Genomic DNA, 72089 nt, shown 5'->3' on the forward strand with positions numbered 1-72089 from the left:
ATAGTTGATAACAAGGGTTTTGCACATAAAAACTACAAATGAATCAGATCCAAATATAAAATCTAGATACACAAAGTTATTGATCTGAATTTTTACCCAAAATTGAAAAAAAAACTCATATAAGTCAAAATTTAATTTGAAATTGCATTTAAATGTTATTTTAGGATTTATATCATACTATAACATACTCGATTTAAATTAAAGGTCCAACCAAGTCTAATCCATTTACACCACTTCATGTCAATGTGTCGGGTTTGGGTTAGATTCTCAAACTGCCCAAATCCATTTAGTCAGTAAGGTCTTTCCAAATCCTGTTAGATATGCAACGAGTTTTCTTGGAGTTCTTCCCTAGCAAATTATTGGAAAATGATTGTATTGTCCTTGTAAAATGGTGTGTTTATAGAAATACCTAGCAATTTGGCAAAATCCCTCACATATCCAAAATTGTCGATTCTTGACATTTTTAGGATATTTTTTTTGTTCCACACGCCAACCTGTTGAAGTTTGCACGATTAATAGGTATATTATAAGAAGTTCACAACCCTTCAATAAAAAAGTGATTTTGCGAACATATGCAAATAAAGTACAACTTTTGCAAATACATTGCAAACTTCATGAATATAATTCACGAACCTCCTTTAAGTAAATACTCCTCAAGGAAATTCATAAATATTTGCTAATATTTGTAACAGACTTTCACACTTTAATGCGACCTTCACAAATATAGTATAACCATCTCAAATATAATACAAACTTCGCAAATATAACATGTGAAGCTCATTTAAGTAAATACTTCTCAAGAAAATTTGTAAATGTCTGCTGACAATCGCAAATACATAATGTAAATGTCTCCAACTTTCGTACTATTTTGAGACCTTAGTAAGGAGAGAATGTCATGGCTGATGTGGAGAAGATTTTGGAGAAGATAGGATGAGACAATCACAAATACTAAGCATTTTTTAGAACCTAAAAAATTTAATTAATGATATTTTTTTCTTAAATTAATAAGATTTTGATGTGAATGCTTATATTACAAAAGATTCATATGTGTAGGCTCATTATAATTAATTATTTATTAAAAACACCATGATATTTAGGGTGAGTTTGGGGGAAATTACATGTAAATGTTGAAGTAGTGAATGATGTTGATGGTCCTCAGTCGAAGGAGAAGGAGAGTGAGGGTAACTCTGCAGAGGAGGTACCTCACAAAAGGAGAATGCCCTAGTTAAGAAGAGTACACAAGAGGATGCTAAGGAGTCTGAGGAGGTGAAAGATGAGCCTCTTATAGATGCAAGTGCATGCTCTGAGGAAGAAGTCACAACGGTAAAGAAGGTCAATCGCTTGTAAACAGATACTTTCTTAAGAATTTATTATGTACAATATATTTATAATATGCTTGCGATCAATTTCAATGTTACATTCAATTATTCATTAAATTGTCATATATATGTGTTTGTATTGATTCTTGTAATTTAATTTTTAAAATATTATATATGTGTGTGAAGCATTATTGTACGGTCACTATTTTGAATAAACAATTTATTGAATAATTTGTGATATTTATGTGAAGCATGCTTTTAGGATAACTAGTCTTAGTATAGACATATATTCATTAAGATAACTAGTTTGATTCTTGCAATTCATTGATTAATTTAAGCATGAATTTCAAATGAATTTTACATTGTGAATTGAATGTATAAGATATCTAATTTGTAAGATTATAATTTGAAGTTCGAGTTGGAATTAAATTATATAAATTGAAACTGAATTGTATAAAAAAGATATATAGATTAATTTAAAATTTTAAATATTAATTATATTATGAATTTTAAACTTCAAACAAAATTTGAATAGTAAGTTTACTATAAGTGTTTCATGCAATATCCAACATGACATTTAAGAAATGTATGAGGGACAACATACTACAACCCTTGGTACCTATATGAGATAATAGTCAATTTTGTTTTTTTTCTAAACTTGTTAAAGTGTATGAATTCATGCTTCAAATATTTCAAAAATCACACCCATGAATCTTTTGACTCCTTATCTACAATTGCAAATGCTACCGAAAACATCTCACTATAAAGATCAATACAATGAGCCGACACTAATATACTTATATATTTTTCTTTTAAGAATGTATCATCTATTATAAAAACTGGATGACACCCATTTAGAAAGCCATCGATGCATAAACGAAAGGATAAAAATATGTACTTAAATCGATCTTTCTTATTGGTCTTAATGAACACTACTATTCTTAAGCTTTTCTTAATAAAATGATTTAAATATGCATGAAGCTTGTTGAAGGAGTCTTCATATGAATCATATAACGCTTTTTTCTTGCGTTCACGTCCACACCATGCTTATTTATAACTAATTTCCACACCTTCCTCATGACTAATGTCATATATGATTTTTCTTAGTCATTTTTGGGTTATCGTGCAGACATTTACGAATAACACATGCAATCCATACAACATACATTTTTTCACTTGAAGGTTACTCAATGATCCACTACGTATATGCTCTATTTCATAAAATTTTACTTAAAAGAACGTTGTTCCACGCACCTTTATACAATGGATCTTCTTAAGGGAATCACCTATAGTCTGCGGGTTCTTTCTTGTACATATGACAATCACTTTATTATTATCGTTTTTCATAAATTTTGATGTATAGTTATTCTTAATCGCATGAACGTTCAAAGACTCACGATAATGCTTTAGATCATTAAACATGTGCTTGATGGCAATGTCTTCATCATTTGAGCTTGTTGTTAGTTATTGAAAATAGTCCTAATCATTAAGTTTTTCATTACGCAACTCGTCAATCCCTCTACTTTAATGATTTTTATTTGTTCTTTATTGTATGAAAATCCATTAAACAAGAACTTATTCAACCGTGTCTAATTAGTATAAAAATAAAAAATAATTCTATTGTCCAATAAATGTTCATATAACTTATACAAAATACCAATGATTTAACTTTTTAATTGTCATTTGTGTATCATTTGCATGCGCCATTAATTGTCTCATGTCATCAGTGTCATCGTCCTCTCCTATTCTTTTTAAGTCATCCTCATTTGACATGATACAGTCATTATCACTATTTGATTCTTCACTGTAAATGTGATCACTATTATGAATAATTGAATGTTCGGATGCACAAACTAAATCAAAAGTTATGGTATTTATCACTTCATTTGCTTTCATGCATGCAACATTCTTGCATTTTCAAATTTCATAATTAACTATAAAAATAATACCTTCATCATCACACTTACATCTCAAACATAGATTACAAAGTCCAACAACTTGTACCTAGTTATGTCATTTGCATCCTCTACAGTGAACCTCTAATTATGTATAACATCAATTGTTCGTGGTGGTTTTTCATTGCCTGCACGTCAAACATCTATATCTCTAACTGGTTTGAGCAACTGCATGTCCTCTGCATGCATGTTAAGAACATCAATATTTGTTAGACCCTCTAGAATTTTTGAAACGGGTGGTTCGGAGGAAGGCCCGAAAGGTAGGTCTGAATTTTTTATGAACGAGAATTTTAATTTGAGGCCAACGAATTCAAGAGAATTGAACTTGAGATTCTTGATTTGTGGGACCTGTGGTACAAGTTTTGGGGGTGCAGAATCCTGCTTGACACAGTGGAAAAAAGGTATGAGGTTTCTCGTGCTTGCAGATTGGGCAAAACAGTGAAAACATGGTTAATAAGCTAAATCAGATATGTGCGGTTTGACCCTGGTAAGCGTTTGAGGTGGTTTTGGTCAATAACTAAAAAGAAATATGAGAGGTTCTAGGGTCACCTAGAAACGTGTGTAAAGGTCTAAGATGTGTTCTAAACACTGAGAGAGGTTGTTGACAGCCAAGGGTTATTGGTTTAAAAAATTAAGGTATTTCGGGTACTTGACATGATGTAGTTTTGAGTTTCAGGATGTAAAAAACCATCGAAAGTTATTTTAAGGCTAAGAAAGGGTTATAAAGGTACCTTGAAGATCTATAGAAGACTAAGATGTAGTTTCTTACGTTCTGAAACTCAGACACACGGTCTGAAATGCGAAGACGCTGCTCGGCTCGTTGGGATTACAAAAATGCACAGTTTGAGACATTGGAGAGAGCTCGGGCTCCTAAAAGGGGTGGGACGTTCAACCCTTGAAGGCCTTGTATGCTATTTACCAAGGAGGACCAGAGAGGTCGTGAGAGAGGAGAGAGAGAGTAGAGAGAGAAACGAGAAAGAAAAAAGAGAGAGACTGATGTTAGGGAGAGAGAGAGACGACTAGAGAGAGGGAGTTACTGAAAACTTCAATTCAATTCATTAATAAATAATAAAATTCCTCCAGACCTCCTTAAATAGAAAGAGTTGGGGTTTAGTCCTATTATATAAATTTTATCTAATTTAAAAAGCTAAAAAACCAACTAATTAGGGCTCCTATTTTTAACTAAGGATTTCACACTAATTAACCAAATCAATTAAGGACTCTTAAAAACAATTAACTAATTAACTTCTAGAAGGGAGATATCCCGTAAGACTCTCCTGGATTCATGCCCTCCTCATGTGAGCCTCTCTGCTAATTGGTCTGCATTCTGGTGATGTCATGCTCAATTCTGTTTAGTGAGAAGCCCGCTTCATCCTTATTTCCCAAGTCGATTTTCTTTCGCTTCGTTAACATTTCTCTATCACTTCTTGTCACTCACCGCTCACTTTCTTCGTACTTTTGATATTTTTTATATTAAAAATAATAAAATTTTTTATAACAAACTTGCATGTTGGTTTATATCGTTTTATACTTGTATTTATATTAGTTTTCATTTGTTTTCGCCTACTCTTCATAATGCTTTTTATATGTTTTCTTTTCATTTTTCATTTGCTTTTTATGTGCTCCTTTTTTAATAGGAGACAGCCACTACATGGTGCTACTTGGTTGGGACTGAACACTTTAGAAGTGTTTGTCCCCCATAATTGGATCTGCTATGTCTTTCTCTTGCATAATATATATATATATATATATATATATATATATATATATATATATATATATATATATATATATATATATATATATATATATATATATATATATAAGAACTAGAAATATGGGCATTTTCAACACTATTTTTGCAAATCCAATCAAGTGGATGTGCTTGGCAAGGTGAATTATAAGTCAACCATTGGATCATGTATTTTGATGAAAAAATAATATTTTTGAATGCTTAAATATTCATGAAGATTATGAGCCATTGATTTTAAAGCTTTAAAATAATCCCGTCTATGCAGATGATTCAAGAGCGAGTTAGTACAATTAAATTCAAGAGAAAAGAACAAAAAATCTATGAAAATCGTGGTTAACACATTATCATATTGTAACGTGTCATGCATTCCGTGACATTGGGGCTGATTGTTGGCCAATTGAGGTAGTGTGGCCGCGTGGCCCATCCCCAAGATCACGCTTTTTGGCTGGGTGGTACTTTCCAACGGAAAGTCCTGACTCATGAAAACTTGGCACGCCCCGATTTTTGTAAACTGCCCTGCTATTCTTGGTAAACTCGGTGCCATTATCTCATCGACCTGAGTTTCTTATACTAATTAATAAAATATTTCACTTTTTTCTAAACAAAAGTCATCTTGTGAATTGGGATAGCTTTTGGCTGTTGATGTTCTATATAAATTATTGCTAAGTAGAAACATAGCTTCAGGTGAGTTATATTACTTTAGTTAACAAATTTGAACTAGAAGGGAGATACTATATAAACATTTTAATTGTAGAACTGTAACTGTTCCTTTTTTTATAAAAACAAAGAGCAAGAGAGATGATTTGGATAAATACTAGCTACTCTTTTTTTTAGAAAATAAAAAGGGTAACAAATAAGTTCAATGGCTAATAAAAATGTATATGATTAGAGTAAGTAAACACAGGCATACAAGTTATAGAAGATATCATCAAATTCACTAAAACGGTTAAGAAATTAACTATAGGATGCTCATATAACATATTGGAAGGCACAGTAACAACAGAAAAGGAAAAAGGGAAAAACAGAAAAAAAGGAATTGTTAATTTGTTTTTTTTTCCTTCATTAAGTTAAAGGAAAACCCCATCACTAATTGCATATTGACAGGCCTTTGGTTTAGGGATGGCAGTGGACCGGGGAAAAACGGGGCTCCACCCCTACTCGCCCTGTTTGGACTGAGGATGGAGGACATGAAACCAGGATGAAGGTGGAGATGGAGGTTAAAATCAAAACCCGTGCAAGGATGGATTTACGCTTTTTCCCGTCCTGCCTTACCCCGTCCTGCTTTGTCCCCGATCCTTCTTTAGGGATGGCAGTGGACCGAGGAGGAAACAGGGTTCCGCCTAGGGGTGGCAATCGGGTCGGGTTGGCGGGTCATGTCGGTGGGTTGGCGGGTCAGCATACCTCAACATGAACCCGACTTGTTTATTAAACGGGTCGACTGTGGCAAACACGAACCCGACCCATTTATTAAACGGGTAACCTGACACGACACGATTAACCTGTTTAATAAATGGGTCGGGTCGGGTAAACGGGTTGGCAGGTCGGGTTCGGGTAAACAGGTAAATGGGTTGGCGAGCTGGGCGGGGTCAAGTAAACGGGTTGGCGAGCGGGTTGGAGGATCGGGTTCAGGTAAATGGGTTGACAGGCAGGTCGGGGTCGGGTAAACGGGTTGGCGGACGGGTTGATGGGTCGGGTTTGGGTAAACGGGTTGACCCGCCTGCCTAACCCGTTTATTAAACGGGTCAGACGGGTTGCCATACCCCTAACACGAACCCGACCCGTTTAATAAACGGGTTAGGCGGGTCAACCCGTTTACGACACGAACCCGGCTAAGACACGGGTTGGCGGGTCGTGTCAGCTTTTTCCACCCCTAGTTCCGCCCCGCCTTGCCCCGTTTGGACTGGGGATGGAGGACATGAAACGGGAATGGAGGTTAAAATCAAAACCCATGCGGGGATGGAGGGCAGGATTTTGAGAAGGGGCTGGGGTGGTGAGACCTTGTCCCCTGCGCCCACCCCCGCCCCAGTCCACTGCCATCCTTACTCTGGTTGGTAAAACCTTTGACTCTTTCTGTTCACTTGCAAATACACCCAGCTTCGATCTTTTGCTAAATGATTCCCCATTGGTTTTGACCTCGTGAGGTTCCGTCATCAACTTCTTAAGGTTCACAGTTGACCCTACCAGATGATCGGAGGTCTTGTGGGCAATGTAATGAGCAACTTAACAATTGTAATTTATAAAGACTTCATAAGAGCATTTGAACCAGAGTAGGGGATGGAGGTTAGGATGTGAGATAAGGGGTATGATTGGTAACTATTTTGGTGGTTATTGATGACAAGCATTCTTAATTAGAACAATATTCTTAAGGGCCTGTTTGGAATCTGGGCGCTGGGATGGGCGTTTATGAAGTTTATGCATTTGAAGAAGTGGCAGCTGTCAAATCTTGGATTTGGCCAAATTAATACAAAGGAGAAAGAACCTCACTTCTCATCTCAAATGCATAAATGCCAATCCCAGTGCCGAGATTCCAAACAGGACCACCAAAGTAGTTTGACCAAGATTTTACCTCCGACCACCAAATGCGTAAACGCCCATCCCAGCGCCCAGATTCCAAACAGGCCCTAAAATACCATGGGGATATGGTTTGATACCATTATGAAAATTACAATTTCTTTTGTTAAGTATTGAGAGGTCAACAGTTTTTCCCAATTAGCTAAACTCTCTCTCTCTCTCTCTCGATGGTTTCTTGTGACGGGGAAACCACCTCAGAAGGGTGTAAACCCGGGAGCAACAGATTGAGGCTCCGCTTGTCTGGTAGGAGCAGTTAGTGCACATCACCTTGTGTTGGGACGTTGCAAGTTCGAATCCCAATGGTATGTGGTTGTATAACTGGTAGGGTTCTACCTAACCCCAGCTTTCTCTATCGAAAAAAAAACTATACCTGTTTTTTTCTTTTTCTTTTGGAAAATGAAAACGCTAGGTACCAAGTTGGCTTTATCAAGATGTGAATTGGGATAGGATGGCACTATTGAACCTAATATGCTTATTATTTTTTCCCTTGATAGCAAGGTCTCGTGGCTTGATATTCAATTTACAAAGGTGCAGCATGTTGTTTATTTTTTGGGTTCCTTATTCAGTGATGATCAGCATGGTGATTAGGAAAGTTTTCCTTTTGTTTTGAATCTGTTGACCAACCTCTCAGTTGCACTATTGAATTGTAATTTGAGAATTGGGGTTCATGTGCTTGGCATTGTTTCACGAGATCACTAACCAAGTCTAACGAATTTCTGTACTATATATTTCAATTCCAATACATTCCCAAAAGACCGTGATGCCAATACCATGAACTAACACCCTTGGATGAGAACCGAAACAAAGGTTAAATCATCATCCAAATAATGAAAAATATAATAGTACGAAGGGGAGGGAAGTGTACTTGTGGAACACTTATGTAAGTGTTATGGCCTTTGCTTATGTGAACATGAAATAATAATTAATAGAGAACCCTATATTTTCATTCTCTTTTGACCCGCAAGATGTGATTTAGAAGCATGGTTTGTCTAGTAAAATGTGGATCTCATATCATGTCATTGTCATATATGTGATTTAGATGCATGGTTTGTCTAGTAAAATATGTATCTCATATCATGTCATTGTCATACATGTAAGCAAATTTTTAGGGGCTCTAAAATTCAATGACTCGGCTTCTAATTTCTACAACTTGCAATATACCAATTCACCACTAAAAAGAACAAAAAAAAAAAAAAACATAATATGAAATGTGACCTCTAGTGGAAGTGTAGCTGGGTTGCGTCAGATCAGGTTTGAATGAGACTTTATTAGACAAAATTCTGAATCAGATCTAGAAATTTGACCCCAACCAGACCCAATATGATTTGGTTCCAGCTCTAGCTGAATTTGGGGACTCATATGGATTAATGGGTTTGGGTATAAATAGAGTCGAGTATATCCCTGCTTTTTAGTCGCCTCTAAAATCTCTGTTTCAGGTTAGGGTCTGGGCATCACTAAGAATTGCAGACCCGTATGGTTTAATGGCTATTCAAAAGTGATCTTGTTGGAAAGTTTTAACTTCTAGAAACTGATCTGGATATGGTATCAGTTCTAGTGATGAGTCAGGTCACAAATGGGTTGAAGTTTGGGTTGGATATTAAACTGGTTTGGGTACAAACAGATTCTGGTTTATATTGATTTTGATAAAAAATAACAATATAAACATACACTTTATATCTTTCTATGAGGTGTGAAATTGTTGTCCATTTGTTTTCTACTAGTTCATTTGGTTATATTGACTTCTGAACATGAAATGTCAGAATTGATAATAGGCCAGATCGAATCCATGGTAATAGCTAAAAACACAACCCGATTACCACTTAAGTCTCTTTTTTCGTTTTATTACATTTTTTTTTTTGAAAGGCAAGCTGGGGTTAGGCAGACCCCCACCAGTTAATATTCAACGTACCACTGGGGTTTGAACCTGCAACATCCCACCACAAGGTGACACGTACTGACAGCTCCTACCAATCACGCGGAGCCCCCGTTGGTTACATTATATGCTATTAGCTAAAAACACAACCTTCAAAACAAAAAGCAATGCTGGTTTGCCCGCAAGGACTGCACTCATCTGGTAACTTGTGAACTTCATGTAGCTAATAGTGTCATGAGTTCTAATCCTACAGGTGTAACTGTGACTGGGTGTGCTCTCTCATGTGTAAGGGGGACCTGGGGTTTTTACACCAATGAACCAAGTAAACAAGATGGTTTTTTATGTAGTTATAAAAAAAAAAAAGAATGCTGATTTAATCCGAATACAAAACACTAGCATGGACTTTTCCTGATATGCAAGTAAACTTAGGCTTCTGACCCTAACTTCACGCTTTTAGATTCCTCTGTTTGCACTAGAAAGGGGAAGCGTATTACATCACAAGTCGCTGTAATGTAGTACTTACAAAAGTTGTTCTGGCAATTCTCATCCCAGATTGTCAATATTGTTTTAAAAGGGAAACTGTTCATCACATTGTTATAAGCACAACCAAACGAAACCCTCTCCTTATGTTTTACCATGAAGTACCCAAAAAATAATATGCTTGGAACCACATATCATTTCAAGTCATTTGATTTTAAATCACATATTTCACATGTGATTTGGAATCACATTATATGTTCACTAACAAATCACATTCATATTCTCATTTGCGTGAGATTCCAACCCACGTTTGGTTGGCTGTGCAAATGAGATTCATTCTCTTATTTGCATGAGATTCTAAATCACATTTGAATGCAACGTAGTACCTGACTAACATACTTTTTGAACTTGGCAAACAAATCATTATCATATTTACAGGGGAAAATTGTAGATGATGACAAAGAGGGGCATGTTAGCTTTGACCTATAACTGAACAATGAAAAGATGGAAATTCCTAGCAGAGAGAGAGAGAGTGCAGAAGAAAACGCATCCACTATACTATATTAGGGAATGCTTTTGCAAGTACAAGTACCACCCTTGGTCGGATAAAACTTGTGAGAAACAAGTACATTGCTTTCTCAATTGTTTATTTCATTATTTTCAGTCAATTTTATTCTTTTTTTAAAAAGAACCAGTCAATTCTTTTTCCAATGATCTCCTAATGATGCTTACACAATATTCTTTATCAAATGCTTGAGCTGCCATAATGATGAACTTTAGGTTAAGTATTCCTAACAAAATAAGTTGCGTCTACACCTAGTTGCAAGAGAAGGATGCACATTATGTGGATGAGAAAACAAACTAGAAGTGTGTGTCTTCCGTTCTCTGCCCCCACCATTTTATTAAATTTAAAGCAGTGTCGCATGCCTACACCCAATTGAGTTCAGGCCCTTACCCTTATCTACATACAAGACCAAGCATAAAGCACTTCTACAAGCCCAAGTCACATTGCCTCAGGTGATTTACACACACACCAATATAGGGTAATCAACCCCGACACATAATTCAAATTACAGACCAGCAGTTCAACAATTTGTATCATACGCGACCAAACCCTGCAACTCCGGGCCCTCCAGGCGTGGATTGTTCTCAAAGCTGCATTACCCAAACAAGAAAGGAAAAAGAAAAAGAAAAAGAGGGAAGGTTACAAATAAGTACAATAACAAACTTTCTGAATAAGAAAATCTAACTAAAGATATTCAAACAACTGACACACATTGAGGTTAAGCAAAACTTAATCAATTTCTAATTCTAAGGCTGATATAGATCCAGTAGAATATGCATAATACATACATTACAGACTCATATAATAGAGTGATATCCATATGCAGCCTTCCAATGACTAAATATAAAGATTTAGACAAACAGAAAGCAAAAATATAAAAGAAAATAACTACATAAAAAATTACTTGATAATGAAAATTATCACCATTGCATACTCACTTGCTCAAGGGGATGTGCTCAAAAGGACCATTTGTGAGAATTGTTCCACATAGATTGTTGCTAGAAACATCCCTATCAACAGGAAAAAATTCAAAAAAACACTATCAATTTTCTGTTGCATTGCTAGTGGCAGTAAAACCTGAATCAGACCAAGATAAACCAAGAACTTACACAACTTTAAGGATATGAATATTGGCAAGCTCCCTAGGGATTCTCCCAGTTAATTGGTTGTTGTTCAGACGTCTACACAAAAATGTTACAAATAAATATCTGGAGAAAACAAGTTAAGACTGCAAAGAAAAGCTTAAAGTACTAACTGGAATAAAACTGTGCATGCGACCAGTTCGTGAACAAAGCACTATTCCTGAGAAACAATCAAGAAATACAACACATTGGGACTCACAGGAACATGAGAGATTTTAATTTTCCCAGTGAAGGGGGAATTGGCCCTGAAATGTTGTTGTTATATAGGTCCAAGCTCACTAGGCTCTTCAAGTTACCCAATTCAGATGGAATTGTCCCCTGAATGTTATTTTTGTAAAGTTCTCTGCATCGAAAAAACACATAGAAAGGTCAAAGAAACACAATTCGTCCCATAGAAAAATTTATGTGTAAAGACACTGCGCTAGCATAAGCACAAGATCTCATATCAAGAAACGATAACCAACATCAATGAAACAATACTCATATTCCGTTGGATGCTAGAAGCAAGATTACTCATTATGCACATTCCAAACCTGGAAAGACCACAACTTTGGCAGAAAACAAAATCTATAATTTGTAGTTACCCATTTCAATATAATTCAACATAAGAAACTCCCTTATTCCCATGCAGAAAACCACCTGAAAAAACTTTTAAGTAATGGAAATAACTCTTCCTAATGGATAGAGCTGCATCCCAGACAAGTGAACTGCTAATAATATAAAATTAGAACACCAAATCCAGGACTATCCTCAACAAAGATATATGGCAGGCACTAGTCATAACTGGATAAAATTTAGAAGTCTAGATGACCAAGTCACTAAATGAAGGCATGACAAAAATTGCAGGGGCAATGAGAAAAAAGGACTCACAAATATTGCAGATGCTCAAGCTTCCCTAGCTCAGGTACCAGATGACCAGATAAGTTTGAATTCCCCAAGTCCCTGCAAAAGAAGTAAATGAAACATAGGCCAAATAACCACCAATGCAAGGTTGTCTGAGCAACAATAAACTTCAATTTACTGCAATGACATATAAGCGCATGAGCCATTATACAAAGGTCATCTATGCACACAGTGAATTGCAGACAAGATAAGACCAAAATAACTATATTTATTTTTTCACTTATTCATGATGAAATGGAACATTTGTATGTGCTGGAGGATGACTACAGAAAAAAATATCTCACATCAGGTTTGAAGCAAATAATAGTCAATCCAGGCAATGGATTGGAATATTAACCCTGGTCACCACACATACATATAGACTCAAAAGGATGGCCCTAGTAGTTTTCAGGACTGGTCTGTGTGACTGTGTTTTGTTACTTTCTCTCCCCCTGTGTGGATTGATAAAACCAACCGGTGATAAAAAAAAGGAGTATATCCCAACATTATTTTTGACATATAGGATTAACCGGTAATAACAGCAGACATTACTATAACTTTAAAGTTTAAACAAAGCCAAAAAACAGTCAAATTGTTAGCAGCAAATACACAATGGCATTAATGCAGAAAGTATAGACTTTTATAAACAAGCTCCCTCCCTTCCTCCCTCTCACATACAATATGTGCCATAAGTGGGATTCTATCCACCAAAATAAGAATTCTCAAATAAAATCTAAACCACCTAACCAAACACAGAGTCTGCAGACCTATCAAAACTTTGAAACTCCTACTCCAGGCTGGACATGAAGTTTGCCATTGACACCAATTTTTTAAATCAAAGACTTACAATAAGGCATCATCTAAGAACTCATTTGAAGGCCTATCTCCACTCTTAAACTCACAACTAGGTGGGCCAGCTTAGATTCCTATGCATCTTATGGCAGACATGGATATCAAGCCCACCAAGCTCAGGTATTTGGCAGAGGAAAGACTAAATGAATATCATAGGCACCCAGATAAGAAGAGCAAAACAATCAACAAGACAACTACACTGCTCCAACGCAAGTAAACTCAAGTCCAATCTACAACCAGATTGTTAGGCATGTTGGTTCATGATGAGTTCAAGTTATGATTCCCGTCTACTCAAAAATTAACTGTACTCCTTGTCAAACTTCCATTTCCTTTAGTCTAGATGGTGAAGTTGTTGGAAATTTGAAAATATGCAGCTACTTATGATGATTGATAATTTGATATACATAAGTTAATACAGATGTGATTTTGTTATGGGACTTCGTTAACAAGTACATCCAATATAGTGTTTGTTGCTCGTTTTTGCATATATGTGCACAAATACACATGGATCTATATGCATAATTTTGTTGTTTGTCATATACCAGAGTGTTGTAAAAAGCTTGCTTCAAGGTGTAAAAAGTGCACCTCGAAGCGAGGCAGCACAAGCATGTATGCCTCGAGGCGCACATAGAAAGCACAATAGGGGATGAGGCGTGTACCTCATGTGATTTGAGGCACACTTTTTCCTCGAGGCGCGCCCCATACTCACGTGGTCAAATGGGGTCAAAGGCTCCATTTGACCTTTTTAAATCATTACTCATTAGAAAAAAAAGAAAAACAAAAAAGACGTGAAATGGAATAGGGTTCTGAATGAGTAGGGCAAACCCATCTTCCCCTTTTTCCTCCTCCACCTCCCTTCAGCCAGCGACAACCTTCCGGCACTTCACACGGTACTCTCTCTCTCTCTCTCTCCACCTTTTTCTTCTCTTTCAGTTTTTTCTTTTCTTCTTCTTCTTCTCTGTTCCTTATTCTTTCAAGTTTTTCCTTCTTCTTTTCTTTATTTCATTCTTCATCTTCCTCAGTTTTTTTCCATCTTCTCCTTCTTTCTTTCTTTATTTTTATTATTTTCTTTTTTCCCCTTTCTTTTTCTTCTTTATCTTTTCTTTTCATTTTTAATCTTTCTTTCTTCTTTTTCTTCTTCTCTTTTTTCTGTCATCTTTCTTCTTTCTTTTTTTTTGTTTTCTTCTTTTTCTTCTTCTTTGTTCCTTCTTCTTTTGTGCCATCTGTTCTTCTTTTCTTTTTTTGAGAGAAAACTTCTTTTTCTTTATTTCATTCTTCTTCTTCCTCGGTTTTTTTTCATCTTCTCCTTCTTTCTTCTCCTTTTCTTTTTTTCCCTTTTCTTCTTCTTTTTCTTTTCTTTTCGTTTTTAATTTTTCTTTTCTTCTTCTCCGTTCCTTCTTCTTTCAGTTTTTCCCTTCTACTTTTCTTTATTTCATTCTTCTTCTTCCTCAGTTTTTTCCCCATCTTCTTCTTATTTCTTTCTTCTTCTTCTTTTTTCCCCTTCTTTTTTCTTTTCTTTTCTTTTCATTTTTTGATCTTTCCTTCTTTTTCTTCTTCGTTGTTCTTGTCATCTGTCTTTCTTCAACAACAACAACAACAACTACGCCTTCATCCCAAAACAATTGGGGTCAGCGATATGAACCAAAAAAGAAAATCATTCTGGGTCTTCCACATGAATCCTTCTCCTCCAATCATTTCTATCCAATGTCATGTCCTCGGTGAGGTTCAAAGCATTCATATCCTTTCCCATCACCTCCATCCATGTCTTCCTAGGCCTACCCTGACCTCTTTTAACTAATATATTTTCCCATTTCTCCATCCTTCTAACTGGAGCATCATTAGGCCTTCGCCGAATATGTCCAAACCACCGTAAATGAGTCTCTCTCATCTTATTTTCAATGGGTGCAACGCCTACCTTCTTACGTATCTCCTCGTTTCGAATCTTATCTTTTATTGTATTTCCACACATCCATCTCAGCATACGCATCTCAGCTACACTCATTTTTTGAATATGATGTCTCTTGGCAGCCCAACATTCCGAACCATATAGTAAAGCGGGCCTAATAGTCGTCCTATAAAACTTTCCCTTCAACCGCAATGGCATTCTACGATCGCACAACACTCCAGTTGCACTTTTCCATTTCATCCACCCAACCTTTATCCTATGATTTACATCTCCATCAATTTCTCCATACTTTTGAATGATAGATCCCAAATATTTAAAACAATCATCCACCGGTATTTCTTGCTCACCAAGCTTCACTACACACCCATCACTACTTCGTTGCTTAGTAAACCGACATTCCATGTATTCTGTCTTACTCTTACTCAACTTAAAACCTCTTGCTTCCAATGTTTGTCTCCATAATTCTAACTTAGCATTAACCCCAGCTCTAGAATCATCAATCAAAACAATATCATCAACAAACAACATACACCACGACACATTTTCTTGAATTGATCTCGTAAGCTCATCCATCATTATAGCAAATAGGAAAGGGCTTAGAGCAGATCCTTGATGTAACCCAACCGTTATAGGAAAATTGGTTGTCACCCCTCCACAAGTGCGGACATTGGTTTCCTTCATACATATCCTTAATTATACTAATGTACTTGAGAGAAACACCTTTCTTCATCATTGTCCACCAGAGAACATCCCTAGGTACTCTATCGTACACCTTCTCCAAATCAATAAAAACCATATGCAAATCTTTGTTCCTCTCTCTATTTCTCTTAATAAGTTGTCTAAGAAGATGTATAGCTTCCATAGTTGATCTTCCAAGCATAAAACCAAATTGATTCTCCGATATCATGACAACCTTCCTCAATCTAGACTCAATCACCCTCTCCCAAAGTTTCATAGTATGACTCATGAGTTTTATACCACGATAGTTTGTGCAATCTTGTATATCACCCTTATTCTTATATAGATGCACCAAAGTACTCTTCCTCCACTCATTAGGCATCTTATTTGTCCGCCAAATCTTGTTAAAAAGATTTGTCAACCATTGTAAACCTTTCTCTCCCAAGCATTTCCAAGCCTCGATAGGTATACCATTTGGGCTAACTGCCCTTCTTGATTTCATTTTCTTCAAAGCCTCTGCAATTTCTTTCTTTTGAATTTTGCGCATGAAGTCACAATTCATCTCATGAAAAGGAATAAAGAAGTCTCCAAGATCTTGAGCATGACTTTCATTAAATAGCTTATCAAAATAATCTTTCCATCTCTCATTAATCTCCTCATCTTTGACTAAAACCCTTTGTGTTTCATCTTTGATACATCTAACCATACCCAGATCCCTCGATTTCCCATCTCTCATCTTCGCAAACCTATAAATATCCTTCTCGCCATCTTTGGTATCCAGCTTGTCATAAACCTCCTTATATACCTTATCCCTCGCGTTCCGAACTACTTTTTTAGCTTCCTTCTTTGCTATCATATACTTCTCCAAATTCTCATTATCACGACTCTTACTTAGATTTCTATAAGACTCCCTTTTAACCTTAATAGCTAATTTGACATCCTCGTTCCACCACGATGTATCCTTACCTAGCGGTGCACCACCTTTAGACTCACCCAATACCTCCTTAGCCACCTTTCTCATGCCACCCGCTATCTTATTCCACATTGATTCTGAATCCTCCTCGAGACACCAATCAGCTTCCTTAACTACCTGCTCTACAAACATTCCTTGTTTAGCTCCTTTCAGTGCCCACCACTTAATTCTAGGATCTATCCTATGTCTATCCCTTTTGTCTGTCTTTCTTCTTTCTTTTTTTTCTTTTCTGTCGTGTGTAATAAATGCCATGCATATACGTGTGCTTCATGATGAATGCATATGATGTGTGTAGGTAAACATGCAGTGTGTGTGTGCTCTGTTTGTATGCATTGTCTATACATTTGTACGTGGATGAGTGTGGATGAGTGACTGTGTTTCTTTTCATTTTTAATCTCTTTTTTTCTTTTTCTTCTTCTCTCTTTTTGTCATCTGTCTTTCTTCTTCCTTTCTTTTCTTTTCTTCTTTCAATTTTTTCCTTTCTCCTCTTTATTTCATTCTTCTTCCCCAGTTTTTTTCCCATCTTCTCCTTATTTCTTTCTTTTTTTTCTTTTCATTTTTAATCTTTCCTTCTTTTTCTTCTTCTCTGTTCTTGTCATCTGTCTTTCTTCTTCCTTTTTTTTCTTTTTTGTTGTGTGTGAAGAATGCCAAGCATATATGTGTATGTGCGCTTTATGATAAATAAATATGATGCGTGTAGGTAAACATACGGTGTGTGTATGCGTGCTCAGTTTGTATGCATTGTCTATGCAATTGTATGTGGCTGAGTGACTCTGTGTGTATTACTATAGTATATATGTAAATATAGTTGAGTTCAATTTGTAAAAGTGCATTAATTGTTATATTTAATAACTCTAGTTGTTGATATTTTATTAGTTTTTACTTCATAATTCACACATTTATTTCTTTATGTTGTATTTATATTAATTGTCTCTTGTTCCTTGGTTAAATAATCACATCTTCTATGTTGGATCAGTTAAATTATTATGTTGCAGTCGTTGCTTGAATTTTATTTATTTATTTTTTATTTCATTTTTTTTGTTTTTATTTTATTTTTGTCTAGTTCGATTTGAACTAAACTTTTAAACTAGTCAAGATCCAACTAGATCTTGACTAATTGTATAGCCGAACGACTCTTTATGAAGAGCTCTTCTCTCCAACTTTCTAATTGCATATAGATAGGGGTGATCCCCTCTCCTTTATAATCAATGTTTCTTAAGCATTTTCATATGAAATAAAAGATTATTATTTTATCTTTGTGTTATTCCATTTATACCCTTTTGTGGGTTATGATTGTAGTGTCTTTAATAGACACCGATTACAAGCATTTGTGCTTTCGTGAAAGATTCTCATTGCCTTATATGTATCAGAGCTTGGAAACATCTAGATCTTGGAGAGTTTTTGCCTCATTTTTTGTGCCGCTTTAGCAAAAGTTGATTCATCTCCTTATTCGTGATTCAAGTGCCTTTTTTGAAGAAAGGAGACGCTTTGGAGGATTGTTGACTACTCAAGATTGTGATTGTGCTCTTGTCCTTCCCTTTCTCTTTTTCTCTCATATCTTTCTCTTTTCTTTTTCACCCTTGTAAAAATGGATGACAATGATAAAGTCACCATCATGCCCGTCAAATTAAATTATATTAATTATGTGATGTGGGCTTCAATCATAAAGCATCACATTTGGGGGAAAGGGTTGTAGAGAATAGTAGATGGTTTCGATTCGGAACTTGAACTAATTCTCACAAAAATTGAAAACGAGAAAGAGGCGACTCTCACGAAATGAGAGAAAAATAAAGCATTAGCCACTTATGAGAAAAAGTGAAAAGAATGGAGGATAGAGCATACCAAAATCATGTCATGGCTAATTAATAGCGTTGACATCAAGAAATGCTCTAGTTTAGCCAAATTCGAGCATGCCAATAAGGCTTGAGAATATCTTAGAAATATGTATTCTCTTTAACATTGCACATGTGTGCAGTTTGCAAGATAAAGTTTGGACTTTGACTCAAAAAGCTAAAAATATTAAGGAATATTACAATGAGTTACCCGAACTCTGAGAAGAGTTGATACATTCGAATGTTTGGGGTCCTGCACCGGTCATATCAAAAGGCAAATATGCATATTATGTAATTTTTTTTTATGACTTTTTTAGGCATACTTGGATTTACTTCCTTAAGCATAAATCTGAGGTTTTTTCACATTTTCAAACATTTCACAAAATGGCTAAAAATAAATTTTAAAATAATATTTTCATTTTTCGCACTGATTCAATGAAAGAATTTATGTCAAAGGAATTTAAAAACTCTCAATTTATATGACATCACACATTAAAGATCTTGTCCATGTTAAATTATGTAATCAAATCATGTAATGTTATATATATATATATATATATATATTATATATATATAAAGTAATACATATACATATATTAATATATATGTATATGTATCTACTTATTATATATATAAAATATATATTCCTTCTAATAGTAGTCGTAGGGGTAGTTTAGTCTTTTTATGCATATTCAATTTCTTGAATATGATGGTAATTTATTTTTGCAATTTCTTTTTCTTTTTTTCCTTAAATCTTTTTTTTTATTTTGTATAATGTACCTTACCTTGCGGGGGCCAACACACTATGTGTGGAGCCCCTCCCAAGGCTCTCTCTTGCCTTATAAATAAGGGTTTTTTCCCTTGTATTGGTAAGGCTTTGGGATTATAGCCCAAACTTGTGTTAGTGGAACTTATGACTTTTGGGTTCGTATTTGTGCATTTGTGAGTTTGTGTTGTGCATTGTGTGCACAAGTGTTTCAAGTGTTCTTGTCGAGCGTTTGTATACGCATTTATTTTCAAGAATATTGTAATATTGTTCGTAGTATCTTATTGGAGATACTTTCACATGGTATCAAAGCCTCGTTTGAAGAACGAGGATCGTGTGTTTCTTCTCTTTTGAAGTGCCTCGGAAAACGTGCCTTCAAGCTATTGGAGTTTGGAGTGGATCATTTCCTTCAAGCAATATTTTAGAAGCCTTTTTTGCAAAAAAGAGTTGAAAAGCCTTTGAAGTACGTGTTGTTTCTCATAATCTCTCATCTCTAATGAGTGAAAAAGACTCTCATTTCTCTCTTGGGTTCAAACTCAATGGGTCCAACTATCATGTTTGGGCCGGTAACATGGAAGCTCACATCAAAGGAAAAAGGCTTTGGGGATATGTCCAAGGCTCGATTCCCAAACCGGAACCCAAAATAACTTCAATAGAAGGAGAGAGAAAGATTCTTGAAGGAGATGAAAGAACCAAGGCCCTTGAAGAATATACGAAAAAGCATGAAGAATGGGAAATGAGGAATTTTAAAATCCTCTCTTGGATATTCTCATCCGTAGAAACGAGAATCAATGCAAATATCATAAAGTTCAAGAAGGCGTCTCAAACATGGGAATATCTTGAGAAGATGTATACCTCGGGGGATTTATCCCATAAATACTATCTCCAAAAGAGGGCGCTAACGCTTCAATAAGGAGAAATGTCTATTAGAGAGTACTTTGTCGAGCTCTCTTGTATTTGGGATGAGCTTGCTATGCTCGAACCCAAATGGAGTGGAGAAGCCATAGGGCTTCGTCACAAACAATTGAAAGAAGATAGATTTTTAAATTTTTTGAATGGGCTTAGGCCCAAATTCGAATAAATCCGATCTTCTCTTTTATCCGCTTTTTCTTCTCCTCCTCTTGAAGATGTATTAACTAAGTTAAGTGGGGAAGAAACTCAGATGAGTATAAGCAAGAATACCCCAAGTGTATTAGCCACACCTTCAAATAATGAAGATAATGAAGGTGTAAATGTCGTTTCAAGACCAGAAAACAACTTAAAGACATACAAGCCTCCTCATTTCAAAAACCAAAATCCAAGTGGACAAGGAGAAAGGAGGGACTATAGCAAACTTACTTGCTACTTTTGTAAGGAACCGGGGCACATCAAACCCATGTGTCCAAAGTTAAAAAAGCTTCTTGCCATGGCCACTACATCTCAAGAAGGCCCATCATCTTCAAATGAAGCCCTCTCTCTTCAACAAATCATAGATGCTCTTCAACCCTTTCAAAAAGGGGTCACTTCTGGTGCGACCATGTCAACCTCCTCTCCCCCCGGTAAGACTTCTTGGCTTTTGGATTTGGGTGCTTCCTTTCATATGACTCCAAGTTTTAATTCTTTTTTCGAGTATACAAAAAATCTCCTTCCATCCTTTGTTTCAACCGCGGATGGAACATCTCTTGAAGTAAAAGGAATGGGTAACTTTGAAAAACAATGATTCTTTATTCCAAAAATTAGATTTATACCTAAATTAAACTTAAATTTACTTTTCGTTTCTCAACTCTTGGATCATGGGTGTGATATAAAATTCTCATCTAACAAATGTTGGATACAGGATCGCCAGTCTGGGAGATTGATTGGGGAAGGCTCTAGGAATGGTGATCTTTACTATGTCGATTCTCTTCAAGTTCCAAAGAATCCTTTTTGTAATGTTGTCCAAAAAGATATTAATGTATGGCACAAAAGACTTGGACATCCAAATATTGTAAAAATTTCCCATTTACCTTTTGTCAAAAGCTTATGCAAAAGTGATTTCACTTGTAATGATTGTATACTTGGGAAAATGAAAAAATTACCTTTCTTTCAAAGATCTATGTTTACAACTAGACCATTTGAAATTGTCCATTCTGATGTATGGGGTCCGGCACCAGTTTTATCAAAAGGTGGATTTGCTTATTATGTTATTTTTGTTGACGATTATACGAGATATTGTTGGATTTATTTCCTTAAACACAAATATGAAGTTTTTTCAACTTTTAAAACCTATCATATGATGATTAAGAATCAGTTTAATGAGAATCTCAAAAATTTTAGAACTGACTCACATGGAGAATACCTTTCAAATGATATCAAAAACTACCTTGAAAATTATGGTATTCTCCACAAAAGATCTTGTCCAAAAACCCCTCAACAAAACGGGTTAGCCGAAAGAAAGCATAGACATATAATAGAGGCAACCCGAACTTTGTTGGTCTCTCAAAACATCCCAAAAGGTTTTTGGGTTGAAGTTGCTCCTGCATCTGTTTAACTGATAAATCAGCTACCCTCTAAAAACTTGAACAATATCTCGCCTTTTGAAAAACTCTATACTAAAGAACCTGACTATAGTCGATTAAGAATATTTGGTTGTAAATGCTTTGTTCTTACTGATAAGAACGATAAGCTCTCACCTAAAGTGATTCTCTGTGCTTTTCATGGATATTCTGAAACCCATAAGGGGTTTCGTTGTTATGATATCAAGAATGGTAAGTTGTATGTTTCCAGAAATGTGAGTTTTCTGGAAAATGTTAATGGTTTTGAAAAAGGTGAATCCTGTGAAGATAACATGGATTATTCTTTCCTATTTGAAATGTTAGCTCATGATGATGACAATGAAGATAGTGATGATGTTCTTACTCCTAATGACATCAATGAAAATGAAGATAGTTCCCCTCCTCTTCCCTTGGTACCTCAACATAGTAATCAAGAAGATTTAAGAGAACCTATAACATATATCCATAGAGATAGAAGTAATTTCAGGAGTGCTATTGAAAAATACAGTGAACCTAGTAGTTCTAGTTCAACAAATGATGATCTACGAAGAACTGAGAGAAGTAGAAGAGTACCCTCTAGGTTTGTCTCATTTGATTCTTTTTCACCCAGATATAGGGCTTGTCTTAGCGCTATTCACTCTTACTTTGAACCAAGGAATTTTGAGGAAGCTAAAAAATGTATAGAATGGCAAGAAGCTATGCAAAATGAACTCACTGCTCTTAGGAAAGCAGAGACATGGGAATTTCAAACTCTACCTCTTGAAAAGAAAACCATAGGTTATCGTTGGGTATTTAAAGTTAAGACTAAGAGCGATGGATCTCTGGAGAGATACAAAGCTCGATTAGTTGCTAAAAGGTATAGTCAAGAGTATGAGATTGACTATGAAGAAAGTTTTATGCTCGTTGCTCGAATGGTAACTGTCTGATGTCTCATCTCTGCTGCTTCTATCAACAAATGGAACATCTATCAAATGGATGTTAAAAATGTTTTTCTAAATGGTGATTTGAATGAAGAGGTTTACATGGATGCTCCATCTAGAATGGAGGTTCCCAAAGGGAAGGTGCTTCGCCTTAGGAAAGCCCTTTATGCCTTAAAACAAGCCCTGATAGGTTTAACTCTGTAATGATAGAAAATGGTTTTTCATCTTGCTTTACTGATACTATTTTATTTGTTAAGAAATCTAATACAAGGATTGTTATTTTACTTCTATATGTGGATGGTATGCTTATAACCGGAAGTGATTCTAAAGGGGTTAAAAGATAAAATCAATTTTAAAGGATAAGTTTGAAATGTCTGACTTGGGTTTTCTAACTTATTTTTTGGGTATTGAAGTAGCTAATTCTCATAGAGGGTATTTTTTGTTTCAAACTAAGCTTGCGTCTGAGATTATTGACAGGTCAAGTATTACTGATGATAAGGTTTGTGAAACTCCTGTTATAGTAGGAGCTAAAATGAAGATTGATGATGGTGTTCTTCTCTCCGATCCTACTCCCTACAGACAGCTTGTAGGATCGTTGATGTATCTGAATATTACAAGATCAGATATCTCACATGCAGTTCATACGGCAAGCCAGTTTCAGCATGCACTAACCTCCGTTCACATGAGTGTTATTTTACGAGTCATAAGATACATAAAGGGCACTCTAAATAAGGGAGTTTTCTTATCCTCTTTCTCTGATTTAAAATTAATTGCATATACTGACTCTGATTGTGGAGATGACCCAAATAATCGTCACTCCACCACTGGTTTTTGTGTGTTCTTAAGAGATTCACTAATTTCATGGAGATGTAAGAAGCAACAAAATGTGTCTCTATCATCAACTGAAGCCGAATATCGTGCCATGACGACTACTATTATAGAAATTGTATGGATCCATCAATTGCTGGAAGATATGGGGATCACAATAGAAGGGTCCACCAAGCTATGCTAAGAATCACACTTTCCATGAGCGGACCAAACACATAGAAATGGATTGTCATTATATTCGTGAGGCGTATCTCAAAGGACTCATTGACCTTCGATATGTCACATCAGAATATCAGTTGGTGGATTTCTTCACTAAAGCTTTGTGTGCTCCGCGCTTCAACTTCCTTCTTAGCAAACTTTCGATAATCCTGCCCTAAGTTTGAGGGGGGGTGTTAAATTATGTAATCAAATCATGTAATGTTATATATATATATTATATATATATATATAAAGTAATACATATACATATATTAATATATATGTATATGTATCTACTTATTATATGTATAAAATATATATTTCTTCTAATAATAGTCGTAGGGGTAGTTTAGTCTTTTTACGCATATTCAATTTCTTGAATATGATTGTAATTTATTTTTGCAATTTCTTTTTCTTTTTTTCCTTAAATCTTTTTTTTATTTTGTACAATGTATCTTACCTTGGGGGGCCTGTAATGAGATATTGCGGAAATATAAAGAGTGCATGCAAGCACATACAACAATGAATAAAAGAGAAAATATCACAAGTCCAGGAAGGGACAATACAAGCACAAGCCTTTAAGAAGGCAACAATATACAAAGCCTCTTATTGAAAAGAGAGAGGAGCTCTCCAAGATGAGAATACACAAGGGGATCACCCCTATTTATACAAGAGAAGGAGGAGGAAAAAGGAGGGCCAAAGGGCCTCAAAAGGAGAGCCAAAAGGGGGCTCCCATAGAGTCGTTGGGAGCCCCCAACGGTCACATTTGTGACCGTTGGGGGCTCCAACGACTTCTATGTTGGAGCCCCTTTAGGTCCTCAAAAATAATAAAAAAGAAATGAAAAAAATAAAAAATAAAAATTACATTTGTTCAAAAAAGAAAAAATAGTTGTTTTCTAAAACAACTGTGAAATTACAAAAATACCCCTATCGGGTATTGATGTAATAAACAGAATTTATATATATATATATATATATATATATATATATATATATAATAGGTACATTTTAACACCCCCCCTCAAACTTTACGGGGGAAGGACGGAAAGTTTGCCGAGAAGAAACATGAACCGAGGAGCCGGAAGAGCTTTAGTGAAAAAGTCTGCCAACTGATATTCTGAAGTGACATATGGCAGAGCAATAGTTCCTCGTAAAAAATCGTCACGAACATAGTGGCAATCCATTTCGATATGTTTCGTACGTTCATGAAAGGTATGATTGTTGGCAATATAGATAGCACTCTTATTGTCACAGCACAGCTTTGAGGCTTCAGTAATATCAACTCCCATATCTTTAAGCAAACTGCGAAGCCATACAAGTTCCATTGTTGTGGTTGCCATTGCCCGGTACTCAGCTTCAGTGGATGATAGTGAAACTTTCTGCTGCTTCTTGCATCGCCAGGCAATCAATGAGTCCCCTAAAAAGACATAAAAACCAGTAGTTGAGACTCGATCATTGGGATTACCTCCCCAATCTGCATCAGTATAAGCAAGAAGATTCAAAGGGGAAGAGGAGGATAGAAATAGCCCTTTATTGATGGTATTCCGAATGTAGCGGATGATTCGGAGAACCGCACTCATATGCACGGTTGTAGGAGCATGCTGAAATTGACTGACTGAGTGAACCGCATGAGTGATATCTGGTCTGGTGATGGTTAAATATGTAAGAGAACCAATGAGTTGTCTGTACGGTGTAGGATCTTCCAGAAGAACCCCATCCTCTAACCGCAACTTGGCATTAATAACCTCGGGAGTCTCTACCTTCTTATCATCAGAAATCCCAGACTTAGAACATATATCTGCAGCAAGCTTCATCTGTGACAAAATATATCCTTTAGGAGAATATGCAACCTCAATTCCAAGAAAATATCTGAGAAAACCTAAATCAGACATATCAAAATTATCTTTTAACATATTTTTAACATTAATAATACTACTTTGATCATTTTCAGTGATAATCATATCATCAACATAAAGCAACAAAATTACGATACTAGAACCTGCATTTTTAACAAAAAGAGCAGTGTCAGTATAACAAGAATGAAATCCTAATTTTATCATGATATCACTAAAACGATCATACCAAGCCTTAGGAGCTTGTTTAAGACCATATAATGCCTTTAAAAGCTGAAGTGTTTGACCTTGCTTAATATTTATTCCGGGTGGTGGATCCATATAAACTTCTTCACTTAAACTTCCATTTAAAAAAGCATTTTTTACGTCAAGTTGATAAATAGGCCATTTTTTGGTTGATGCGACAGCTATTAAGGTTCTGACACTTGTCATACGAGCTACGGGGGCGAATGTTTCTTCGTAATCAATACCATATTCTTGGGAGTATCCCTTAGCAACCAATCTTGCTTTATATCGTTCCAAAGAGCCATCGCTTTTAGTTTTAACTTTGAAGACCCAACGACAACCAATAGGTTTTTTGTGTGAGGGTAGATCAACTACTTCCCAAGTATTGGCCTTTTTTAAAGCATTTAGTTCAACTTGCATTGCTTCAACCCAATGAGGTATAGATTTAGCTTGATTATAGTGAGTTGGTTCAAAATAAGAGTGTAGAGTTATCAAACATGCCCGATAGTTGGGAGTTAAAGAGTCATAGGAGACAAACCTATTTGGGGGTATTGATATTCTAGAAGAATGCCTAACTTGTGGTTCCTCAATGGATTCGGAAATTTGAGAGTATTTTTCGAGGGCACTAATAGGTTTTTCTTGATTTCTTCTTGAGTAAACATTTATATTGGCATTGCTATCATGAACATTTGTATTTGAATTACTATCATTTGAGAGTGTTATGTCAAGAGGGGATACCTCGTGAGTGTCATCTATGTTTTCAAGAGAATCTTCTTGTATGTCATCAATAAGATCATATAAGAATACATAATCGATTTCATTTGTCTCTTTTATTTTATCAAAACCGTTTTCTTCTTCGAGAAATGTTACATCTTTTGAAACATATAGTTTATCATTCTTAAAATCATAACATCTATACCCTTTTTTATTTTCACCATATCCAAAAAATACACATTCAATTGCTTTGGGAGATAACTGTTAGAAAATGACTTGAAAAACATTGGGTTCAATAATGAACCCATACCTATGCACGTGAAGTGCAAATATACCCATTAAAGGGAAACAACACAAGCACATAATGTGCTAACACATAAAACCCATAAAAAGGGAAAAATATGACATAAAGTCATAAGTTGCATATCATTGAAGAAATAATGGAGAAGGGGTAAAAACCCCGTTACAATGGAGCAAGAGCTCCCTCAAGGATTAAGAAATACAAAGGGGAGAGCCCCTATTTATAACAACAAAAAGGAGCCTTGGAGGGGCTCCACTCATAGACGTTGGAGCCCCTCCAACGGTCACAAATGTGACCGTTGGAAGGGGCCCAACGTCTATTTGAGTGGGCCCCCCAAGGTACCTTTTGGTACTTGAGAAAAAAGAAATAAAAAATAAAAGAAAAAGAAAAATAAAATAAATTACAATCACATTCATAAAGTGAATGTGCGTAAAACAGAGGAAAAGACTAAAATACCCCTACGGCTAAACAAAAGGAAAATATATATATTATATATATATATAAATAGGAGGATACATATACATATATACCATATATGTATATGTATCATCTTTTATATATATAAAATATATTTAATTACAACAATGGATGGATACATTTTAACACCCCCCCTCAAGCTTTGCAGGGAAACGAAAAGATTGAAAAAAGGGCAAAACTCCACGAGGCTTCGGCAAGGATGCAATGAAACTTGAAATAGCCTTCCTCCAATTATCTTCAAATGATGAACCCATTTCTCGAACCATCCAGGGTACTTCCCTTTGTCCTATCTCCAAGATCCTGAGAAAAGAAAACAACAAAGAACAAGTAAACAATATCTTTGCACTTTAATCAAAAAGGAACATTCCTAACAAGGTGCAAAATTTATGCATAATATGATAGTTACTTTAGTATGAAACGAAAAATTTAGAAAACCAAAGTTTCTAAATCATACATTATGTTAAAACAAAATGAGCGGAAGCAAATTATGCAAAAATTGCAAGAATGCATAATGCATTCATATGGTCCACCATTGGACAAATATAACCCCATAATGGGGAATAACAAAATGATCCACTAAGGGATATCACAAGAAGTCTACGAAGAGGCATAACATACATATGCTTTATTGAATGAGAGCCCAAAAAAGGCCATAAAGAGCATATGCATATACGAATCATTATATGAATTGATACTCAAAGAACTAAAACATGCTTCAACCATGTAGTGAAGTTCCAAATAAGAGAAACGAAGTCTCCAAGCATACTTTAGGCAAAATAAACCCAAGAGTTCACAAGGTTTTTAAAAACATTTATGAAAGTCACACTTAATTAAAAAAAAACATTTTACATATAAGGGTGGCAAAAACCATAAGCACTTAATATATAGATTAAATGCTAAGAAATCAACTTGATATGCATATCAAAAAGATGATTTACTTGAAAAACACAAGTCATGAATGAAATTTTGCAAATTTCAATAATAGTTTATTCATTACAAACAACTTCCTCATTAGTCCTCCAAAACCCATAAATCAAGTGTATAAGCTACTAGATCAAGAATATAAAGCCATTAAAGGCCAAAGACACACACAAAGGTGTGTAAAAAGAACCTCTTGTCTACATATAATAATACTTGAAATAAGTGCATCTACGACAAGAACAAGAGAATACATGCCAACATGGACTAAAAAGTATCTCTTGTCTACGTAAAAAATACACTTAAAACAAAGTATGTTCAGCTACTAGAACAAGAGTAATAAGCCAACCATGGGCAAAAAACACAATGCATATCTTGTCTACATAAGATGGCACTTGAAATGAGTGAAATAAGCCAACCATGGGCATGCATCTAAGCGACTAGAACAAGAACACAAACGCCAACATAGGCTAAAAATCACACACCATGGTGTGAATCAACGTGCCTTGTCTACATATAAAAACACTCAAGTCAAATGTGTTCAGCTACTAGACCAAGAGAGCAAAAGCCAACAAAGGGCTAAAAACACACGAAGGTGTAATAAAATTCTTGTCTACATATGATGACACTTAGATAATGGGCATAAAAGGAAAAAACTTTTGAGGCAATAAACTTGTAATGAAAATAAACCTCGAATGAAACAATATTCCTTTTAAAAAAGAATACTCATAATAGCATTTTGGAATAAATGCAAGTAAAACGTATCTTCAACAAGATACTACAACCGATAAAATAATATTCTTTAGAACAAATATGTGAACATACACACCAAGAACACTTGTGAAAAAACACAAGAACACATGTGCACAACGAGCACATCATACGGAATCACAAATGTGCAAATGCACTCATAAGATTCATAAACAAATAAAAGGTTGGGCTATAATCCCAAAACATCTTGATTTTAAATGTACCTTAAAACATTTAAGGTTTCAAATACCATATGTCCATCACATTTACATAGAAGCATCCATAATATCAATGGCACAAGAGAAAAAATGAGTGACACACTCATAATTAGAGATCAAATAACAAATCATTTTAGAGTCCCAAGGTGCCCATAACTCACCTCAACAACCATCTATAATATGGAAGGTGGACAATCTAAAAATGATACAACACGAGGTGCCCATAACTCACCTCGACAAACATCTTTAATATAACAATACTAAGGCCAAATAAATGATGCATTAAATAACATGTGATGGACAAACATAAATGCCACAAAAGGGCAATAAACACATAAGGAATCATTTTCCAAATAAAAGTTTTTACAAAGAGGACCGATTAACAAATTGAATCAAAGGTCCAATATAATCCATCAAAACAATTTTGCATAAACACGAATTATGCTTAATCTTCAAAAGAAGTCTTGTACACCAAAAAAGGCTTATTATGCAACATAACATAAAATATTAAGCAACATCATGTGTATGAACCGATTTGGAACAAACAAGCCTTAACTATGAAAGACATAAGGTGCAATTAAACGGTGAAGTTGGTGAAGTTCAAAAATAACAAACTTAGGCCAATATAGGCATTCATAAAGATGGTGAAGTTTGAAAACTTATGAAATCTACTATTGCAACTTAAAAATGATAAACAATCATGAAATCTTCATAAAAGAGTATATACTCACAAGAAGATTATAAGGACCGAAAGGCTCCTTAAGGAGAGTTTGAACAAAAAACATATACAACTCCCAAAGAAGGAGAAAACTCCATTAAAGTGGAAGAAATCCCAACAAAATAGATTCATTAACAAAACCTTATGATAAGTAAGATTGTACTATGGCTTAAATAAAAAGTAAACATTTATTGAGGAAAAATTTAACACTCTTAAGTTTTATCAAAAAACATGACTTAATAGATTATTACCTACTCCTAATGAAATAAGTACACAATAAACATTAGTGAAGACCATAACTTTTGTAATGAAATATGCAGAAAAACAAAAGAGTGCATTAAGCACTTACAACATTTACTAATGAACAAACAAAAGGGCAAACACCAAAACCCATAAGAAACAATCACAACATAAAAATATAAATGTCTCTTATTGAAAAGAGAGAGAACTCTCTAAATGTTGAAAACATCCTTAAGAGTGTAAAGATGGAAAGAAAATCACCATATTCCATAAGACCATTTTAAAACTTAATTCAACTGGTATTATAAAAAAACTTTCTTAATTAAATGTTGCTTATATAAAACGGACACATAATATGGAATTTTTCATATATGCCAAACATTTTTCAAAAAACTACATTTCACAAGCATTTTAATCTTAACATACCTTTCTTTAAAGACTAAACATTCATATAAAGGTATTTTCATAAACAAGGTTAGGTTTAAAATGTAAATTCAAAGTTCCAACGGTCATAAATTTTTACCGACCCATTAAAGCAAGTTTTGTGCAATCATATATCTAATTTTTCGCCAAACAAGTTATCATTTAAAGTTTTTCAAAGAAAAACATACAAAAACGATTCAATGGAGTAGCAAGTAACTCAAAAAAAACATAATGACAAAAAGCACACATAAAGAAAAGAACATATTACATTCTTTCATACAATACTCAAAGAAATAGAATGCATACCGAATAACTATAAGAAAGACAATAGAGAGAAACGAATACTTCACCATTTTTCTTTAACAAATTCTTGAATACCACGCTTCCCGATGCACCAAAGAGCAACTCGATCTCAACCTTGCTCTGATACCATGTTAGAAAATGACTTGAAAAACATTGGGTTCAATAATGAACCCATACCTATGCACGTGAAGTGCAAATATACCCATTAAAGGGAAACAACACAAGCACATAATGTGCTAACACATAAAACCCATAAAAAGGGAAAAATATGACATAAAGTCATAAGTTGCATATCATTGAAGAAATAATGGAGAAGGGGTAAAAACCCCGTTACAATGGAGCAAGAGCTCCCTCAAGGATTAAGAAATACAAAGGGGAGAGCCCCTATTTATAACAACAAAAAGGAGCCTTGGAGGGGCTCCACTCATAGACGTTGGAGCCCCTCCAACGGTCACAAATGTGACCGTTGGAAGGGGCCCAACGTCTATTTGAGTGGGCCCCCCAAGGTACCTTTTGGTACTTGAGAAAAAAGAAATAAAAAATAAAAGAAAAAGAAAAATAAAATAAATTACAATCACATTCATAAAGTGAATGTGCGTAAAACAGAGGAAAAGACTAAAATACCCCTACGGCTAAACAAAAGGAAAATATATATATTATATATATATAAATAGGAGGATACATATACATATATACCATATATGTATATGTATCATCTTTTATATATATAAAATATATCTAATTACAACAATGGATGGATACATTTTAACAATAACTTATCCCTTTTATGTAGTAGGACAAAACATTTGCAACCAAAAATACGAAGTCGATTAAAATCGGGTGAAAACTTAAAGAGTTTCTCATAGGGAGAAGCATTTTTTAACTTAGAAGAGGGCATTCTATTGATTAGATAGGTTGAGGTAAGAACGGCTTCCGCCCAAAAATTTTTTGGAATATTTCTAGACACAAGCAATGTTCTAGCGGTTTCTATAATGTGCCTATGTTTCCTTTCCGCTAGGCCATTTTGTTGAGGAGTCCTAGGACAAGACTTTTGATGACAAATGCCATTTTGGTTTAAATAGTTTTGGAATTCGTGAGATAAGTATTCACCACCGGAATCGGATCTTAAAATAGATATGTTACTTTGAAATTGATTTTGAACCTTTTTATGAAAATCTTTAAAGAAAGTAAATACTTCCGACTTATGACTAAGGAAATAAATCCAAACATACCGAGTAAAGTCATCAATAAACGTAACATAATATGAATAACCCCCTTTAGACATAACCGGAGAAGGACCCCAAACATCCGAATGCACCAATTCAAAAGGCCTTGATGAGAAAAAAGATCTAGTTGGAAAAGGAATAGACTTCATTTTTCCAAAAATGCAATCTTTGCAATTAATTTCTTTTTCCTTACAAAATTTGTTTCCAAAAGGAAAGAGATACATTTTGGAATAACTTGGATGACCAAGTCTTTTATGCCAAGTTTCCATATTTTTTTCTTGGACATAAGAACAAAAAAAGTTTGTAGGGAGATCAAGATGGTCCATATAATAGAGGTCTCCCTTTCTATGGCCTTGCCCAATCCGCTTCCCGGACCGGAGATCCTGCACAAAGCAACCATTAGATGAGAAAGATATTTCACATCCATGGTCGGCAATTTGAGAAACCGAAAAAATGTTTAAATTTAATTTGGGAACAACTCTTACTTTTGGAACACAAAAATTTTGAGAATCTTTAAAAGAGCCAATACTTGAAATTTTCAAAAAGGTTCCATCAGCCGTTGAGACACAAGAGTCCTTTGAATTGATGCAAACATCACTAAGTGCATTCTCATGAGGGGTCATATGAAAAGAAGCTCCGGAATCAAGGATCCAAGAATACGTACCGGGTGATGATGTTGAAGCAATGGCCGCACCCGATGTGGAGGAAGAAACTTTAAGCATTTGTTGGAGAGCCATAGATATTTGTCCAAGAGTTTCTTTAATGTCATTGTTTTTGCCTTCATCTTCTTTGGAGGTGGTTTCTTCAAGAGAGGCTACTGTAGGCTTGAAGGCTCCCATAAGCTTTGGACAAACGGGTCTAATGTGACCCGGCTCATTGCAATAATGACAAACAATCATTTTTCTTCCTCCATTGAAGTTCCCTTGTTTCCCAAAATGAGGAGGCTTATAGGTTCTAACATTGTTACCCGGTTTGGATACGGCAAGGACTTCATCAACATGCTTACTCATGCCAAGCCTTGTCTCCTCTTGAGTGATTTCGGCAATAGCATCCTCAATAGGAGGAAAAATAGATCTATGGAGAAGTGAGGATCTCACTTGCTCAAATTCGGGGCGTAGCCCAAAAAGAAATTGAAACAATCGCTCTTGTTCCATTTGTTTTTGTCTTAAATCAACATCTTCCATAGAAACCCACTTTGGCTCTAAAAGAGCCAATTCATCCCATAGTGGGTTAAGGGCACTATAGTAGTCTTGAATGCTAGAATCACCTTGCTTGGTGGTTCTAACTTTTTCTTGCAAGAAGTATGCTCTTGCAAGATCCTTTTGGGTATACATACCCCTCATAAAGGACCAAGCCTCATTGGCTCTACGAAATTTAGCTATATTAGCACATACCTTAAGCTCTACATTGTTCATAAACCACGCAAGGATTTTTGCGTGATTGCTTTCCCAATCTTCTACTTCCTTTTGATGATTTTCAATGGCCTTGAGACGAGCATCTCCCTCAAGAGCTTTTTCTTGATCTTCTTCCATTTTTGTGAGCATAAGCTTAGGTTCCGGAACGATCCCCATGACATAACCCCAAAGCTTCTTCCCTTTGAGATTATTCTCCATTGCCGATGCCCACATCATATAGTTCTTTCCATTGAGTTTGAAAGAAAGATCAATCTTTGTCTCCATGATGTTGCCAAGAAGTGAGAAGATGTCCACCAAAATAAGAGATACACGAACCACACCTTTCCTTCAAGAATCGAGTGGCTCTGATACCATGTAATGAGATATTGCGGAAATATAAAGAGTGCATGCAAGCACATACAACAATGAATAAAAGAGAAAATATCACAAGTTCACGAAGGGACAATACAAGCACAAGCCTTTAAGAAGGCAACAATATACAAAGCCTCTTATTGAAAAGAGAGAGGAGCTCTCCAAGATGAGAATACACAAGGGGATCACCCCTATTTATACAAGAGAAGGAGGAGGAAAAAGGAGGGCCAAAGGGCCTCAAAAGGAGAGCCAAAAGGGGGCTCCCATAGAGTCGTTGGGAGCCCCCAACGGTCACATTTGTGACCGTTGGGGGCTCCAACGACTTCTATGTTGGACCCCTTTAGGTCCTCAAAAATAATAAAAAAGAAATGAAAAAAATAAAAAATAAAAATTACATTTGTTCAAAAAAGAAAAAATAGTTGTTTTCTAAAACAACTGTGAAATTACAAAAATACCCCTATCGGGTATTGATGTAATAAACAGAATTTATATATATATATATATATATATATATATATATATATATATATATATATATATATATATATATGTATATATATATAATAGGTACATTTTAACAGGGCCAACACACTAGTCATTGGACCCCCTCCAACGGTCACATTTGTGACCGTTGGAGGGGCTCCAACGACTATGTGTGGAGCCCCTCCCAAGGCTCTCTCTTGCCCTATAAATAAGGGCTTTTCCCCTTGTATTGGTAAGGCTTTGGGATTATGGCCCAAGCTTGTGTTAGTGGAACTTATGACTTTTGGGTTCGTATTTGTACATTTGTGAGTTTGTGTTGTGCATTGTGTGCACAAGTGTTTCAAGTGTTCTTGTCGGGCGTTTGTATACACATTTATTTTCAAGAATATTGTAATATTGTTCGTAGTATCTTGTTGGAGATACTTTCACAGTCCACACACACCACAACAAAATGGTACGGCCGAACGAAAACATCGACACATTATGTAAACCACTAGGACTTTATTAATAGCAAATCAAGTTCCAAAAGAGTTTTGGGCAGAAGCAGCCCTAACTGCTACCTATCTCATTAACCGAATGCCATCTTTTTCTTTGAAAAAATGTAACTTTAATTGAAAAACTTGTCAAATTATCTCCTGATTACTCTAGATTAAGAATCTTTAGATGCAAATGTTTTGTTTTTACCAACAAAAATGATAAACTCTCCTCATGTGCCATTCCTAGTGCCTTCGTAGGTTATGGAGATAATAAAAAAGGCTATAGGTGTTTTGATTTTAAAAATAAAAAAGTTGTATGTATCAAGAAATGTGTCCTTGGAAAAGAAAAGTTTTTTTTATTTTGAAAAAAACAAGCAACCAAATATTCTTTTTTAATAGATTTGACTTTGAAATCTAATGGATGTGACCATGAATACGATTTAGACGATGGCCAAGGTACTATTGATTCTGAACATAATGTTGCTAATGAAGAGCAAACCCATAGGGACACCAGTTTACAATACTCAAGACGTAGAGAATCCAATCTTCCATGTGCATTAAAAAAAATACTCTGAAGCACAAACCAGAAGGTCATCCGGAATTTTTAATCCTTCCAAAAAATTTGTGTCCTACGAATCCTTTTCACTCATATATAAGACATGTATTACATTAATACACTCATATATATAACCTTCATCCTATACTCAAGCCAAAACCATACAGAGTAGGTAGAAGCTATGAAGGCAAAATTTGAAGCATTAGAAAGGGCTAACACTTGTACTATTCAAAATATTCTACTAAGAAAGAAACCTATAGGTTGTAGGTGAGTTTATAAAGTTAAAACCAAGAATAACGGAACTCTTGAAAGGTATAAAACCAAATTAGTGACCAAAGGGTATTCTCAAGAGTATGACATCGACTACGAAGAAATTTTTTCTCCAGTTGCATGGATGACCACCGTCCGGCCACTAATAACCTTAGCCTCTATTAGAAAATAGCCCATATTTCAAATGGATGTCAAGAATGTCTTTCTCAATAGAAACCTAGTTGAAGAAGTTTACATGAAAGCACCACCTGGTATTAATATTCATAAGGGTAAAGCTCTTCGTTTAGAAAAAGTTTTTTACGGTATTAAACAGGCACCAAAAGTCAGGTATGATAAGTTTAGTCATGTTATGCTTGATATTGGATTTAGAACTTGTTTGACTGGCACTGCTTTATTTATTAAGATGTCTTATACATGGATTATTCTTTTTCTTCTCTATAAGGATGACATGATCATCACCAAAGGCGACAAACATGGAGTTGAAAACATTAAAAAGCTTCTTAAAAATCATTTTAAAATGATTGATTTAGGTTTATTGAGATATTTCTTAAGAATTGAAGTTGTTTATTCTCCGCGAGGGTATTTATTGTCTTAATCTAAATTTGCTTTTGATATTATTTTCAGGTCTGAAATTACAGATGATAAGAAAGTGAATACTCCAGAAGTTGTCAACATCAAAATGAGAATCAATGATGGAGAACCTCTTGATGATCTCACTCCTTACAGACAGCTTATTGGAGCATTTTCTTATCTTTCCATTACTAGACCAGATATAGCACACATTGTACACACAGCTAGTCAGTTTCAACATGCTCCCACTTCTGTTTACATGGGAGCATTTTTGCGTATTGTTAGATACATTAAATCCTCCCTTTCAAGAGGTCTCTTCTTTTCTGCTTCATCTTCATTAGATTTAATTGCTTATACTGATGCTAACTGAGGATGTAATCCCAATAATAGGCACTCAACCACTGGTTTTTATGTTTTCTTAGGTGAATCCTTGATTTCGTGGCGGTGCAAAAAGCAACAGAAGGTCTCTCTTTCGTCCACCGAAACTGAATACCGAGCCATAGCCACCACGACAATAGAGGTAGTTTGGCTCAGACGACTGTTGGCTGACATGGGATTTGAAGTGACACAAGCTTCACGCATATGCTCTGACAACAAGAGTGCAATCTATATTGCCAGCAACCGAACATTTCATGAACACACCAAACATATTAAAATGGATTGTCACTATGTCAGAGAGGAGTATCTATATAGAACCATTGATCTGCCATATGTTACATCAGAATATCAATTAGCGAATTTTTTCACCAAACCTCTCGTTGCTCCTAGATATCATTTCCTCTTAAACAAACTTTCGCTCATTGTATCGTAAGTTTGAGGGAGAGTGTTAAAAATATAAAAATGTAATTATATATAATATAATAATATAATATAATAATATAATATAATATAATATAATATAATATTTATTTATTTATTATTTTATTTTATTTTATTTTTGTCTAGTTCGATTTGAACTTAACTTTTAAACTAGTCAAAATCCAACTAAATCTTGACTAATTGTATAGCAGTTGGAGCTAGTCCAACGGCTATAAATAGAGCCATTGGACTAGCTCCAACTACTCTTTATGAAGAGCTCTTCTCTCCCACTCTCTACTTGTATATAAATAGGGGTGATACCCTCACCTTTGTAATCAATGCTTCTTAAGCATTTTCATATGAAATAAAAGATTATTATTTTATCTTTGTGTTATTCCTTTTATACCCTTTTGTGGATTATGATTATAGTGTCTTTAATAGACACCGATTACAAGCATTTGCACTTTCGTGCAAGATTCTCATTCTTTTACATTAATATCCAATTATTTATTAATAGAAAATAAATTATGCATCTTTAATTTTATTTTTTTTATTTGGTCATTTTTTTTATATTTTTTGTGAAGCTTATGCTTTACACCTTGAGGCTTACGCCCCGCTTCATGTGCGGGTCTTATGCCTCGTTACACCTCAAAGCTATTCACAACATTGGTCACAAGTTTTGCAGGTTGATTTGAATTTTTTTTAATTGATATGTATTCTAAGGGTGGCATAATTTTAACAAAACTTTATTGTATAATTTTTTTATGATGTAAAAATGCAATCAATTTAACTTTTAAGAGCATAACTAGATAAGTTTTTTTTCATATTTTTAAATTTTTAGTTGTTTGTAGGTATTAATATTTACAAATTTACTGATTAATCACGATTTATGATTTTACCAACTAATCACGATTTGACAAGGAACTTTCATGCCAAGGTTGACCGATTTTTATCACGATTTACCGAGGGCAATCCTCGAGGAAACGCCGAGGACGAGTTTGGCTACTATGGCTGGCAGGTTCTTTTCTTCAAGCCATCAAACAAAATCAGATATTCTCCATAAAAATAATAACCCGTGACTTCCATTAACCCAGAACATTATTGAACATACCAAAACAATCTAGAACTACAAGATAGATGCCATGAGAAGAATATGATATCCATAAAAAAAAGGGGGAACATATTATACCAAGCCAAAAGAGTTAGATTTCTTTGCCTCCTCCAACCCAACTAACAAATTCAAAACGCACACAGATGAAATTAAAATTACAATAATTCGTTAGTAAGTGCTTAAAAGAGATATGAACAACTAAAACACGACTAAAAAAGAATCGACAACCACCACCTACATGAAAAAAAAAATACTACAAACAAAGAGGAATTTCCCCCTACCCATCGAACAAAATATGATGCTTTTAACACCCAACACAAACAAAAAAAATCAACAAGAAGCCATGAACTAGAGTACCACAAGATTCTATTCCCCGCATAAACTATTCACCATACATAAAAAAGAAGAAATGCAAAACAAAAGGAGTCAGTGATGCTCGTAACGCGATTATCCTGATTGCAGACTGCAGAGGGAAATTTCCTCCTACCCATCAAACAAAATACGATCCTTTTTCAACACCCACCACAACAAAAACAACAAAAACCCATTAACTAGAATTCCACAAGACTCTATTCCCCACATAAACCACTCATCATTAAAAAGAAAAAAGAATGAATGCAAAACCAAAAAGGGCTATTGATAGCAAAGAGACACCCCAACACGCGATTATCCTGATTGCAGAGGAAAATTTCCTTTTACCCATCAACTAAAATAGTATTTTTTCCAACACCCACCATAACAAAATCATCAAAAACCCATCAACTAGAGTTGCATAGGACTCTATTCCCCACATAAAACCCTCACCATTGAAAAAAAGAAAAAAAAAAACAAGTACGAAGCAAGGACTAGTGATAGCAAACATACACCCTAGTAACACGATTATCCTGGTTGCAGGTGATGTGGAACCAGGTGCAAGGGTTCACGAGCGTCGGATCCCAACTCTGCAACACGTTATCGGGATCGGTCAGGCTCCTCCGCAAAGCATAAAGGGAGTCGCCTTCAGAATTCGAGAAGGCGAGGGGCAGATGAAACAGGAAGAGGGAGATTGCGAAGCTGAACAACCAGGCAGGCGCCTCCATGGCACTTCCTCCCAACCAAGAGGAAAAACTTTAGAATTTATGGTGTTTAGATTTTGGTTGCCGGAAATTCTCGAGAGAGAGAGACACGGCAACGGGAGGTAATATTGTTTGAGGCTATAGAGAGAGAATCAATGTCTGAAGGAAAACCGTGTCTCTATCTCTATCCTTATTCTAATATGGCAGTTTTATTTTTTATTTTACTTTTCTTTAAACGTGTATGAGAGAGAGAGGATCAATCTCTGAAGGAAAACCTTGTCTTTATTATTTTAATTTGGCATTCTTACTTTCGTTTAAATAATAGTTTTTATATGTGCATGTCAGCCTGAGCCTGTTTGCTTTGTTTTTTTTTAACTGGCTAGTTGAAGTTGAAGTAGGCGATAAGAAATGGTTGTTCAAAGAGAATTATTGCACTTCAAGAGCAGGGATGAAATGCATTCTTTTTGAGGAGCTTCTCTCTCTCTCTCTCTCTCTCTCTCTCTCTCTCTGCAAAGTGATCCAATTGTTTATTTTCTAAATTGCGCATCTTGATTGATGTTTATTAGGGCATCTTAGTTTGTTCAAAATTATGATTAAAAATCTTGACTTGGGTCATGCACATTTAGTATTCATTAAGATTTGGCATATTTTGCATATTTGTGGACCCCATATCTGATGATAGACATACCGACCTAACTTGGCTTGTTAGTCAAACCGAACCGCTTATGGCTACGAGGAAGCTGATGAAGTTAACAAATTTCGCTGGTAGCTGACTTTTGGGGAATCTATTTCTGCATTTTGGAAATCTTATGCAAGTACATTCCCTCAAGAAGAAGAAGATGGTTGGTAAGAATTATGCAAACATATAAATTTTTTTCATATGAACATTTTTTCCCCTTGGGAAGAGTATGTGAAGATTTTGTTTAAACCATGCTTTTGACATAGTAAAATTACTTCTCTGCCCTTCTCTATCTCTCTCTTGACGCCGACGGTGGTGTTAGAATCTTCTGTGCTTTCATGGCTACCACCATTGTTGCAACAGCAAATATACTACCAAAAACTGAGTTTTCATTACGCATTCAGTGTTTTTTATTTTGTGGGAGAGAAAAAAAAGGGAACACACCGGTTGAAGTCCCTCAATCGTTACTCTCCCTCTCTCATTACACCCAACTTTTGACCCTTTTTTTCCTTTTTGTAAGGTTTTGAAGGGAAAACACATCTTAAACTTCGTATTTGAGAGAGACGTGCATCATCATTGTCATCATCCGGTCATCCGTTTTTTATCACTTGATGATAGGGGTGTCAACCGGTCGAGTTTGCCCAGACCCTACCCGGACCAAACCCTATAGGGTTCGGGTATGGTGATAAATAATAAAACCCGATAAAGACCTGGGTCCAGACCTGAAGATCCGATTAATACATGGACTCGGGTATGGTTTGTGAAATTTTATACCAGATCCGGACCCGACCCGAGTTTTCATTAAGACCCACAAATTTTCAATGTAAAAAAGATAAAAAAATATGATTTTACCAGGTATGGTCCGGGTCTAGTTCATGTAGTTCTTATTGGTTCGGGTTATGATTTTTCTTATAGTGGACTCAATTAGATTCAGGTCTGGACTCAATACCATATCTGAAAACTGGGTCCAAATCTAAAATCTGAACCAAACCCGACCCGTTGACACCGCTACTTGATGCTGGTCATCATCATTACAATAATCTGACATCCATTTTTTCATCAAACAGCAACATTATCTTCTCTGTTTATTCTTGGTTTCCTCCCTCCGATGCTGCCATCTCTTTATTCTTCATTTTTCTCCCTTCATTCTTGCCATCTCTTTTTGTTCTTAGTTTTCTCCCTCCAATGCTTGACTAGATCTCCATGAGCATTCACTCTGGCCCCTTAGTCCCTAAATTGCAGCCTCTACCCCACTTGCGTGTGATTCCTCCAAGTTCCAGGCCATGGTTGTTGACTGAGGGCACAGTCAACTGTGATGCTCGCGTGGCTTCAAATCTCATGCTCAACCAAACAAAAAAAATGGTGGATGGTGTGAAAAAACAAATCAAATATGATTCAGTTTCTCTTCGACCAAACATTAAATTGCAAAGGATCATACGATAAATTTGGTCCATTTTCAAAAATGCCTCATAAAATTTTAAAATCGGTCATATGTTCAATTTCACAGCTTCTCTATTTTTTTAGGACTTTGTTACCTTTTGCATGATCGGATCTCCCGATTTATTTTTACTTTTGAATGATCGGATGATAAATTTGACCAATTTTTTCAAATGCCCCATAAATTTCAAAATCTATTCGCTTGGATGTTCAATTTTATAGGTTCTCTACTTTTTAGGACCTTTTTACCCTTAGCACTGAGTGAATCTCTTGATTTATTTCCACTTTTGAAAACTACAATCAAACATATCCTTGGTTTTGCCCAAGTTTAGGAAAATATAATTAGAAGAAAGATAAGTATGGTCATGGGCCTAGAATTTTTCGCAAACCCGCGATGCGCCAGACTTTTAAGTCTGGCCAACCTAATGACTAAAGGTCGTGCACCAACACTTTTTCATATGCTGAATCATTTCATTGGCCCTGTGCACCACCTCGTACGCACATGCCTAGTGGAAGCTGACCAAGCGCATATTTAAATATATATTATATCTAGTCTATGTCATTTAGTGCATATCCGTCCCATACCAGCTATCACTTTTAAAAAAAAAGCACAAACTTGCCTTAGCCTTGTGCCATGGAGCGTATTGCGACTCCATGCGTACGCTACAACAATACATCATTACTGAAAGAACAAAACCTTGCGGCTCTTACTCCAAAGACCAGTTGATGATTGAACACCATAGCGAAGAGCACTACCCAGAGTCATCTAGTCATTCACCCGCCTAGCCCTGAGTCACCATACTCAGTTGGAATCACCTATGGTGATCTCTAAGAGAATTAGCCATAACGCATGCATTCAAACGCTACGCATGAAAAACTCTTACAAGCCAAGAGATTCTTAATCAAATCTCCAAAGGCAATATCCTCTGATCCGCTGACACAAATTAACTAAACAACGCTCCATGTTTGTACTATCATATAACGATGCACTAACGACGATACCATTGCTTATCATGTTTCGTGCGATTGTGTTGTCACCGCACGTTACCGATCAAGCCAACGCATAGCGCACGTTTCTATATTCGATGCATTTTCCACTTAATAGATCTCTGGGCCTGTTTGAAATCTCAAGGGTGGGTTGGGTGTTTATGCATTTGGTGTTCCCAAGGCAAAATCTTGGTCAAACACCCATGGTGATCCCGTTTGAAATCTCGATGTTAAAATGGAAATTTATGCATTTTGAATGGAAAGTGAGGCCCTTTTTGTTTATTTAGACTAAATGATGGATTTAGCAGCTATCAAGCTGGTTCAAATTAGTTTTTTAACTCAAGCAGGTATTCGCAAATTCTTAAAAGTTAAGCATGTTTTTGTAAATAGGTGAAGAATAAGGCTTATTTATGTAATTAAAAAAAAAAACAGAATAGATGCGTTTTCACATTGTATGATGAGCTATGTCTCAAGTCAAGTCAAGAGAGGGGTCGGGCTTAATTTCCAAAGAAGACATATGTGGAGGTGAACTTTGTATGCATTGAATAAGGTTGGTGAGAGGGCTGATCACTTAATCTTTCATCGTGTATTTCCTTCTCTTTCTTCCGAACATGCTTCTCACTGTTACATGCTTCAAATCCCACCAACTTTACTTCTGATGGCTTGTTTAAGCACCTAAATGAAAAAGCTTCTTTTTCTTGCTCTCCCTTTTGAAAATAGCAATAGATTCTATATGGGAGTAATAATAAGTTTGCTAAGTTTCAAAACAAGCAAGGAAATGGAAGTGCAAGTCAAGGTGCACTCAACGTGAAACTAAAAGTTAATTAATTTTGGGGTCAAGGTCAACCTGTAGTAAATATTGTTGAAATTCCAAGAAGGATAGTTAGATCGGCCTAAGGCTTAGGCCCTCCTGGATCAGTTTGCACCATGTGTAGCAGAAACGAGAACCAATTGAACCTGGATCAGAGTTTAAATATGGATCTGAATCCTGCTTGTACCTGCTTCCTAAGAATATACATCAGTATTTCTCTCTGACTAAGCCAGGTATAGAGGGGACCAAATCTCAAATCCCAAGTAATAGATAGGTCCTAACCAGTTTTTTTTTTTTTGAAAGGCAAGCTGGGGTTAGGCAGACCTCCATTGGGTTGCACAACATACCATTGGGTTTTGAACTTGCAACGTCCCAACACATGGTGACGTGCACTAACAGTTCCTACCAAATTAACAAGCGGAGCCCCCGTTGGTGGTCCTAACCAGTTTTATCTCCTAGCCATTGTCCTAAACGGTTCTAAATGGTGTAGTTACAAGTATTGGATTAGTAGTATAAACCAATAGTTGTTTTATCTTACTTAGCAGGAAACATGTATTAAATGAAGTATTTTTCATGTTAAAATTTGTTTTTAGATCGATAAAAATCAATGACTTATATTGCACTAAAACTTGATAACAAAAAAATAGAATTTCTTTATTTTTTTTTAAAGGTAAAGATTGACGTTTCATTTCATCAGCAAAAATCTCAATCATACAGAAATTTTTTTTTTTTTTTTTGAAAGGCAAGCTGGGGTTAGGCAGACCCCTACCAATTCAACAACTATACTATTGCCCACACAAGGTGACGTGGACTAGCTGCTCCTACCAGACAAGCGGAGCCCCCTTTGGTTAATCATACAGAAAAATTGGTCTAAGAGAAGTCGACCATAAGAGAGTTCAACAGTTGTGGGTTACATTTAAAAAGAGGAGCCAACCAGTCCCAAGATTTATTGCCCCACAGACGGCACACCATATAAAAAAACGTCTATTAATATGAATCTATGAACCGTAGTGGCTATTAGATGCGGTGTCTTGAAAAGTTCTATTGTCTATAATATTGCGAGAAATTGCCTGAAAGTTTAAAACAGCAATTTCTCGTGAGATTTTTAAAATATCATGAGATTTATGAAAAAACATAAATACTGTGATTTAAACGCGATATTTACGTTTTAAACAGCTATTTATCTAAAAAAATTGAGTATTTTTATTTTAAATATTTTTTATTAATATTTTCTTATAAAAAATATATTTTATATTTTTAAAATTTATTTTTTTATTGCCGAGATTTTGCCAAAAAATGAGAGATTTATGGATTTTTTTCAATTTCTAGTGAGTTTTTTGAAAAACAAGAAATTGCCAATAAAAATGGTAGACATGATCTAACAATGCCATACAAATTTTTGGAAGCAGATCAGGTCATGTTGAACATGAGTTTTTTTGCTCATGCCACCATAGTGGCGGTCCGTTTTGTATTTTGAAAAGTTAAAAAGTCAAGAGAATAGTTATATATGCTACGTGGCATTCATCCAAAATGCAAACAGACGGCCACACGGTCACGATGTTGGCATGAGCAAAAAGCTCATGTTCAGCATGACCTGATCTGCTTTCCAAATTTCCAGTGCTCACTCACAATGATGAAAACCAGGAGGTCCGCATAGGAGATTTATTGTTTATTTTATTTCGATAGAGAAAGCTGGGGTTAGGCAGACCCCTACCAGTTATACAACCATATACCATTTGGGATTCGAAGTTGCAAGGCCCCAACACAAGCTGACGTGCATTAACTGCTCCTGCCAAACAAGAGGAGCCCCCGGGTTGTGTATGTTCCCCCCCGATGATTCACTGAATCCCACGTCTGTGTTCGGGGCTTTGAATGAGCACCACGTATACAAGCACATGGGGCTTGTATTCCCGTGTATGTTGACATAACTTTGCATCGGACTCTGGTGTTGTTGCAAAGACTTAAGTATCCTTTCTTGCTATTCTTCTCATAAAGTGATGGTTTGAGAAAATGACAAAAATGCCCTTTATTCAAAAAAGAAAAAACAAACAGTTCAAAAAAAGGACAAACATGTCCTCCATCCAGAAAGTCGAGGATGATGTTGACTCTTCAAAGTCTTCTTCTTCTTTCTCCGTAAAACACTGTAAAACCCTCTCTCTCTCTAGAGAAGAAATCAAGGGAGGATTCTTGAAAAGACTTAAGTGCCCCAAAGATGATTATTTAAGACCCAGTCTTTGCACTGCTGGATCATCCGATAAAGAAATCTCCCCTGAAGGAGGCCATGAACATCAACCCTCTCACTCTCTCTCTCCCTTCTCTTTCTGCTTCTGTGCACATCCAGCAGAAGATCCTACATTGCTCCATCAAGCACCGACTGACCTGCACATTGACTGTTGTGGAGCCTGATTCAGAGTTTTTACCCTTACAAGAGGAGGGTTTGGGGGCTCCTCCCAGTGTGGGTAGCATCATTCAACTAAATGAGTTGTAGATCCTGATTCAGAGTTTTTACCCTTACAAGAGAGGGGTAAAACCTCATCTCACTCTCTCTCCCTTCTCTCTCTACTTCTGTGCACATCCAACAAACGATCCAACATTTCTCCATCAAACACTGACTGACCTGCACACTGACTGTAGCATCGTTCAACTTGATAAGTTATGGAGCCTGATTTAGAGTTTTTGCCCTTACAGGAGGGGGGTTTGGGGGCTCCTCCCAGCGTGGGTAGCATCATTCAACTTGAAGAGTTGTGGAGTCTGATTCAAAGTTTTTACCCATTCATGTTTTAAGGCATTTAGATCTCATGTTTGAACATCCACGCATGTGCAGTTTGCTTTCATCATGTTCAGTTGCTTTCTAGATTATACTTTGAATTCTGGTGTATTTTAGATCTATCGATTTGTATGTAACCAGAGCTCATTTTAATCTGAATTTTTTACTGCAACTTCATGCATATGTCTTCATGCTCTCCACAAAAAATCAGATCATTCTGAGTTTGTTTGACTCACTTTAAAAATCGAGATTCAAAACCTATTATTTTGCACCGTCAGGATTTTAGCAGAATCAGGACCAACTTGCGGGAGTGATTTCTCCCTAACCAAAGATGATCTTTCCGATCCGTAAAAAAGGTTGTTTTCTAAATTGAATCTAGTTTGTTCATACCAAATTTCAGCGATTTCTATGGTGTTTTCATACCAGTTTTGGGTCGAAAACCATAACCCTGTCACCCTGTGTCATTTTCACGGCTCAGATTTTGATCCATTTTGTTTAAATTTTATTTTCCTAATAGGAGATCATTTTTCAATTCTGTAAAGAGGGTTCTCTTCTTTTATGTGTCTAGTTTATCCCTGTAAATTTTCAGATTTTTTTATGGTAAATTATTATTTTATTTTGATTAAATACCAGAACCTTGTATCCAGATTTTATAAATGTTCTGATTTTGGTCCCCATATCATGACTGTTGTAGCACTTATTCAACAAATCGCTATTTGATTGGCAATATTCTTCAGCAAATCATTGTTATGATTTTTTGGGGTCTCTAATGAGTCCCTACTATGATTTGTAGTATTTTTGGGTCTCCAACGAGCCTCACAATGATTTATAGTGTTGTCCGGTCTTTTTAACTATGATTTTGGGTCTCTAATAAGTCCCTAATATCAAATGAGCATAGAAAGTTATAAAACTTTCCAGATATAAACTAGACACATAAAGAAAGAAAACCCCTTTTACGGATTTGGAAAATGATCTTCCGTTGGGGAGATATGACTCTTACAAAATGAAATAAAACCTATGTCACTCAAATAAGGCAGACTGATAGGGGTCTGGTTTTAGATCCAAATGGGGTATCAAATGACCATAAAATCGCTGAAAATTTAAAAAAATAAACTAGACTTCATAACAAAGACACCACTTTTTACGGATTTAAAATCCGATCTCTGGTTAGGGAGATATGACCCTGACAAGTTGGTCCTGATTCGGATAGCGATTTGTAGTGTTTCTCGCTAACCACTACAGCGATTTGTGATACAAATCGCTATCCGAATCAGGACCAACTTGTCAGGGCCATATCTCTCTAACCAGAGATCGGATTTCAAATCCGTAAAAAATGGTGTCTTTGTTATGAAGTCTAGTTTATTCCTATAAATATTCAACAATTTTTATGGTCATTTGATACCCTATTTGGATCAAAAATCAGACCCCTATCAGTCTGCCTTATTTGAGTGACATAGGTTTTTATTTCATTTTGTAAGAGTCATATCTCCCCAACGGAAGATCATTTTCCAAATCCGTAAAAAGGGTTTTTTTTCTCTATGTGTCTAGTTTATATCTGGAAAGTTTTATAACTTTCTATGCTCATTTGATATTTCAAACCTGTTAAAAACCGAGACATGTCTCCAACAAGTTATAATTAACTTTCATCCACTCAGTTAAAAGGGAATAATAACATGTCTCGGTTTTTAACAGGTTTGAAATATCAAATGAGCATAGAAAGTTATAAAACTTTCCAGATATAAACTAGACAAATAGAGGAAGAAAACCTTTTTTACGAATTTAAAAAATGATCTTCCGTTGGGAAGATATGACTCTTACAAAATGAAATAAAAACCTATGTCACTCAAATAAGGCAGACTGATAAGAGTCTGATTTTAGATCCAAACGGGGTAACAAATGACCATAAAAATCGCTGAAAATTTATAGGAATAAACTAGACTTCATAACGAAGATACCACTTTTTACGGATTTGAAATCCGATCTCTGGTTATGGAGATATGACCTTGACAAGTTGGTCCTCATTCGGATAGCGATTTGTATCACAAATCGCTGTAGTGTTTAGCGAAAAACACTACAAATCGCTATTCGAATCAGGACCAACTTGTCAGGGCCATATCTCCCTAACTAGAGATCGGATTTCAAATCCGTAAAAAGTGGTATCTTCGTTATGAAGTCTAGTTTATTCCTGTAAATTTTCAGCGATTTTTATAGTCATTTGATACCCCATTTGGATCTAAAACCAGACCCCTATCAGTCTGCCTTATTTGAGTGATAGGTTTTTATTTCATTTTGTAAGAGTCATATCTCCCCAACGGAAGATCATTTTCTAAATCCGTAAAAGGGGTTTTCTTTCTTTATTTGTCTAGTTTATATCTGAAAAGTTTTATAACTTTCTATGCTCATTTGTATTTCAAACATGTTAAAAACCGAGACATGTCTCCAACAAGTTATAATTAACTTTCATCCACTCAGTTAAAAAAGAATAATAACATGTCTTGGTTTTTAACAGGTTTGAAATATCAAATAAGCATAGAAAGTTATAAAACTTTCCAGATATAAACTAGACAAATAGAGAAAGAAAACCCTTTTTACGGATTTAAAAAATGATCTTCCGTTGAGTAGATATGACTCTTACAAAATGAAATAAAAACCTATGTCACTCAAATAAGGCAGACTGATAGGGGTCTGGTTTTAGATCCAAATAGGGTATCAAATGACCATAAAAATCACTGAAAATTTATAAGAATAAACTAGACTTCATAACGAAGACACCACTTTTTACGGATTTGAAATCTGATCTCTAGTTAGGGAGATATGGCCCTGACAAGTTGGTCCTAATTTGAATAACGATTTGTAGTGTTTCTCGCTAAACACTACAGCGATTTGTGATACAAATCGCTATCCGAATGATGACCAAATTGTCAAGGTCATATCTCCCTAACCAAAGATCGGATTTCAAATCCGTAAAAAGTGGTATCTTCGTTATGAAGTCTAGTTTATTTTTGTAAATTTTCAGCGATTTTTATGGTCATTTGATACCCCATTTGGATCTAAAACCAGACCCCTATCAGTCTGCCTTATTTGAGTGACATGGGTTTTTATTTCATTTTGTAAGAGTCATATCTCCCCAACGGAAGATCATTTTCTAAATCCGTAAAAAGGGTTTTCTTTCTCTATTTGTCTAGTTTATATCTGGAAAGTTTTATAACTTTCTATGCTCATTTGATATTTCAAACATGTTAAAAACCGAGACATGTTATTATTCCCTTTTAACTGAGTGGATGGAAGTTAATTATAACTTGTTGGAGACATGTCTCGGTTTTAACATGTTTGAAATATCAAATAAGCATAGAAAGTTATAAAACTTTTCAGATATAAACTAGACACATAGAGGAAGAAAACCCTTTTTACGGATTTGGAAAATGATCTTCCGTTGGGGAGATATGAGTCTTACAAAATGAAATAAAAACCTATGTCACTCAAATAAGGCAGACTGATAGGGGTCTGGTTTTAGATCAAAATGGGGTATCAAATGACCATAAAAATCGCTGAAAATTTACAGGAATAGACTAGACTTCATAACGAAGACACCAATTTTTACGGATTTGAAATTCGATCTCTGGTTAGGGAGATATGGCCCTAACAAGTTGGTCCTGATTCGGATAGCGATTTGTATCACAAATCGCTGTAGTGTTTAGCGAGAAACACTACAAATCGCTATAGCGAGGTCTAGCAACACTATAAATCGCTGTGGGTCTCGTTAGAGACCCGAAAACACTATAAATCATAGTTAAAAGACCAAAAAACACTACAAATCGCTGTGGGGCTCGTTGCAGACCCCAAAGCACTGTAAATCATAGTTAAAAGACCGGACAACACTATAAATCATTGTGAGGCTCGTTGGAGACCCAAAAATACTACAAATCATAGTAGGGACTCATTAGAGACCCCAAAAAATCATAACAACGATTTGTTAAGAATATTGCCAATCAAATAACGATTTGTTGAATAAGTGCTACAACAGTCATGATATGGGGACCAAAATTAGAACATTTATAAAATCTGGATACAAGGTTCTGGTATTTAATCAAAATAAAATAGTAATTTACCATAAAAAATTCTGAAAATTTACAAGGATGAACTAGACACATAAAAGAAGAGAACCCGTTTTACAGAATTGAAAAATGATCTCCCATTAGGAAAATAAAATTCAAACAAATGGATCAAAATCTGAGCTGTGAAAATGACACAGGGTGACAGGGTTATGGTTTTCGACCCAAAACTGCTATGAAAACACCATAGAAATCGCTGAAATTTGGTATGAACAAACTAGATTCAATTTAAAAAACAACCTTTTTTACGGATCGGAAAGATCATCTCTGGTTAGGGAGAAATCACTCTCGCAAGTTGGTCCTGATTTTGCTAAAATCCTGACGGTGCAAAATAATAGGTTCTGAATCTCGATTTTTAAAGTGGGTCAAACAAACTCAGAATGATCTGATTTTTGGTGGAGAGCATGAAGACATATGCATAAAGTTGCAGTAAAAAATTCATATTAAAATGAGCTCTAGTTACATACAAATCGATAGATCTAAAATGCACCAGAATTCAAAGTATAATCTAGAAATCAACTGAACATGATGAAAGCAAACTGCACATGCGTGGATGTTCAAACATGAGATCTAAATGCCTTAAAACATGAATGGGTAAAAACTTTGAATCAGACTCCACAACTCTTCATGTTGAATGATGCTACCCACGCTGAGAGGAGCCCCCAAACCCCCCCCCTCCTGTAAGGGCAAAAACTCTAAATCAGGCTCCATAACTCATCAAGTTGAATGATGCTACAGTCAGTGTGCAGGTCAGTCGGTGTTTGATAGAGAAATGTAGAATCGTTTGTTGGATGTGCACAGAAGTAGAGAGAGAAGAGAGAGAGAGAGTTAGATGATTGATGTTCATGGCTTTCTCCAGGGGGAACTCTTTGCCTCCCTTGATTTCTTCTCTAGAGAGAGAGAGGGTTTTACAGTGTTTTACGGAGAAGGAAGAAGAAGAAGATGACGATGAAAAGTTCAAACAAACATTTTTTATGGCTCAGGTTTGTTTCGTCGGATGACCATCGGGAGGAGCCCCCAAACCCTTCTCCTGTAAGGGCAAAAACTCTGAATCAAGCTCCACAACAAATCAAGTTGAACGATGCTATCCACATTGGGAGGAGCCCCCAAACCCTCCTCCTATAAGGGTAAAAACTGTGAATCAGACTCCACAACGAATCAAGTTGAATGATGCTACCCACGCTGGGAGGAGCCCCCAAACCTTCCTCCTATAAGGGTAAAAACTCTGAATCAGGATCTACAACTCATTTAGTTGAATGATGCTACCCACGCTGGGAGGAGCCCCCAAACCCTCCTCCTGTAAGGGTAAAAACTCTGAATCAGGCTCCACAACAGCCAATGTGCAGGTCAGCCGGTGCTTGATGGAGCAATGTAAGATCTTCTGTTGGATGTGCATAGAAGCAGAAAGAGAAGGGAGAGAGAGAGTGAGAGGGTTGATGTCCATGGCCTCCTCCAGGGGAGATTTCTTTCTCAAATAATCCTGCAGTGCAGAGACTGGGTCTTAAATAATCATTTTCGGGGCAGTTAAGTCTTTACAACCACTCCTTTTCAAGAATCGTCATTTTTTTTGGCACCAATGGAGGAGAGGGTACTTAAGTCTTTGCAATCGCATCAAACTCCAATGTTAATTAATGTTGACAAACATGGGGATACGAGATGCACATGCTTACATACGTGGTGCTCTTTGGGACCCCCGAACATGAGATGTAGCTAACTGCCCTGTTCAGGGGGGGAACATATAACCTGCTTCGCCCGTTGGTCGGCATAGGAGATCTCTACACTCCTGCAATGCATCAGAGGGTAAGGGCGCTGCACCAGGTCAGGTCAAGTAGCACGAGGCAACAATGAACACTTTGTCTTTTCCAGCAACCACTCTCTCTTTAAAAGCATTTCAAGCAGCCAACCAACTTGACCAAATGAGCGAATGCGGTCGATTCGATGGGGGGATATCAAGAATCCCAGGCTCCACTTTTATATTTGTTACGAAGGAAACACTTCCACAACGAGAGTTAATTTGCTCAGTTGTGAGAAGGTCCCATATAACCATTTACACAGCAGAGCCAAGTTCATGAGACCAATTTTGCTTATGCCCAGACTACCTCTCTCAACAGGCCGAGTTACAAGGTCCTGATCTTTTTTCACCATTTTTTTGTGAAAAGATCAGGTGAAATATGATTGCACTTAAAAACCTGATCACCCTCCATCTTGAAGACAGTGCCTGTCAGGTGTGAGACCCAAGATCTGATGCACAAATTTTTGTTTTTGTGCAGAAGATCCGGACTTCATTCTTTGGCACTTTGAACACTGGAATTAAGTTCATTCTTTGGCACTTCATTCCCGGCAACCCTTCTATTTTTTTAAGTGATGCTTACACCAGATCAATAATCAGTTTCTAAGATGAAGAGCTCAGAGAGTGCTGAATCAGCAACCCTAGGTATGTCATGCGGATGGAAGACACCCAATGGGGAGGGGTAACAAAAAATGATGGAAGTTGCATGAGTGGTGAATCTGATTGTGTTGATTACCATTACCGAGCACTTCTCAAATAATGATATTTTTTTGTACATACATCTCATCTGGATTAGTAAACGGAAAAATGATGGTATTGTACTACAGAAATTTGATGGGTTTCTCGAGAGGCCCTGTAAATTTTAAAATCAGCCGAATATCCAATTTTCGTAGATTCTTTATTTTTTATGATTGTTTTACCCTTAGAACGTGCGGATCTCTTGAGTTTCATGCGTTACATCACGACGCTCTATCGATCCCACTAAATATTATTAAAAATGAATTTTGCATGATATTTTATGCAAAAATCATAAATTTCACACACTTCACCTGTGAAATTCGCTCCCCCTCCTCACTTTTGCAAAATCATTATGATTTTCGCAGCTATGTTTATAACTCTTGAGAAAATCCCTTACATGCAAAATTCATCAAGATTTTTCCGCATGTTAAAAGTCAACTTTCGATGCAAAAATCATGAAAAGCTGAAGAATTCATAAAATTTTGCACGATATCGACTTTAAGAGATGTCAGATTTTGTTTTATCGTGCAAATTTTGTTGTATGTATAGACGATTAGGGTACGAATTTTGTCAAGAGTTTTGCATTGAAAGTTTACTACATGCAATTTTTCTCAGTATACAGAACAATTCATAAGTATATACATAAATTTCCTTATTGCATGCAAAATTTTGCATAAGATTGCAAGTCATACATTTGCCTAAAAACATAGCACAGAACTACAGATTGCAACACTTGTTCGAATCAAAAGTATCTTTTGCATGTATTCCAAATCAAAAAAACAAATTTTAAAAGAAAAAATAGACATGATGTATTCATTGTAAACTTATGTATATCCAAAATACTTTTTTTTTTACTTACGAGAAGGACCTCATTAAAACTACGGAAGTCATTACTAATACTTTTTGCAAACACACAAATGAGCTACTATTCCTTGTCTTTCTTTACCTATGCAAGTTACCACAAAATCTTTAGAAGAGATCTATGAATCTCCAAGTGTAATTTCTAAATAAGCAAAACAAACATAAACATATTATCTTCTAGTCAAATTATAATGCTAAAAACTCCTATAAAAATTGGCATTGTAAACATGCAATTCAACCAAAAGAACATGAAAAGAGCGCTAAAAAGAACATAACATAAACAATAATCAAAACAATGTGATCATCAATGTATACAACCAAAAGAACAAGAGCAAATTCGTACAAGTATAACTGAACAAAAGTACAACTAAAGGTCTCTTTTTACAACCAAATTACAATACTTTATACAATCATGACTGAACAGAATAAGTTCATTTTTTGTAACCTCATCATCTATCTACATAACCATCAATGTATACTCTACAAGATTGTCTATAGCTCAACTAACTTTTTATCGTCATCTAGCACCTTATCATCTAATGCCCTCTCATTATCTCTTTCAGCCCTCTATTCCTCTCCTTCAGCCCGAAGTTCTTCCCCCTCAACCTTCTTTTTCTTCCTCTAAGCCATCTCTTTGGCTCACTGCAAACGGACCTTCTTCCTCTCACGTTTATAAAATTTTATCAAATGCTTTTTGTAAACAAATACATCTTCCTAAAAAAGGATTATTAGTAAACAACTAGCAATAGCTTATATAAAAAAAATAATACAATTTATACAATATACATATATACAATTTATTTCTTTGCCTAAGCCCAAGTATCATATGTATATTATGATAAATATCCCATAATTATAATTGTAACAATCATTAAACAATAGAAACAAAATAATTACCCGTTCATTTGCTTAAGAATATCTTGCATAATAGTGGTCTTTCGGTCGGTATAAACGTCGTAGCCAATATAACATTTAAACTAATAAGTATTTTAAAAAAATAAACACTCCAAATGAATAAGTAATGTTATCGTACAATATCTACAACGTTTTGATATAACATAAATACTTTTGCATTCATATCCATTACCCAAAGAACCCAATAATAATTGCCCTAGTTGACATGAATCAAGATCTGCAATATAAATGAAAGTTTAAGGTCATGTGTAGTTGAAATTTTATGTTATATAAATGTAAATGTTAAACATACCTTATCATATTCACATATTTGATACAAAAACTAGTCAGTCTCCAAGCAACTATGAGTCCCTTCTCAATGTTTTGGCAATTGAAGCATTTGCTAAGAATTTCAATGTTTTACCAATTGGTTTCTATTAGATGGTAGAAAACAACAGAAACATGCTTTTGAGACTCACAAAGAAATACGAGATGCAGTAAATAGTCATTGACACTTTGAGTTTTGCTTGTTCTTGTTGTATATGATGCTTTTAGAGTCTTTTTATGATTTTTTCTAGGTGTTGCATTATCAAAATAAGTGCTAATTAATGTTAGATTTAAATGAGTTTGCATACAAATAAACAATCAAATAATATATGATATACTCAATCCAACAATATTTCTTTTCTGGACATAAGAACTTCACTATATTTTGGTTGTTGCATATTTGCTTCATTCTCATCACCCTAGTTTCATCGCCAATTGAAATTGAATATCAACACATAAATGCAAATACTATTGGTTGTATACACACATAACTCGAGACATTAATAATAACCCTTGGCCACCTTAAATGTGATCAAGTTCGTGAATTCCAAATGATTTTTTAGTTCTACTTATTTTTTTTGCTTGGCAACGGAAAAACCCACTGACCACACATTGAATTGGCACAACCTTTAAGGTCCTCCTACCTACTGTGACTTCGACTTTGCAGCAAGGGATGCCTCTCCAAGGTTTTCAAAAAGCGATCATATGTCATGTGTCTAACCATGGTCACTCTAATAAGGATGCAAATAGATTGGATATAATCAAACATATATCTGATCCAAGTCTGACGTGTTATTTTGAAATTTGGATCCTTGAGGTATAATCCAAATGTACATTAAGATCGGATTCAGAATCTGTTCAATTGGATTACTTTCGGATTTGGGTCAGTTTTAGATCAGCATTTTAAGTCAGAGTTGGAATTAAACCAAATTAAAATCTGACCTGATTGCATTTTTTTACATATAAATAGTTTGTTTTGGTTTTATTTTTTCTGGATCCAATATTTGCATACGTAGTTTGGATTCATATTCAACTTTATCACATCAGATCTGGATCTAAATTCAGATTTACTATTTATATTTTAGATTCAGATTCTTATTTAGTCCAACCCGTTTGCACTCCTACACTCCACCCAAGAATGTGGAGACCTCATGGCCTTAGTCCTAGTTAATACATCTACTGAAATTTATTTTGCAAATGAGTCAACTAAATAAACCTATGGGATCAAAATTATCAATTTACCCTGCCCTGATTTCTTTGTTTCCAGCAATAAACTGATTGACAAACAAAAACCTCATAAATCCTAACCGCGTGGCAACTGACAGCAATGTACATTTGGCATGTTTTAAAGGTAAACAAAATAAAATAAGAAAAAAGCGTCACATGCATTTTTGCTGGTAAATTTACTTTACAATCAACATTATCAAGGGTGGCAGAGAAATTGTGTTATTTATATTTGGTACAAACGTTTTTTCCTACAATCTAGCTTGAATCTCACCATGCCAGTTGTTTTGACACAATTTAACCTCATAGATGTGTTCAACATGTAAATTGACTCTTGAATCATGTTTTTTGAAAAAAAAAACATTTTTTTATGAGTCACAAAAACTGATGCCTTTATAGTTGTTGATTTTTTTTAACGCCTAAAAAACTTGTAAACAGTTTGGATTTTGACAATCCAAAAGACGGTTCCCACTAAAAAACATATAGATCACATCTATGGTGTTAGGGGATGTTGCAAGTTCAAAACCAGCTTATGTGGTAGGAGCAGTTTGTGCACATATCATCTTGTGTTGGGGACGTTGCAAGTTCAAAACCCAATGGTAATATGTACAACTAGTGGGGGTCTGTCTAACCCCAGCTTCCCTATAAAAAAGATGTCAAAAAAAAAAATCTAAACAAGGGGGATCTGTCCCATTTGCTAGGTCGATTTCACTTTCAAACTATGTAGCAAATCTTAACCCTTGTTTAAATGTGACAAAAATTTGTCATCACTTGAAAAACAAACTATAGTCGGTGCCCACAAGGGCTCTGCTCATGGTAGGGGGTGACTTAATGTCGCCAAATTTACTGGACGTCACAAGTTCAAGATCTATGGGTAGCGTCCAGGGGTGTCAACGGGTTGGGTTTACCTGGACCTGACCCGAACCAAACCCTATAGGGTCTCGGTATGGTAACAAATAAGAAGACCCGACTAAGACTCATATTCGGACCTGAAGGTCCGATTAATACATAGATCTGGGTATAGTTTATGAAATTTTATACCAGACTTGGGTCTGACCCGAGTTTCGATTAAGACCTACAAATTTTCATAAAAATGATAAAAAATATTATTTTATTGGGTATAGTCAAAGTCTGATTCATGTAGTTCTTATCAGTTTCGGGTATGGTTTCTCTTATAGTAGATCCAATTAGACATGGGTCTGAACCTGATACCATACTCAAAAAACTAGTCAAAGTATGGTTATGCTTGGGCCGAACCAAACCTGACCCATTGACACCCCTAGTTGGGTCCCATCCGATGGGTATGGGGTCTCAAGGGCTTTACTAACTAAAGCCAGCAAATGTGTTGTCAGTGATTAGGGGTTTTTCTCTTGAATTAAAAAAAATGATTGGTGTATTAATTAAGATAAAAAAACTTGGTAGGAATTTGAAAGGAACTAAAAAATACAATGGTGATCCTCTGAGGGCAAGGGATAAAACCACAAAGTTTTAAGCTGCCAAGACAGTGCCAGCGCAGCTACGTCTATGGTCCTTGGGTAGTTTCTCAGTGTAAATGAAAAAAAAGGACTAAAAATTACAATTACCAAAAAAAAAACAAGTTACTGTGGAAGTTGAAAAGGAAAATGGTTCTCTCCGTAAACCGAACCTCTCCACTGAAAGTACAGATGCAGAAACCAACGGCTCTCTCCCTCGTTTGAAAATTTGAATTCCCCTTCTTTGGCAGACTCTCTACCATGAACCTCGTATATATCAGATTGCCTATGAGATGCCCACTACATCCTCCTCACCATTGAAGTTGCTACATCTCTTAGATTTGTCTCCAAAATTCCGGGACGCCCTTCGGATTTATGCACAGATAATCACCAATGGCCTCCATGAACACCCCTTCACCCTCAGGAAACTAGTATCCTTTTTCGCGCTCTCGACTTCCGGCGATCTCGACCATGCACTCCTTATCTTCTCCCAAATCAAGCGACCAGGAATCTTCATCTGGAACACCCTCATCAGAGCCTATTCTAGAACCCCACCTCATCAAAATGCACTCTTTCTTTACAAACAGATGCTCCATTCTAGTACTCCACCCAATAACTACACATTCCCTTTCTTGGTCAATTCATGTGCAAGATGCCTGACCCCGGAACTTGGCTGGCAGGTTCACTCGCACATTATAAAGAATGGGTTCGATTCCGATTTGTTTGTCGCGAACTCTATGATGCATATGTATTCAGTCTTTGGTGATATGGATTCTGCACGCCAACTGTTTGATGGTAGCCCAACAAGAGACGTAGTTTCCTTCAACACCATGATCACTGGCTATTCTCATGGCGATAACCCAGGGTATGCATTTGCTGTGTTCAAAGAGATGCAGATTTTGGGTATTGAGCCTGATGAATATACTATCGTGGGTCTGCTCTCGGCATGTGCAAAGCTGGGAGATGCATGCACGGGGAAGCAGATTCATCTGTTGATCTGCAAGAATTCGGAGATTGATAGGAATTTAATCGTAGAAAGTGCTCTAGTTGATATGTATGCAAAATTGGGATTGATGGTGACAGCAAATAAGCTGTTCTGCAGGATGAGAAAGAAGAGCCCGATGTCATGGAGCTCTATGGTGTCTGGATATGCGAAGAGCGGAGAGATCGAGAAAGCACGGGTGTTGTTTGATGACATGCCCGAAGGAGACCCTGTGACATGGACAGCCATGATCAGTGGTTATTCTCAAGCAGGGTATTTTCTAGAGGCATTGCAACTCTTTGAGAAAATGGAGAATGAAGGCCTTGAGTTAGATGAAGTAACTTTGGTTTGTGTGCTTTCTGCATGTGCTGGCCTTGGTGCATTAGATACTGGCAAGAAGCTTCATGGTTATATTAAGAACTTGTCAATCGAGCATAATTCAGTAATTGCTACTGCTCTTGTGGATATGTATGCCAAGTGTGGATGCATAGAAACGGCTCTAGATGTTTTTCATGGAGTTGCAGATGATGAAAGGAGTGTCTCCCTCTTCAATGTCATAATTTCTGGCCTAGCCCAACATGGGCAGGGAAAGAAGGCACTTGAGCTTCTTGGTGGCATGGAAGATGCAGGTGTAAAACCCGATAGGATCACTTTTGTCAGTATTCTTTCTGCATGCAGCCATGGTGGTCTGATTGCCGAAGGTGGACACCAGTTTTATTCCATGATCAAAAGGCACGGCATTATTCCACAGATGGAACACTACACTTGCATGGTTGATCTTCTTGGCCGTGCAGGTTTTCTAAAGGAGGCCAATGCATTTATAGAGAGAATGCCAATAGAAGCAACTTCGGTAGCATGGAGGGCTCTGTTGGGTGCTTGTGAGGTCCATGGGGACGTCCAGATTGGCGAACTTGTTGGGAAGCAACTTCTTCGACTTGATCCTCATCATGGCGGCCGCTATGTTCTTTTGTCGAACATATTTTCAAAAGCAAACAGGTGGGATGATGCTCGGAAGGTGAGGGAACTGATGTCCGAGAAAGGGATTCAGAAACCGCCTGGCTGGAGCTTGATTGAACTCAATGGCATCCTTCACCAGTTTTTAGTGAATGACAAATCTCATCCCCACACTGAGAAGGTCCACTTGATGTTGGAAAATCTGGGGAAAAATCTGAAGTCTGCTGGATATGTGCCTGATATAGAACAAGTATTGGATGATATACATTAACAAGCAGAGGAAGCATAAGGCCACAGCTTTCAAACATTTGCATGCTTGGAAGGCCATTCCAGATTGACTCCTTGGTGTACTGTACATCGGCGTGAGGAAATGATATTAGAAATTATTTGGCTGCTTTATTCCAATCAAGGTTTGTGAAAAGCAAACCTTTTTGTTGGGAAGCACATCAAGTGTAGCTTTGATCTAGGTTTGACTAGTACCAGCTCAAGTATATTAACGAATTAAATGCCAAACTCATCAGATCCCAAATAAACTGGGTCACACTGTCTAGGTGGTAATAGAGACTCAATTACTTCATATTGGTGAGTCTCTCATATGCATCTGGAGTCATACACATTGGATTTGGAAGCCTCTGAGCCTGTTTGAGAGACCAATAGGCACCATAACAGTAAACACCCTTTTATGGGGACTCGATGCTAGTTGGAGGCCTTTCAAACAGAAAGAACTATGAGAGCATGACCTCTCATTGCCGCTTCACAAGAAGTGTACTTCTGCCATTTTCTCTTGAATTCTCAAAAATCAAAGACAAAAGTGGACCTTCACTATTTGTACTTCAAATTACTATCCATATAATTCTTCGAATTGTGAGACTCGAAACTTTTCTGTTTTCAAAAGCCTTCACGTGAACTCACATTCCCCTCCATTCAAAATTTGCATTTTACCTAGTCAACCTTAAATCATACACACTTTACATGTAGTTTGAATGAGTATGCCTGTTCCGGGATTTGGGTGCCCATTTTCATGCACTAATAAAAAACATGCAGCAAGAGTAAACAGGTAAAGAGTGTGTTACGGGGCTCTTCAATAATTGTGATTGGATGTCTTACATGAAGAATTTTGGAATTTTGCAAGTACAGACCCTGCTTTAAAATTGCTGGTTGCATTGAACAAGTAGCCCCTGAAAACTTGGTAATCCATTCTTTATGGACCGTTTTGGGATCCAAAAGTCGCATCTCCTCCAATCCAACTTCTGGATCCCATAATTTTGGGACAAAACATGGGTAGGAGGATTAAGGCTGGGATACAAGCTGAGCCGCTCGTGGTTCAGCTCAAAAAAAGCTGGTTCAAACCTATAAAATAGGCTTGTCAAGCTGAATGTGAATAGGTACTCGGCTAGACTCGTCCAAGCATGTTAAGTATTGAGAAATATATTTTACACGTATTTTTTTGTAATCCTATTTTACTTCTCTAAAACAATGTATTTTTTTTATAAACAAGCCAGCTCGAACTCGGCTTGTTTAACTCAGGCTCATTATGAGCTCAAACTCAGCTTGGCTCACCACAAAAATGAGCCAAGCTTTGAACACTTCAAGCTTGGTTCGATCAGCTCCTTTACCAGACCTAGGTAGGATAGGTTTTTGTCCCCGTCCCATAGGTTTCATGCTTGCAAGTGGAGGGGAGCGCCACAACCAAAGGTCTTTTCACTAGAGCCAGCAACTTCCCATATGATTCTAATTGCTAAATAAAAGATCCATCAACTTTTACCAAATTGGACCACTGCAAATCGCATCCTATAATTGGTGATAATATTGTTTTATTCAGGAAGTTGTAATTGAAAAGTATAATCATCCTGACTGTGTTTAAATGAATAGGGTAAAATTCTCTCTCAAAAACAAAAAAAGAATGGGGTAGAAATCCCCTGAGAATTTTCTTTTCCAATCTTGGTCCCAATATTTTGGGGGGAAAATTAATCGAGAAAAAGTTGCACTCTTTGAGGTGCAGCCATTTTATCTTGAAAAAACTTTTTTTTGAAACTGATTTCCACGAGGGAAAAAGCCATATGTTTATAACAAAAGTGAAAAATGCGTGCGGTTCCATATGTTTTGGAGAAAGGAAAAGTTACCCAACTGTTTCATTGGAGTAAGTATTCAGTCAAACCAAAAATTAAAGAACAAAAAAAGATTTGGTTTTTTTTTAGAGAAAGAACCAAAAAAAATCTTGTCTAAGGATGGATTATCAACAATTTCTTTCTTAAAGGAGAGAATGAGACAGCTGGATGGTTAGGCCACACTATCATGACTGGGAGGTCTTGGATTCGAATCCATATAAAAGTTTTGTCCAATGGTAAAAAGAGGTTAAAATAAACTGAAAATGACCAGTGTAACAAATATGATGCATTTTCTGAAATATCATTCTACTTATGTCCAAAATTGCAAATATTTGGTTTAAAAAAAAAACTTTTTACCCTTTGCATATGCGATTTCTTAAATATATGCAAATTTTTCCTCAAATATATGACTTTTTTTGCAGAAGTCTCTATTGTATCTCTCTGATCCAATGTTGAAAACTTTTTTTTTTACATTTGTTGAAAATCTGAGACACAGACCTGTAACTTTCCCATCTCAGATTTCCAATGCAAGTCTTCGATGTCGAATAAGAGAGATACGGATTTGAGAATATAATATGTTATGCAAAAAACAATCATATATTTGAGAGAAAATTCACATATATTTAGGAAATTTAAAACAAAATATTTATGTTGCAAAAATTGTAGGGCATTTCGAAAAAATATCATATTTGTTGCACAGTAATCATTTTTCGTAAAATAAATAACATTTTTTTTAAAAGGTAGGCTGGGGTTAGGCGGACCCCTACCAGAACAACAGCCACCCCATGGGGGCAGAGGGATTCGATTCTTGGCCTTCAGCTTGACAGAGGACCCCACTTATCACATGGGATACCACCTCGATGGTCCGTAAAATAAATAACCAACACCGTGGCCCCTCCAGCACTGCTGCCAACAACTTTATTTCACCTTTGGCTTGCAGAAGTGTGGGATATGAACTCAAGAATCTGTCCAATTCTTGATATCCCAGCATTTGCTTCCAAACCTGCCACATTCATCAAACAAAGCCTGGATTTCTTACTAGGAATAGATCACAAATAATTCAAACTATCATATCTTCCACTTTACGAGATGCCCATTATGCAACTCCTACATTCACCAGTTCCCTGGTATTATATACATAAATACGACTAAAGTTCTTATTTATAGGACCTTGTGCAACCTTATATCCAAGAGTCCAAGACTAGACTGCCAACCAAAGAACGCCCTTGTTAAGAGAAAATGCACAGTTTTCAACTTCGGTCTCATAATGCATCCTCTAGTAAGGCCATGCAGATGAATCTGTGTTTTATCATTGAAACATGGCTGCATTTTAAATACCCTACATAGGCCTCAAGGAGGCCACAACTTTCAAGTACAAAGCTCCATTGGGAATCTATGCACTCCACCTTCAAGCAGAACATTTTTATACCTGTCATCTCATTTGAGAACATTAATTCATATTAACAAATTGAGAAATCATTTTGACAAGAACGGACATAAACAATCTCTTCCTTCCCCCACCACCAACACTCCCCCCCCTAAAAAGTAAAAAAACTCAAAAGACAGCACTAAATTAAGTGAGGGCTCAAAACCCTGCTGCAATGCCACCAATCTTTCATGCCTGATTGACAAATGCATTTCGTGAATTCATCTTAAACAAGTAAAATTCCAATGTGAATCACCTCAAGTATATAACATAAAGGCAGTTGAGGCTCATAGATATCACTGTCTTGGATCGTGTTTAGAAGCCACAAACCTTTCCGTCTTCTACCTCATTCTAAACAATTCAACTCTTATGTTTATAACATGGGAAACAGATGCTGGCTCAGGAGACCTGCCGCAGGAAAGTCCTACAGAGCTATGGCTGCCACACCCAGCAGAGTAAAACCCCAAGATCTCATTCTAAACAATTCAACTTTATCACAGAATTTTAAGATCATTTTCAATAAGCAACACTCAACATGATCTTGAGTTGTAGAAAAAAAAAATCATGAGTAAAAATGCAACTAAGCACAGTGGAATTAAAGATAGCAAGAGGACATCGAGAAGGCATAATGATGCAATGCTATGGTGGACTCGGTACACACCGATCCACGATCCAGGATCCAAATGCACGCGGAAGCTTATACGATGTAGAGTCCGAATAGAACTATGGAAAAACATATTTTTGGGACCTGTGCACTCTGTTTCGACAGAGGTGGTCCAAATGAAAGTTGTGCGCAACTCGCACAACTTTCCAACGAATCTAGACACACCAAATTCGGGGAAGGAACGATCGCTCCACGAACTCGACACCGGGACTGCTAAACAAGTCCAACACAGATTATCAAAATTCAGAGATAGACTGTTTAAAGGGATTTTTGACCCTTCAAACGTTGGAGTTTGAAAAAACTCACAACGGACGAAATGAAGGCCAGATCCAGACCTTTCCAGAACACTAGAGATCGCAATTTTCTGATGTTTTTACAATCCTCTACGAAATTTTGAATATCCAGAATGATATAAAAAAAAATATTGTTGCAGGAAATAACATTTAAGTATTCAATGACAACAGAAATTGATATTTTCGAAATACAAAGACAATGATTCAATAAAATCACCAAACATGAAAGATGTGGGTTTCAATCTTAGCTTTTCACATAATAAAAAATTTCTAATTTTCATGCAGGGGATCTTCAGTTAACGACAAAATACCGAACACTACTAGGAGTGTTCTGAACCAAATTAATAACAGTGGATCACTGTCAGTCCGATACTTTGACAACAATTTTCAGGACCTTAAATGACAGAATCATGAAATAGTCTTAACTACAAAGTTGAAGACAATCTTCTTAGCTTTTCAGAAAGCTAAAGAACGTCCAAATCAGGTCAGTATCGAGACCGATACGACCGTTTCTTTGAAGGTGTCTCTGACGAACCGAGACAACGATTTTACGAAATTTATTGAAATAACGAGTTTTAAATCACACTGAATATTCTGAGAATTAACTTGATTGAGCAATCCGATTTTTAACATAAAAATGATCTAATCATGCATTCAAAAGAGTCAATGAACTAGTCACACTTTCAGCAAGATGAAACGATCAACATAAGTTTCATATGATCAAAGTAAACAAACAAAATGAAGAACCCGCGATTATCCGATTTGAAGTTGGAATGACCGTCGTTGGGAAGCAATCGACGCCACAATAAATGAGCCATGAACGGAGGTGTCGAAATCTCAGCCACCACGAAGAAGTTTAGATCAGCCTCAAAGAATGAAACCACCCACGAGTTCCACTTCCACACTCACAAGGTGATACACGATTTCACCATCTTCTCCAAGCAACCTTCCACCAAACATCCACACTCAAAAAGTTTTTCTCAAGTACCAACCACACAAAAAACTTGAATTTCCTCACTCTAGCACCAGTCACACAACCAAAAACGAAAATGAAGAAGCCCCTAACCCCTTGGTCGACCTCCCTAGTTAAGGGCTTAGGTTGCTTGGGAAGAGCTACAATAAAGAGACCTTGGGCCTTCTCAAGCTTTGCACAAAAAATGAGTGTGCAAGCCTAGATTTTGTTAAATGCTAATAACTCCACTAACAGTTCATTTTTGACTTTGGGCTGGTCAACATAAATTCAAATGAGGTTCAAGATAGACCACACTAAAGTGGCGCCACCTAGGACCCCCTTCATGAAGACGGATCAAGATCCGGATCCAAATAGGTTGCGAATTGGATCCTGCACCAACACCAAGAGAGAAGCGAATTTGCAAAAAAATAAAAACTACCCTTGGACCCCATACACCCTCTAGTACCACAAAAAGATCCTACAGGGTACCAGAACTATCCGGATCCGTAGAATTCGGTTCCTAAAAAAATAAAAATAAAAATTACATAAAATAACTATTGCTAAAACAAAGTCCAAAATATGATTCCTCAACGGAATCGAGACAATAAAAGGAGCACGATGAACATCGGCTAACTGAGAGATCCACAAGGACCAGGGACGTCCTGCAAGCGTGTGGATCACCTTGGGTAGCGATGTCCGGAACGGGTCTGGATATTTGAATTTGGATCCAAATTCGCTTCTGTCTCTAGATGCTCTGCATCACATAACCTCTCTCTCTCTCTCTCTCTCTCTCTCTCTCTCTCTCTCTCTCTCTCTGAGTTGGGAGCAACAAGATTGTAAGAAGCAAATGAACTGATAATTCAAACTCAACTCATCCAGACCTTGACAATGACACAACTCGAGGTGCCAGCAGAGAAGTCCTGGGATGCAACTACAAAAAATCTTGAGCATAAGAGAAGGATGGTATCCCACTCGAGGATAGCATTAAAACAACCAAGAAGCAGAAACTAGAATTAACTAAATGTGCAAGCTACTTGGATCAAACAAAGGTTGTCAGACTCGACATCATCAATACTTTGCACATGATAAGGTTCATGAATGCAGGCTACTAATCAAGTCACTCATCTCGTATGCCACACTAAAACCTCAGGCACAAGAAAAATATAGGAAGCTGTGGAAAAGTCTGTGTTAAGTTGGATCACATACAATTTTCCTTCCAAAACCTGATGTGAACACCCCTAAGTTAAAGAAATACCAGGTTATGTGTGAAGCTCAATCTTTTCAAACTCTAATCCAAACAGTGTTTGATGATAGACTTGGTTATCAAAACCCCAATGTAGTCACCAAGCTTACTACAAGTTCATTCAAGTATGGATCACCAATAAAATTTTCCTTCCAAAATCTTATGTGAACACTCCTGAGTTTAAAGGAATACCAGTTTATGTGCGAGCCTCAACCTTTTCAAACTCTAAATCTAAACAAAGTGTTTGATGACAGACTTGATTATCAAAAAACCAATTTAATCACCAAGCTTAAATCAAGGTTACAAGTGCACTGCACCATAGAAGTCTATGGAGATCAGGTAAGGCCACACCATATAGATGTCAAATATAAGGGCAACCTTTACAAATGTTCCAAGAGACTTTGGGAGAGTAAAGAAAAAAAGCAGTCATAACGAAATACCCAAGGTAAACCCAAAAAATGAGGTCTCCATAGCCATGCTTGACTTGGAACTTGACTCAGCACATGCACACAAGCCCCTTCCCCCCCCCCCCCCCCCACCACCCACCCACACACACACACACATAAACAACCCAGTCACCCAGTTGGTTAATTTAGTGAGTCAGTCAACTCAAGCAATTCTTCGGTGAGTTTAGCCAAGAACCTCATCAATCCACTGGGTTGTCTAGGCTTAGTGCCAAGTTGAGTCGGGTGTCATTGGGTTCAACTCAGCAGGTTTTAAAAACATGGAAGTGCCTAACCAAACTCCCTGGAGGCTGAAAAGAAACTCCATAGCCAAAAAAATAATCAAATGATATCTGGGAAATACATATCTAGATTAACATATTTAATTTCAGATCAAAGTCGGTCCTTGCCAACTTTTGCACAAAGAAAAACTCAATCTACAAGTCTGCCACCATTTGAGAGATTGAGAAGAACTGGTGGTTCCAGATAGCATTCATGCTATCAATATCCTTATGATACCAATGCTATCCAAGATTTCTTGACCAGGGAGAATGGCTGAATCACAAAGTGTGACCAAGCAAGGAATAACTGGTGCATGATATATGAGCTAATATGGTGAACAGCATCAATAAGATAAAATATGCTGCCTTATACAGATACAATTCACTTCACTTTGGAGATAAGGATGAGAAGCGCAAAAAATAAGAGCCCTAGAGACGAACAACTGAAGAATTGCAAAGCCCACCAGGCTAAGGAGAACTGCATTTCAATATCCTCCACCTTAAGGGGCCTCTTGGGATGCATCACATTTTTCATACATGTCAAAATTACTACGAAAGAGGTAATGTGCCTTGAACCCGCTAAGAATTTTATTGTGAAATAAAATATCTTATAGTTCAACTTTTAAAATTTTCAATTATTTCATTATCGTTTTCCATGACCAATCAGCTTACATGAAATCTGCTAACGTTCATAACCATCATCCTCGTTTATGGTTTCCAAATCTAACATGGAAGGATAAGATCCTATCCAACCCTCAGGTGCTGTAAAGGCATCAAAATCAATAACTATATGCGTACCAAAAGTCAGGGATGATTGAATTTAAGCATTCCAATAAAATTAGCCCCCAGGGAATGGTTAAACGCTATGATAAAATTTATAGAACCCATATTTTCTAACCAAGCAAGGTAACAATTCAATAACACAAACGTGATTTTTCATCACAAATTAATGAAACAATGTTGTAATGGACTTGAAAACAAAGAAAATGAACCACTTTACAACAGAAAATGCAAAGAGAAGATCGAACAAATGATCATCTGTCCACCAAATATGGAACTCACTAAGAGAACCCATAGACAACAAGCAGTTTACATAAGCAAGCACCATAAACGACTACCCATTTGCCAACTATAACACGGTTCAAAACCCATAAACACCATTATTTCACATCAAAATAAGAAAAACATACTCAATTCCATTAAAAATCACTGAGAAGAACATAGATATCAAACATTTTTCGAACAAGGAAAAAGGAAAGAAAGACCCCGAATTCGCATCTATCATTGATTCTACTGCAAACCACGCATAAAATCCAAATCCATCGCGGTACATCAAAATTCGAACCCTCAACAACATTAATCCTCAATTCCATCGTGAAAAGCAATGGAAACACCAAAAACCAACTACCCAGAAAAGATTAGAATCACCAGGATCACTGGTTTCGGGAAGAAGAGAGCTTGAGGCATTCGCTCTGGCACCTCCGCAGGCAGACGTCGTTCCAATTGGGGACGTGGTGCGGGTGGACGCAGACTGTCCGGGCGCAGGCGTCCGCGCAGGCGTCGAGCTCGGAGACGCCGCAGACAGTGACACAGGTGTCCAGCGTCGGGTCCTTGGAGAAGGCCCCCACCTTCTTCAGCATCCGCTTGGACGTGCAGACCCTCTCGCACACGAAGACGTCCTCTGAGCTCTTCTTCTTGATCTTCTGCTCCTCCACCGCCTTCCTCTTCCTCATCCTCGCCGCCTGCGCCGCTGCCACCGCCGGTATCGCCACCCCCACCACCACCCACAACAAATCCACCATCCTTCTTCTTCCTCTACACGGAGGCCCCTTCCCAACTTGGAAGTTTTGCCCTTCTTTCTCTCTTATTGTTAGTGTGCTTTCTTCTTCAGCAAATTTACCCTGCAGGAGGTCTCTGTGGTGTGTGTTCCCATGGGGTTTTAGAAGAGGGGAAGGGAAGGAGGGAGGTGAGAGAAAAATGGGACCATCCCAAGTTTCTCTTTTCTCTTGTTTTTCTTAGAGAGAGAGAGAGAGAGAGAGAGAGAGAGAGAGTATATGTGATCTGGATCCGGGCCCAACATTCAGATTGAGATCCTGACATGGCTGGCTTCCATTTACCAACTTACCCTAGGTTGGGAAGATTCGGATCCGAACCAAACATGTGATTTATCCAATTGGAAAATCCTCTTTCGGACCCGGGCAAAAAAACTTCATTAAGTTTTTTTGCCGTTTACTGAAAAACAATCATTTGTTTGAGTAACAATTTGATAAAAAACTTTTGGTTGATATTGTGATTGTCCAAACAGTTGAAAAGCTGGTTTATGAAACTGACAAATCCTTTGATATTCCAAGTTTTGTCACAAATATCGTTCATAACTTCCTATAATGAGAATAACATGTTTGATATTTTTATATGTGAAATTTTGTCAAAAAATAGATTTTCAAAAAATCACGATATTTTTTAAAGAATGAGATTTTTTACCATGAATATAAAATTATAGAAGGGACTTGGATACCCAGATTGGAGAAACACAAAATCCATTGAAGCGACCATATAAAGTTGACACCCACTAATGACGCTAACACAGTCCATTGTCCACTCTTATCAGGTGGGTCAGAGGATAGGTGAAGTTATTACACCTGACAGCCCAAGGCCAGCTCCAGTTCAGCTTATGTCAAGTTGCATAACATACAGAGCTAAGCCAAGGACCTAGTCCGATGTAGGTGCTTTTGAAAGGCCTGGTCAGGCGTTTGTTACACCTAGATCCAAGGAAAATTGGTTCCCAATGAGGAAGGTGTGAATCCGTTTTTGGTGAGAAAGATACTTTTTTGCATTTCTTACATATTTCTCATTGGTTTTTGAAAAAAAAAGCCCGCTTTCTTACGAAAAAAAAGACTTTCATATAAGGCATGAAACAAACGCCTTCTCAAATAAGTTACAGCAAGCCCAATGAGCATGTCACCGAGCGGAAACTTTCCATTCCATGTAGACAGCAATCAACACAAACTCACAATTTATTCAAGTACAGTTACGGTGGATTAGCCAAGCTCCTCTAATATCATTAAACGACGGTCCAAGCTTTGGAAACATTTAAAAAATATTGTTTATTTTCACCAAATTCAGAAGGGTCCCATATTTGTCTTTTTTGGTGCAAACGTGTAAAGTTGTGCCGCCAAGAACCATTAGAAAGATGATATACAACAAGCTTCAGCCTCTGATGGTTAATATCATTACATAAAACATAATTTACAGACGGGTGTAGTATTGATGCACTCGGTCCACACATCCTGCTTCTGGTGAAACCAGTAAGCATCGGCAGACTTCATCATGGGCTCACTTCAACAAATGCCTGTGAAAGAAGAATTGCACTCCCCAAATACTGTAACCAGTCCCAAATTTGTATTTCTTGGTCACTGTTCTTCACTGTTCTCTTTCTGACCTGATGCTAAATCAAAATTGAATCTTCCATGGCTCCCAAAGGAGCTCTCCTCCCATGAACCAGCATATTCTGCATTGCAAGAGGCAGAATCAGCCTTCTTTCCAATCTGTTTGGTTGGTGAATACGATGGCGACTCCACCCTTCGCCTCTTGTGCGAATCCGAAGATGAGGCTGAAACTTGTGGCAGTTTGTCATCAGATGGGAGTGGATCAAAAGGCTCGCTTCCTTTGAGCAACCCCCCAAGTTTCTGCTGCTCCTCAATGATTTTCTGCAGGTACTTTCCCTGTGCTTCAATTCTCAACTGCAACTGCCTCTGCACCTGTAAGGGAGGACAAAGAAGTCATGAGCACATCCAGGTATAGATGATAAGGTTTTTATGAGGGTTTCGTATAGAGCTGCTGTACACAACAGGATGTAAACCATACTAAATTGAAGGTTCTATTTTATCGGTTCTGCCTTGGCATGACTCATGCATACAGTCATACGCCATGTTTCTACACGACAGACTGGTGAAGTATTTCAAAAGTTCTACAGGCATAATTTTAGACCAATGAAGATCACATGAATTACATGAAGAGATGGACTAAAAGATGTGGAACAAATGGGAAACATTCAATACTGTGTATACCACACACACACACACACAGAGAGAGAGAGAGAGAGAGAGAGAGAGAGAGAGTGAACTCACGTTTGACAGATTATTTGTAAAAGTAACACTAACTAAGCCAAAAGAACTTAGGTTCTATTCTTGGCAGGACCCAGGTTACCCTAACTTGCGGGGAAAAAAGGCTTCAAGATATGAACAACATATTACAAACATTGTTGATATCTAAAAATATCATGATTTTTATGTGAGAAAATAAGAAAATGGTATTGGGTTGAATCAGATAGCTGGATGGTTAGGTTGCACTATCATAAACAACGGGGCCTGAGGGCCAAATCCCACGCGGTTATGTCCCAGCTTGCCTATAAAAAAGAATGTATTTTCTAGAGTTTGAAAAGTGAAAACATTGCTAATTTTAAAAATATGAAGAAAATATTACACGAATATTTTGAAAATATAGGGAGATATCAGCAGAAAAAAATTGTGGTGTTTCCCCCCTTTTTTTAAACAAAGATTTTGCGTTGGCTCAGTATAAGTCTAACATTCCCTTTTCGTTTGTTATTGATAGTTCCCCACTTTCTAGAAAAGGTACCTTCTTGATTTTCCTACTCTATAAAATGTCTGTCACTGAGATTTTCCTGAGATATATGGGAAAACAAATATTTTCCACTCTTGACCAACTGATCTGAACAAAAGTACTATTTTCTTTGTAGGGGCAGAAAAGACAAACCTCAAGTTGTTCATGCAATCGCTTCTGCACCTCCATCTGGATCCTCAATGATTCATTGATTTGTAAACCTCTGAAATATCAAATGGTACACAATGCTAAGTTTCAGATGCATCATTGGAAACATGCACGTCAGTTTCCAACTTATGAAGAAACTATGTCAACAAAAAAACTGAACTAAAGACTATAGCCTATTGAATCTATATATCATAGATTCCAACAAAACCATGTCAAGGTCTGTAGGATAACTTCACAAGCACTTAACAGAAAAGGGCCTTCTCTTCCCGCAAAAATTAGCTACTCACAGATATCACATACTAAAAATAATAATAATAAACTTCTTTTACTTACTGTGAACATTCCATGTCAGAAAGGGCATCAGCAGGACCTTTCGTTTCATCCTTTAAACCTGAAACTC

The 72089-nt window shown here is 36.5% G+C and overlaps 2 protein-coding genes and 2 pseudogenes across 4 annotated transcripts in view; 1 reads left to right on the forward strand and 3 right to left on the reverse strand.

Moving 5' to 3' along the window:
* Positions 1-10789: 10789 nt before the first annotated feature.
* On the reverse strand, positions 10790-39612 carry LOC149836466 (leucine-rich repeat protein 1-like). The gene is made up of 6 exons (XM_090005365.1): positions 39267-39612; positions 12529-12600; positions 11858-12001; positions 11626-11697; positions 11455-11526; positions 10790-11106 (listed from the first exon to the last, which is right to left on the reverse strand). The coding sequence occupies exons 1-6, from the start codon at positions 39479-39481 to the stop codon at positions 11037-11039; spliced, it is 645 nt and encodes a 214-aa protein (XP_089861491.1). The 5' UTR covers positions 39482-39612; the 3' UTR covers positions 10790-11036.
* Positions 39613-57848: 18236 nt separating this feature from the next.
* LOC149836467 (pentatricopeptide repeat-containing protein At2g22410, mitochondrial pseudogene) lies at positions 57849-59762 on the forward strand (annotated as a pseudogene).
* An 8318-nt stretch (positions 59763-68080) lies between these two features.
* On the reverse strand, positions 68081-68909 carry LOC149836468 (uncharacterized protein At5g64816 pseudogene; annotated as a pseudogene). Its single transcript, XR_016432019.1, has one exon. The product of XR_016432019.1 is annotated as an uncharacterized protein At5g64816 pseudogene (transcript).
* Positions 68910-69990: 1081 nt separating this feature from the next.
* The window catches only part of LOC149836469 (myb family transcription factor PHL7-like), a 17653-nt gene continuing 15554 nt past the window's right edge, over positions 69991-72089 (reverse strand). For both annotated transcript variants that reach the window (XM_090005366.1, XM_090005368.1), the window contains 3 exons: positions 72023-72080; positions 71675-71744; positions 69991-70659 (listed from right to left, as the gene is read on the reverse strand). In XM_090005366.1, the coding sequence (XP_089861492.1) occupies positions 70312-70659; positions 71675-71744; positions 72023-72080 (476 nt within the window). In that variant the 3' untranslated portion in view covers positions 69991-70311. The remainder of the gene's footprint in view (positions 70660-71674; positions 71745-72022; positions 72081-72089) is intronic.

This window comes from Nuphar pumila, chromosome 5 (genome assembly GCF_984573655.1).
Source record: "Nuphar pumila chromosome 5, dmNupPumi1.hap1.1, whole genome shotgun sequence".
NCBI classification, from domain to species: domain Eukaryota; kingdom Viridiplantae; phylum Streptophyta; class Magnoliopsida; order Nymphaeales; family Nymphaeaceae; genus Nuphar; species Nuphar pumila.

Excerpts from the sequence above, each read along its gene's own strand:
- LOC149836466 (XM_090005365.1), bottom strand. The coding sequence starts at position 39,481 with ATGGAGGCGCCTGCCTGGTTGTTCAGCTTCGCAATCTCCCTCTTCCTG. Across the intron at positions 12,601-39,266 it reads GATAATCGTGTTACTAGGGT|GGACTTGGGGAATTCAAACT; the intron begins GTATGTTTGCTA and ends CTTCTTTTGCAG. Across the intron at positions 11,107-11,454 it reads GAGCACATCCCCTTGAGCAA|CTTTGAGAACAATCCACGCC; the intron begins GTGAGTATGCAA and ends TGGGTAATGCAG.